General features: G+C 43.9%; 1 protein-coding gene across 1 annotated transcript; it reads left to right on the top strand.

Annotated features, from left to right (window-relative positions):
• The first annotated feature begins 303 nt into the window (after positions 1 to 303).
• On the top strand, positions 304 to 47,085 carry LOC119462342 (glutamate receptor ionotropic, kainate 2-like). Its single transcript, XM_037723685.2, has 14 exons — positions 304 to 364; positions 1,246 to 1,509; positions 4,086 to 4,270; positions 9,905 to 9,958; positions 16,284 to 16,460; positions 17,740 to 17,904; positions 22,425 to 22,529; positions 26,460 to 26,573; positions 27,850 to 28,053; positions 32,753 to 33,276; positions 40,336 to 40,534; positions 41,103 to 41,316; positions 46,120 to 46,436; positions 46,906 to 47,085. The coding sequence occupies exons 1-14, from the start codon at positions 304 to 306 to the stop codon at positions 46,927 to 46,929; spliced, it is 2,607 nt and encodes an 868-aa protein (XP_037579613.1). The 3' UTR covers positions 46,930 to 47,085.
• The last annotated feature ends 13,863 nt before the right edge of the window (positions 47,086 to 60,948 follow it).

The following is a 60,948-nucleotide window of genomic DNA, read 5'->3' as shown; positions in this document are numbered from 1 at the left end:
CGCATCACTTAATCGCCAGGAAAACTGCTAAAATTAGCTTTATATAGTTGTGTTAACTTAGGATGTCGTTTGTCGCGCCACCCATTTATGGCGGCTCTGCTATTTTTATACTCCGATTTCACGCTCTCTCAGCTCTCTCTCCCCCAGCTCCGCGAAGCTATCGCACAGCTGGTTTGTGGTTGCTAGGCAACGCAGTGACGTCTTAGCTCAGCGAGGTTTTGCGGCTCGTGGCACAACTTACGGCCGGCTTAAACAGCTCGGCTGTTAAAAGGTACGCATGTTTGTTTTTGTTTTTCTGGCCTAATGGGTAGAGCATCGCGCTTTTCCTCTGGGGCACCCGGATTCGAAATTCGCGGTCGGACACGTATGTTTTCTTTATTACGCGACCTGATTGTGCTGCGCTACGTATACGAATATATTCCACGCAGACATCCGGCAGAGAACGCGCAAGGCTAAGCTAGGATGCGCCAAAACCTTCTCTCGACGGCTGCGAGAAACAACGTTGCAAAAAAAAAAAAAATGCGAGGGGGGTAGCTGCACAATGCGCTCTGCATCACTGCTCATAAGTTCAGTGTGTTTTCATGTACGGAGCATTGAAGAGCACAGGAGTTCTTGTTGGCTGAACATGCTGTCACTCACTGGCCACGTGAGTGTCGACATAAAATGTTCATTGGCAAAAAAAAAAGAGAGGCTCGCTCACTGTCCCATGGCCTTTTTGGTAGGTGTTCGCGCAGATCTGTGGTAACTTGGTAACTAAATACAATGGAGGTCTTGGAAAGTTGAATTTACGCCGCAAACTTCTTGCAGGAGACAGCATATTGAACAATACACGCACATTCGTCAAGCAACACAGCTATTCTCATGAAATTTCCTGGATATCGTAGTTATTCTGCTAACCATGCGCTAGTGTGGGTAGCTCATCTTGCACGCTAGGATGTATGAGCCGTTGAACTATGTATCATTTATTTTTTCTACAATGAACGCATTTTCTGTTTAGTGTGTATTGAAGCATTCTTTCCTCCGTTTTCAAATGTGCCTCTTATGCTCCGATGCAACATATAGGAGTTCTAAAGAGAGTTAAGCTCCCGTTCCACTTTTATGCGCTTTCTTTTTCTACATTTCCGTGAGACGGTTCTATTTGGGATCAAGATCGGCCAATGGCAGACGCGATGTTGTATGTACCTTTGATGATATGGGGCTTAACGATTGAAGTGAAATATGTGCTCTTTTTTATCTTCCGCTCAGTGTGCGGGCTTCTGGAGCAAGGAGTCCTAGCAGTGTTGGGTCCACGGCAGCCGGAAACAGCGCTGCTAGTTCGTCATGCGTGTTCCAGGCACCAAGTGCCACACGTGTACCTGCACCGCCAGGAGGGCGGAGAGCGTGCCTTGCCTCTGGACACGCTGTCTTTGACTGTGACACCATCGGCTGAGGAGCTTGGCAGAGCACTGAGTGACCTCGTCAACGCGCAAGGCTGGAAGCACTTCACTATCATTTACGAGAAACCAGAAGGTGAGCTTAGCGTCGTGGCCATGTGAAGTAGTAACAGCGCAATACGGGAATTTTTTTTTAAATTAATAATTAACTTTTTCTTTCTAGTGCGTTTCCTATATACTTTTTTTCTAATATAATCAGCTGTGCGATGACTTAGATGGAGTATGTAGCGACTCCGGATGGACGACGTGTACACAACGGTGCGTTATCGTAATCCTGGTACCAATTGGCGCAATTGGAGTCAAAGGAAAGAATCGTTATTAAGCGGTCCTGCTGCTCAAACACAACGATTTCGTGTTGCCTCAATAGCCAAGGATACCTCAGAACTAGTGATTGCTGAAGAATTCAGCAAGGTTATAACTAGAACAAGCATTTCTATTACTTGTTCTGAGTTTCACTATTCAGTTGAAATGGTAAAACAAAAAAGTTATTGCGTGTTTTCAGTCACAGCATGTACAATTAGACTACGAATTCTCCATGATTGAGCTAAAATGTGCACTTGCGTCTTGAAAGACAAAGACTGCTGCAGGCCCAAATTCCATTACATACAGTATCCTGCAAAACATGGGACCTAATGATCGATTGGCAGTTTCGGAGTTCTGAATGACTTGTTGAAAAAGGAGCATGTCCCTCACTCTTGTAACACAGAACGTGTGATACCTATACTGAAGCCTGGTAAAACACCTCTCTCTCTTATATCTTTTCGTCCTATGAGCCTGATGAGCTGCTTATGCAAGGTCATGGAAAAAATGATTGACGTCAATCAAAAAAGGCACTTCATCCTCCATTCGATATTATGAGCACGGCTGAAACTAGTCCACACTACTTTCGCGTTTCAATGCAGAACAAAAGGCACCCACTAGCAATTACGCTTATTGAGCGAGACAGGGCTAACATCAATACTGTAATTCAGGTGCACAATAATCTACTACCACATCACGAATTTTGGATCTCAGGTATTTCCTACCCTTCATGGAGACTTGTCGCCCGAGCAATTGACCTTTCGGTTGACGGAATTATTCGCAAACGAGACATGTTTATGCTAGCAGCACAACAACTAGCGCTATACCAGATATACTTTTGGTACCCTGGACATATTCAAGCGTATACAGACGGTTCTTGTCAAACAAATTCTTCTAAAGCTGCCTTTGCTATTGCAGAATGGAACCGAATACAGACGTTTAAACTGTCTCACACGACATCAACTACAGCAGAGCTAGTTGCAATATTGTCGTTGTTACGATACGTAAATTCAATGCAAAACGGGAACCAATGGGTCATCCTTTGTGACTCACAGGCAGCTTTGTCGTCACGTCATGGTCTCATCAGCAATTCCCAAAGCATGGCTTTAGTTTATGAGACACTAAAAGAACTCACGAAGGCAAGTGAAAAAAATCGCACAATAATGTTCCAATCGATACCTGGTAACTGCAATATGCCTGGGAATGTTGCAGCATACAAGGCAGCTAGACAAGCTCATATTAATAACGTCACATACGGTCTCCTTCTAACGCAAGGCGAATTGCGACACATACTAAGACACATCTTAGTCCGTGGTTGCAAATCGACATGGTTTGAACAGAACTCGAAATCTCCAGATTTATTTCACATTGACCCTACGCTTCAATTCAAAATCCCGTCTACATTGGATACAACCAGAGCCTTTGAAACGCTGATTCGTCGTCTACGGCTCGGCACCACGTACATAGACCATTTTCTCTTAAAACATTTCAAGAGCTACTAGTCCGCAATGTAGTTGTGGCCACACGGATGAAGACGTGCAGCATCTTCTGTTAGAATGTCCGCGACACGACACACACATACAACGTTTAGCACGTGATTTAGTGGCATTAGACCGCAGGCCCTTCAACATCAGGGAGATGTTAGGTCCTTGGCCAACATATTCATTGCAAAGACGAGCGTTAATGGCCCTCCAAAAGTTTTTGAAGCGAGCAATATTCTCGGAAACTATTGAAAAAAGTTTATCTGTGATAAGCTCACTCAATGGGATTTTTATTTATCTGAATTTGGTCAATTCCACACCTGAGTTCGTGTACTTTCATTTGAGCCTAATCCGTGCCATCTTATGTGCCGTGATTTCAGTACAGTTACGTGACCGGACTTTGTGCTTACCTTAGTGCACCTATGTGACTGAACTTTGTGTGCTATTTTCCAAGTTGACTTTCAGTATTAGTGTGGCATTGGTGTACTTACGTGACTGGATTTTGTGTTTACTTTAATGCGCCTTCGTGACTGAATTTTGTCTTGCTGTGTTTCTGAGTGGACTTTCAGTATTAGTGTGGCATTAGTGTATTCATGTGACTGGACTTTGTGTTATTGTGATTTGGAGTCAACTCTTAGTTTTAATGCGCGCAGATTATTTTTTTTGTATCTCTAAGTAAAAAGGAGTAGCCGGCACCAATGAAAAGCGACAACATCTCCTAAATACTATATAATAAAAATGATATTAATATTCTCTAATGCACCAAACATTCATGCACCCACCTCTCAGTGTCTGTCTTGGTTGTTTACATTAGTAACCGATAATTGGAGCCATTGCACTAGTGCTACCAGCGTTTTGTTTCCTCTTACAGCACTAGTACGGCTGCGTGGCCTCCTGCAGCTGCACAGGCCTGGCAACCCGCCCCCGACGGTTGCATTGCGCCCCCTTCATGACAAGGCGGACCCTCGGTCGGTTCTGCGGGAACTTGCAAAAGCGGGGGAGAATAACATCATTCTTGACCTGACCACCCAGAGGCTGGCGGATGTACTCCGGCATGTGCGTACTCCTCTTAACTTTCGATAGATAAGATGTGTTCTTTTTATATTTCGACCAATTACCAGTTGAATTTTTCATCTCAGTGAGAGGATTTCCACTTTTATAGTAGTCATCTCTTATAGTAGTAGTCTTATAGTAGTATAGTAATCTTATAGTTGTACTGGTGCCCCTTAGCCTCACTTCATGGCTCACAAGAAAAGATACCATGGGTGCAAGAAAGCTGAATGTTTAGCTGACTACTACGTCTTGTTTTACTGAAAAAAAAGAAAGCTAGTTTTACAGTTGAAGAAAAAGTCGCCCCCGTACGGGGAGCAAACCAGTGAAAGCTGTCTTTCCACTGGAGAGCAGTAGAGCGACTGCCCTTGAAAGAAAGAGCTACGAGATGTACCCACAGACAAAGTATATTTTTCTTCACCTGTGAAGTTAGCCTACAGGTTAGCCCATAAAGAATTCAACATTCTTGTAGCACTCTGGCACAGTCATGTGACTGGTATAGTTTTTATTGGCTGTCCTAAGACTGGATCTCAAGGTGGCATAAATATCTCGCAATAAGTTTGATTTGACATATGGCCTTAGAATGCGGAATATTGTTACTAGCGAACGTTTCAAACTAGCAGAAAACGGGAGGCTATGCAGAGCTCTTGTATCCTCACTCCTTTTTTTAAACAATTAAAATAAAAGTTTAAACACCAGCGTTCTGCAGCCTGGGCCCAGCTTCAGAATGCACACAGTGTATCACAAAGGCTAGAAAGAACTTCTGAACTAAAAAGAAAATAAAACATGCCCTGCGTTACGGGATACGCCACTGACCAGCGAACAGGACTGGGACGATGCCATCTCTAGTACGGAACTCAAGCTCCAGTCCATGGCCGTCCAGAGGACCCGTGAAAGAGCGGAGAGGCTTGGCCTCCCGATTCCGACATGGGAGCAGGCAGCGGCGAGGCGGGGGCCCCAACGGGTCTCCACCGGCTAGTCCTTCAGGACCTCACTAAAAGTTCATTGTCTGTCTGTCTGTCTGTCTGTCACATGTTACTACCAGAGGAAGCGCATTACCAATAGTTGATATACACATTTTGTGTGTCTCCTTTCTTACCACAATATATCACACAAATCAGATGCAACCAATCGTGCAGTCGCGTCAAAAGTTAGCTGCATGCAGCGTATATACAGAAAATAAATTTTTTTTTCGTGATTGTAATCTTACATGTGCGCCGGCGCTATTCATCTTATGATTTAGAATGATGACATTGTACAGTGTTTGCTTTGTTTTTGTCTAATTGATGCGGGATATTTGAGACAGCTCGGACAAGAGAAGTATATTTTACATGTTCTCAATAAACGTTAGTTCTCTCAATAAACGTTAGTTCGAAGTACAGCGCTAAAATCTCATGGTTGCGTAAAGTTTGGACAATTACTACACATACGTTTCTGCCACTAATGCTGATGCACTGTGAAAAAGCGCTAAAATCGGAGAACACCCTGCAGGCCTCACGTAGGACAAACACAGAATCTGCTTCTCTCTTTTACTGACCTGTCTAATCGTACCTGCTCTGAGTTTCGTACTGCAAAACTTGCCCCAGCCGAGTCTCCTAATTCAACCTAGTCTCTTTGATGCCGGCAAATTATTAACTGGGCAGAACTTTACTCCGAGTTTATCAATGTATTTATGCTTATAACAGCTTTCCACAATGCGAGGCCTATTATCGTCGCCCGCTTTCCTCAATGACTGCTAGTTTTATGGCATTGATGATGTCTAGATGATGTGCCCATTTGGGATACTCGCACAATGATAGCAAACGAAGAGCGTTTTAACAGCATTTGCAATAGCTGCTTAGATGAGCTGTACTATTTCATATGTGCCGGCACAAGAGCGTTGTTGCTTCCCCATAACCGTTCGGAGAAGCAGGTGTCGGGCGCATACGAGAAGCCTTGTTCGTATCACGTTAATAAAAACTTAACTTAAAATCAAAGCATCTGCTTTTTACTATACGTTATTTTTCAACTTACCAGAATGTACCAGTTTGATGCTGTGGAGATATGCTTTGACGTCCATCAAAAGGAGTAATAAGGCCTAACTGTACATATGACGAACCAGAGTAAATTCGTAGTGACGCATCAACACAAACTCTAGGATGTTGTTTACCTGCCTAACTGCTACTAAATGCAGGGCAAACATATGCGGCGCTATATAGTCTCACATAATTAAAGGTCCTTCATTTTAACTCGTTCATATAGGCGTTATAAGTTGTGGGAAAGCCTTTCTGCTCGAGCTGATATATAAATGCATGCATGCCGGTTTTACAAACTTCTTACCCTATTCGATGTCCCTGAATGGTCGTGCTGTCTAATAGACTAGATTCCTTGACCGTTTCAGCCCCAATGCCTACATTATAGCTGAATACTTGGAAAGTCCTTGTTATTTTGCGACCGCAGTAAGCAAAGTTGCATTTTGCTACACCAGAGGACGAGGTCATAGTGACTACATTCCTGGCCATGCGGGATAACATGGGTCGTATAACGTAAAATTATTCCTTTCTTGCTTTGTACCAATATCCTGATGTCAAATTTACCTAAGCAGCGGCTCAAACATCGGGCAGCGGCTCGCAGTGTTGTTTGAACAATCGAATCAAACGCTCTCCTCGTTTATAGGAAGTCAGTTCTATTTGGTTTGAAAGCGAACAGCATTGCCTACATTAACTGTCTTTCCTTACCGAATTGGCTGACAAAAGGCGAAAAGCGCGCACAAGTGGAGATGGTTTTCATGGGCCCGAGCAAGCGCAGTGAAAGTGGATAACATGTTGAGGAGGAGGGTGCCGGCGCCTGCGATTGGTCCGCTTCCCGGACTTAATTGTGGTGGCTTGTCAAAAAGTCGCAGTTTCGCTCGAAAAGCGAAGCATCGATTGCGATAGCAAACTGGTAGACAGTTATACGAAGTAAGGATAATAGTTTTATCGGCCGTATCAACTTGTTAACATTAGGCATCATGGTGTCACGCGCACATAGGCAAACATGAATGTATCTCACTCGATGACCGCAGAAACTCGCTGTCAAAACTCTGTAGTGAGTAAGCGCGGCAGCAACAGCGAGTGAATTGACCTTCGCCTCGCCGCTCGCATCAACGCGAACATAGCCGCGAAAACAATACGCAGGGAGGAAGGACTCTGCACCCTCTGTATATGGCTTTCAAGATACAGCAGCGCGCGGTGTAGTACGCGGCCTCCCCCCCCCCCCCCCCCCCCTATCCTCCTCTCGGAGCCTTGCAGCCTGGCGGGCGCGCGCGGTCGCTCGGGAGTGCTGCCCCCCCCCGCGCTCTCCCTCCGGAGTGGTGCGCGCGACTGCAAGAGCATGCGCTTCCTGCCCGCTTCCCGCCTTGCGTGCGCGAGATTGAGCCGCGGTCGCCGGCTCACCCTCGCACGCTTTCACCCGCACATAGAGCATCGGGCGCACGGCGACGATTTCAGCGCCCGTTGACTTTATACGGAACCTCCCGGCGATGACGACGGCGACGGCAGAAATGCGCCTGGAGTGTCCATGTATTTGCTATCGCAATAAAATCGCGGCCACATGCAATGCAAGGATAAAAATGCAGCGAACACGGATGCTTTGCGAGGAAAGGTTGGCAGAGCGATGTCGTTTATGCGCCAAAAGGGCTCAACAGCGTTATACTGCCATCCAAATATCTTTCATTTACGCAGAGAAACCCAATGTTACCGGCAGCTCCATGTCACCAGTCCTAGAACGACTGACCGGGAGCCGTCATTTATTCCTTTTGCCATGGGGTAGTTTCCGGTTATTAAAAGGACGTCAGTTTTGTTCGGCATAATAATGCATCTTTAGTGTGTACACGTCACTTTGACGTGGTGAGTGCTCGCGGTTTTGTGAGGTCGCGTGGTAGAGAAGACAAGTAGGAGCAGCCGGAAAAAAAATTGAATAGCGTAGGGCTTATGGCGAAAAATACTTAGAATCATACAGAATTTTATTTCTGTTGCTCGGCCTTATCAGATGGGGAGGTTTCGCGGTTTTCGCGGCGCCACGTGACAGACAGGCGAATTGGGGGTGACCCGAAAAAATTTTGGTCAACGTGGAGGTCTTGTGGCAGAAATGGAATACAAACAATGAGGGTAGCTTTATGTTGTAGCGCCCCATTAGGCTTGTTTACTCAGGCTCGCGTTTGCGCTAATATAGTATTTTGTTTTGAATATTTCTCAGGATTGCAATTCTTGCGCCTTTTCTATCCAACCTATATAGTTCCTGCACGTTACCTTCGCTAAGAGTCAGCAGAATATTTATACGATAATAAAATCAATCACTGAATGTGGTAAACAATACTATTCGCCATCTTTCTTTCAGTCGCGCTGTTCATACGTCCTTTGGCTTATACTGCCAACAAAGCCACTCAAAGGATACCGTAAATTTCCTTAGGGGTAGACCAGCGTTCGTAATGCAATACGACGCGTTCGATTCACGAAGCAAGGCGTCCACTCGAGAAACTCCGGTTACAGTAAGGTGTGTAAAGGTGGTAACAGGGAATGCTGCTATAAAAAACGGCTACAAAATTGTCCAAATTTAATGTTATGTAATCTGTGAATACAATACAAGACAGAAGCTTACATGGCGGTGGATGTTGAAGTTATCCACAATGGTCAAATACAAATGTGTCGTTCGGCATTCCGTTTTAGAACGCAGTTGGATGCTGTATGCGTTTATTAATTTATTTTATATATTGCAACACACCGCAGCTCCAAATTGCTATCGCAAGAGTGACGAGTACAATGTAATTCACTTTCTTAGTCCAATGATACCTTATTTGTTTAAAACTTGCCACAATGGTTCAGTTTTCGTGAGCTGGCTCTGCTTATTCAAAGTAGTTGTCTTATTCGTCTCGCATGGTTCGCTTAAGCTCTCCATTGTAACTGGTGGTGTCTTATCAACAGTGACGCGCTCATTATTTGGCACAAGATGGGAATTGGGTCTTAATTACTAATTTATTTAGTGTCTGTAACCTGTAGTTATGACATAAACATAATTTTGTTATAGCCATTCTGCATTTATATCGTCGAACTCGAACTGTAAAGTGAAAATTAGCCCGCTTTTTCGGGTCATTTTGTTCATAAAAATTGACTTGGCTTCTTATGTTACCTACCTGTCTGTTATATTTTGACACTGGACCCGAAACTAGCCTTCCCTGGCTATCGGTCCAGATATCTGTGTAATCATGTTCATGTGAAGAAAGAATAAAGCACTTGCAAGCACTAGCACTTATTCATGGTTTGCATGGCTCAAGAATTTCTCCGAACTACATTCCCTGGCGCATTATATACTGTCTGAGAAAGGAGTAGTCGCTATAACGTGCTTTGACTTTGTCCCCGGGGAACAAATAAAATCTCAACAATGCAGGATGCCTGTGTGAGCAACGCGAATAAGAAATTTGTCCTACCAAATTTTTTCTGAAAAGTTTCAGTGAAGGAAATAATGCATTTGTAAGCATGAAATCTCTAAACTTTTGTGAAACGAGAATCTCAGGAGAGTATATGACATGTTGTACGTTTTGTCATGTGTCGGTTCGGGAGTCAAGAGGAACGAGAAAAATGCTGCTCAGGGACTACCGCTCACGGAATATTTTGTTGTTTTCAGGCCCAGAAAGTTGGAATAATCAACGAGTACCATAACTTCATCGTCACTACATTGGTAAGCATGAACAATTTGTTGCGTAATCAAAAAACTCACTTGACCATCCAGAGAAAATGGATCGGTAGCTCTAAAGTACAGTCACCATTTAGCATGCCCTCAAAGTGCTGTTAATACATCATTTTTCTAGTTGTTTCTTAAGAAAGATGTGTAGAAATGCTTCAGATGTTATTTAGGTCAGGTGTTTGTTTACACATAATAAGTGTATCATTATTGGCTCCGATGTGTATGATAATTACTTGTTGCATCTCGTATTAAAAGGAGCGGTGACAAATAGTCACCTAGCCTTGTTGAGGTAATCAGGCATGCTATACTTGCTTTTAATTCTGCCATTTTTGTATATATCTTCTTAATCTGTTTTCTCTTCCTGAAAACCTCTCTCTACCTTGTACCACTACCTATGCCTGTAATGTATGCGGTGGTATCAATCTCTTCCCTGCTTTTTTATTTTCACCAGTACTCTAAAGATATCGTGCTTATCTCTTGTTGCGAATATTACGCAGTAATAAATTCAGTATTTAGCTTAGTCCAGCATGCTCAGTATAGTGGGTATTACGCTGCGTTGGCCAGAGTGCTTAAATGTTTTTTTACTGGCTAGGACAATTCATATTACTAACGATGTTTCATGCTGTTCTCAAGAAATTATGTGGTTCTGCGGTGTGTTAATGCATGCAGCGCTCAAGCAGCAGTGCAGCTAAAGATATTTTGCCGTATTTCAAATTATGCAACGTGTCAATATCGCAAAATGTGGCATTCGTTGAGTTATTGGCCGATCAGCAGTGATACATGTTCCGGCATTGTGAACGTGCTTAGAAAGCATGAAGAAAGCGCGAAAGCAGAAATTGTGTCGCTGAGGGTAAGGTCGCAGATCTGCCTGACTTTTTGTGCTTTATTCGCTCACAATAGGCAAATCGCCATCATTTTAAATAAGAAAAGTGATTTTCCATGAGAGTCAAATAAAAATTCTCTGCAATCAGGTAGTTTCATTACCACAAAATTGACAAAACTGACATAAGAGCCCTCGTGTACATTTAAATGCGTACCGCCGACGGCACATTCACAGGTTGTCGGCGGGTATAAAAAGTATGGGATCGAAATTTTGCGAATGAGCCGTAAGGTGGTGCACCGGTTCTGCAGCTGAATATTCTGTGCACATGCTGTCCGTTGTTTAGCGAATTGAATCAAGAGTCTTTAACCAAGACGGTTGTCGTTTTATGGACGGTAACTTGGAAATGTAATTTTAGGTGGCCTCATAATTGTCTTATTTATAAAATAACACTCGAAAAACTATAAACAGAACTGCAGAGCATCATGCTACGCGACCACTCAGTGATAGCAGTAAGAGCACGAAAACGCAAATCACAATGCGACTACTACCGCCGGAGCGTAGCAGACGACAAAAGTGAAATCATCCCAGCTGATGTCATCGGAGCGTCATTAACAGCGCCACCATCAGTCGTGCACGAGGCCATTAAAGTAATATACACAGGGCTTTTAAAATAAACTAGCAGGAACGTTAATATAAATGGTATACTTGTTACGCAGATACTGCTTATACACGTGGTTGAAACTGTTAAGTATACACAATTTTCGTGAATGACAAAAGCAGTTTAATATCGAATGGACTTTGACGATTAACATCTAAGTTTGGAAAATATGGCACGCGCTTATATTGAAAACTTGATGACAATCTTGAACACAAATGCATTATTTCATGTGTTCTTGCCCTAAGGCCCACATTTAATAGACAGTTTTAGCAGAGCGCCGTTTACGCACCGTTCCGCGCAGATTTCACGCTCTGAGATACTGCAGGGAACTGCGTAGATTTCGCGTTTGATAAGCGCGTCTTGCCGAAACCCAAAGGACGCGATATCAACTCTTCGGCAAAACGACAAAGAGGCCAAGTAGACACGCTGTCCCGCTCCGCTCAGTCGGCTATGTAGCGGAGCGAGGGATGGCGTCTTCGTTCCACTGCCGGTATGAGCATTGAGCGCAAGCGCAATAGCGTTTCCGCTAAACGGTTGTGTGGCATTTGCTAGCATATGCCGGCCTGAGCGGAGCGGACAGCAAGCGCTCAGCTAAAACACACTATTATCAAATATACAATCGGTAGGGTAATTTCTGAAACAGAAAGCTGAACGCAATAATAAAAACACGATGTGACGAAGCTAATTCCATATAACACGCCAGTCTAGATGCCGATCGGAGCTAGTAAATGCTGTACCTCTTCTGTCGGCTGGCAGGAGTGAGTCGTTTTTCTTTTTTCTTTAACGCGGTGATTAAGCTACGTCGCAAGATGGTCCTCAGAGTACTCGTTTCACTCTTCCATTTTGCGATCGATTGCGCTATTTTTAGGGTAATAATAATACTCATGAATGCCGGCCCACCCTAAGTGCTCATCTAAAAGATTACTGAAAGGGCTCTGAAGGGGTAAAAAGTATGATAACGCCGACACATGTGGATCGCGTAAGGATCTTTATTTGACTCTCGTTGTAATACGATTTAGCAAGCCACTTACGGGTCGCAATAACCAGGCGGCATACGCCTCCACTTAGAGCCGTGTAACCGTAGGCGTTGGCAATAAGCCCAATAGACTCATCTCTTATAGAAACGCGCTGCTTCGGCCAATATACATGTACGAAAACTCGAATAACGTGTAATGGAGCTGAGAGCACAAGTGGTGACATAAAAACATAGTGCGACCATCTCGATGTAAGGTAGATTACATGGTGCTGATTGTCAAATATTGAAAGCATATTCGATACAAACCCCCAAGCACAGTTGGGACGTGGTGTGAGAGAGAAATTCGCCGCACTTATTAAAAATTTGGTAGTGTTTCTAAGCCTACGCAAAGTGCTGTCGTCTCAATAAATCCATTAGCAACATTGGCAAAGGGCTTCCGTGGTTCATGTCTCAGAAAGCACACTGTGTAGCATATTAACGAAAAAAAATAAACGAAGACCCGTGCATCACCTTTTCGGGACGTTAAATTATCACCCTGATAACTAAAAGCGTGGTGCCCGCCTTTATCCTCCAAAGTGTTTCGCTTTTCCTATTACGCATGCAAGCGGATTCGACGTGCAAAGCTCTGTATGCCGACTCCCCACATTCTGCTATACCTTCGACAAAAAAAAAGCTATAGATATAATGGGAAAACGGGTCTAGAAAGGAGCGACCTTCGACCTTTTCATGCTGTGCCGATGGGCGTCACTCTCCTGTCGATATGTCGAAACACTTTGAACATACGCGGCATGCTGCAATAAATGCGTGAAAGAGTCGTCTGCGTCTGAAGATTGCCAGGATAGCATATTTACTTCGGGTATCAAATATTTGATGTGCCGACAGCGGAGTGTGCTCTGAAGAAGCGGGCCATGGCCGGAGGCCTCTTTACAACATGGATAACTTCGTTCGCACTGTGGCAGATCCTGTGCGGGTACAGCACTCAGATTGTTTAGCTTTGCGAAATGCGTGTACATATTACCGGCTTGCTGGCCGAAACGCAGTGCTGTTTCCACGCTGCTATCAAAAGGCTAAGAATTGAATAGCTGCAGAAGTGCCCTTAGAGACGCATTTCATGACGCTTTATTTTTTTTCTAATATTTCCGACGAAGTTTAATGCGGGTTCTGCGTGGCCTATACTATAGTGAGTATGCCGGAGAGCGTGTTCAATGTCCCAAAGATATTTCCAAGATATTTACATCAGAAATTCAACGCCACAATAATTTTTGACGGCGCCCTGTGCGCTTCTCTGCTCGTCCAGCAATCGTAAATGGCTCTCTTCTGCTATATAAGTAGTGGTGATGGTAAGCGCGTTAATATTTACAATCTTTCACTTCAAGTCAGCGTTCTTTTGCTATAAAGAGCGTTTTTCGGAAATCTTAGATTTGCCATTGTTAGATGCGAAAACGGTGCGGCTGCTTCGAAGAAGGACGAAAGGCACGTTCAAGAGTTTCCGGACGCCTCGACGACAGACGAATAGGATCGTTTGTCAGTGAATGTTCAACAGCAATTTTCGAATAATTTAAGCCAGGTTGGTGGTATATCGCCGCGAGCTTTAAAACTGATAAAGCTTGTGCAGTGGCTTCTTTTTCTATTCATGTACACTCGTTCAAACCTTGCTTCGATACAGGTACACTGCCTTCCAAGGCTCATGTAATTGGCTACAACACTGCGCAGATTGAACGTTTCTTAGGTTCATGGTACACGAAAGTGTGCTATCTATGGATTGTTTGCATATCTACTACAATGCATTCTTTAGAAAAAAACTACAGATGGTCCAAGTAACCCTTACTTCTGACTTCCATTGTATCAGCTAGAAGTTCGCACTGATGACAAAGTAATAGTTATCGTGACACGAAGGTGAATAAGCTCTCTAGCAAGCGGTGTTTAACCGAAAGTGCCTACGGGACCAGTTGAATCAAAGAGAACAGCAGAATCGACCTTTTTATAGTGTTTTAAATGGTTGTGAATTGACACAGCCAACAACTGTTCCGACTGTATCAAGCCAACATGGCGAGCATTATGCAGAACAGCAGCGGTGCAGCAGTAGCGCCATTGTACCGAAACAAAATAGCTGGCACAATTGCCTTACTTTCTATTGGAGTCGCTGCCGCTGTAAACCGCATAAGCGTATGATGCCTTCATGCAAGCGATTGTCCATGAAGGCTTCTTATGTATGTAAGCACAGTGAATTTGTTAAGATGTCAACCGGGGGTGGTTTAAGTCTAGCGATCACACAAAGCAAAACAAACTGGCAATGATGTTAGCCAATACGGAAGGACTATACTATCTCGAGAAACTATGCAGACGGGAAAACCGAAAGAAACGTAAGGCGAGCGCAATGCACCGAACAAGTGCGAAACGAATGGGACAATCTAAAACCGGGGGACACATAGATACGCGGAAGATTAGCGTCGCAGACGAACAGAAAAGTATAAGTTAAAGTACGCGGAGCACGCAGTTATGCACACTTCGTTAACCACTAGTTGCCGGCGCAAAATGTAAAGGACTACTTGAATTATATTTATTTACCTTGGTACACATTGGCATAGTCTGATTTCAGGAAGGTCACATAGAAGCACGATGAAATCAAGGGAGGTATATATGAATCAAATTGGCGCACACGTCCTGCTACAATATCTCAATAACTAGTATACGGAGCACACATATATTGGTGTAAAAGCGAGCCCATCTACGTGGCCGGCGATGGTACAGCGGAAAGGCATCGGGCCCGGTTTTGATGATCGAACCGGGATGAAGTGATATTTTTAAACTTCTAAGCTTTCTTTCTTAGAAACCCGTATGGCGTTTCTTTGCAGTGTTGAGTATCCAGTCGGGCGGATAGACATTGCCCCCTTTCATGAACTGTGCCGGCTGGCCGGCTTATGAACGCATTTGCTGTGACCAACGGTATGCCAGTAATCTGGCCGTGTGCTTTATTTCAGGCGCTCATGAAGAATAGTGGCAACTAGTCGAATTCTGTTAGCAACGTACACCGGAAGATGCAGAATGTTTTTTTTTATGACATACTGCTGGACCTAAAATGCAAGATCTTTCCGGATCACTCACAAGTGGAACGATCACTCATTGAGCTCCAGTAAACTATTGTTCCATGGAAAGGAAATGGTAAACATAAAATTTTAAGAATTATACACTTAATGTGCGTCCAATTATGACCCTTAGCAATTCATATCATGTGCGCTATATAGTTTGCAAATTGCAATACAGTTGTCCACCACTCCAATTTAAGGATTTTCTCGACTATGTTTGCACAATTTTACTAAAGTTTCAAGAAAACAAGCGTAACAGAAAGTGATTACCTCTTTACCTGTTATAGATTATGCAAGAAAATAATGTCTTCATGCACTTTGAGAAAATACCGCATGAAGTCTAAGAATATCCGTTCTTCAGAACATGGCAACCAGATGTTTGAAATTTAAATTGCATATTATGAAATTTTAATCCACTTTTGAAGGTATTTAGGCAAGAAAGAAAAAAAACCGGCTAGTACTAGAAAACATTTTCCTTTCGTGGGCATACAAATTTCCAGACATGGCACATTCCACGAGAAGGCAAGGCCATCGCAAACATGAAGACTGGTTACATATTTCGGGCGTTTTGTGATTTCACAAGTCCTCCTTAAAAAAAAAACTTTTTAGTCAGCATTCGATTTCGCGATGTTTTCTGATGTCTAAATATAGCGAAATAGATTGGGTTCGAAGTAACCGTGTTACGCAAAATTGTGCTTTCGCATAAATGCATTCTCACAATATGCATTCATATGCAGTAACTCTGCAATACAGTGACTCAAAACCTTTCAACGCAGGATTTGCACACGGTAGACCTGTCGGACTTCCAGAACTCAGGGACGAACCTCAGTGGCTTTGTCCTGGTAAAGAAAGAGCTCTGGGAGCACGACATTGCAGCAGTCCGAGATGCTTACGCTCGAAGCGGCGTCCATTCCATGTTCATCGGACAAAGGGCTTCGAGGAAGCCTATACGGGTGAGATAGCTATAGCTTTATGTTTTGTTTTAGGATTAACATGATTAAAAACAAAAATACACAATGAGCGCTCAGGTGACACAAAAAGCATTTTGCTGCAGTAAATGACACAGGAATACCGTGCATGTCTCTTGCTTTATTCCCTTCAGGTTCCAAACGAAAAGCATTTACGGTTTAGCTTGTCATATTTGCATATTTTTCAGCTTTTTTGTTGATATTCTTTTGTGTTTATGCCAAAGTGTAAATATCGAAACCTATCATGGTCTACAGGTGGAATAATTAGAGAAAGGAACTCTTTCTATATATTACACTGTGACGGGTTATTCCCTTTTTCAGCAAGAGAGCATGCATTTCCCTTAGAAGTAGATATGCCAGTCATGAGTTAAGGACCTTCTGATGCAATACTTGTGTTGAATAACTGATACACTGGAACAAGTTGAACTTGCCGTGCAACGCAATAACGCATCACTATAAACAAGTGTCTTGATACTTGTTTGTGCAGTGCAAATTATGCGTGACATTGCTTTCATTAAGCAAAGAATAGCAATTCCATTCAGTGCTATTATAGAGCACCGTCACTACCCCGAAGAAGCAAGAATACATTGCATCTCCACGCGTTCACACTCTTACCGAAAATGCTAATCGCAAGCAGCGAAATGATGAAAGTTTCGGTAGGTTGGTATTTTTTAATATATCATCGCGTTAGGATATGTCTGTTTTAGTGTGCTTTTGTGCAATTTTAATGCATTAGCATTAGGAGTGTCAAAGTGGGGGAAAAGTGTGTGTGTGTGTGTGTGTGTGTGTGTGTGTGTGTGTGTGTGTGTGTGTGTGTGTGTGTGTGTGTGTGTGTGTGTGTGTGTGTGTGTGTGTGTGTGTGTGTGTGTGTGTGTGTGTGTGTGTGTGTGGAAGCCGGTCACCTGGTAGCGCCAGCGAAGAGAAGGGAGAGCTTAGAAGTGCGTGCACGTGTGTGCTATCTCTCTCTCTCTCTCTCTCTATATATATATATATATATATATATATAAAGCTAATCGTGGTCAGCTCCGGGCCGCCATCATTTGTCAGTCGCTTCTCGAAGAGGCACGACGTGTGTCGAGATAGCTCCTGAACAATGCGTTGCAATGTGGCGAACGCTATTTCAATCATTGATCCAGGACCTTAAAGGGGTGTGACGCAATGCTAAAGAAGTTCCCTTGCATTTACCGCTAAATCGCCACCCAAGTCTTTGCGTAACAATCTCGCATTACACTGCATAATATTAGCTGCTTCTGCTTCCATCCAGACAGACGCAGCTCTGACTCAAGACGCTCTGGACCTCCTGGTTCGAGCCGTCCAGAGACTGGCTACGGAGCGCACGCTCGCTCGGCCGCCTAGCGTACGCTGCCCGGGGCAGCAGGCATCAAGACCAAGGCCGCCGTCGCAGGCCTTTGTCGACGCAGTTAAACAGGTACGCAATGCTACTAACCCTAAAGAGGTGGACACGGGGATCCAGGCACTGCACAGAACCTTTGATAACATAAGCGGCAGCGCATCCTACAGAGGATAGCGTATAACTTTTTTTTGTCCTCAATGAAAGTGGCATTGTCTACGACATATATTTAACAATTTTATAGAAATGAGCCATCAAAGAAACCTTTAAAATACTTTTTCAATTAAACCACAGAATAGCGACAAGGTGCGACATTGGGCTATGGTTGGCTTACCTTAGAAAACGTTGGAAATGCGAAAGAAACAATGACGCAGACGACACCACATGAAAGCTCTCGTGTCTAGCCTCCGTTCTTCTTTCTTTCTCTGCTTACACGTTTACTAAGCTCGGAATACGAAGGATTTTTGGATTAGAAACCTCAGTCTGGGAGCTATTCATTATCTCTATGTGAAATACTTTGTGTGGAGATCAATATTGAAAGTACGCGTTGAGCAAGATGGTCCCATTTTATTTTGGCTTGTCCTTATTTAGTTTTAGTTACGCTAACGTCCTCACGGTGTATATACTGACTACGATGTAGCACCGACGGTCGCGTATGCGTTTCCTAGAAGCGTCATTCGATCTCTGCGGACGACATACCCTGCACTGTAACGGACTAATCTGTGTTTAAATGAGGCACGGCTTTACCGAAGATAAGCAAGAACTAGCGCACGCTTCATGGCTCCACTCAGTGTGTCCAACTGTGACATAATAAAAATAGAAGGGCCAGGATTACAGCAGGCACACGTAAGGGGATCAGCGGAGGGCGCTTCACTAAGTCTTTATGTAAGGCCAAACTTTCTGTTTCGTAAGTGTCTTCTTAAATAAATGCTCTCTTTGTAGCACGTAAATAAATTATATAACGGCTCTCTCATTCGTTGCCTTCGGGTTGACTGTTTTTATGGCCAAGAAACAATAACTCAGCAACCACTTTTTCAAGTACATCAGATATATATCAACCTAGGAATTGAAGCAACGCTGGTTTAAACTTTTTGCCATATATTTGCGGGTGCACCTCCAAATAGAAAGCAGATAGCAGAACTAGACGTTAGCGATGCAAGTCTTACAGCCCACAGTAACAAGAGCGAGAGCATGTACTCATGAAGCTGCACTCGGTGAAAACATAAAAAATACCTAATTTTATTTTCATAAGCAAGTCTTGGAAATTTATAAATGAGAGCCGCAATCATACAGTTTTCGTGTTGAAATATTTAAGAATTTGTTGAAGACTGACTCATAGAAATCCCCTTTCTTAAACACAGGAAGTGAAACAAACGTGCTGTAGCTTGTCAAACCATGGGCATGCCGGAATGATTATAAATTTAAAGTAAACATTCTAATACTGTCATGATTGTGCTGTTTTTTGCATGCTGTGGTCTCCATTTGAAAGCATCCACACGGTCTAACCCTCTGCCCTGAAATGTTGCAAATCTTTATTTAGGAAATTAGTGCATTGCAGACAGAGACACGGCGACGCAGTGTATGCTTTCCAGGCTCTACAATAAACCAATTTCTTAAATTTTTATAATATGCGCGCTTAAAACGCGCAGGTAATGTCCATTAAATTACCAGATCACTTATTACAGTGGGAATGAATAGTCGACCTCGCTAGTGCACGAAATGCATTAGGCACCACGATTTTTTTCATTTGCTGGTTTTGGGCATTTAGTGTTATAGGTGAGTAATCTGGCCTGGCAAATAAACCATGCAGACAAGACATCTGTATATAATATATTCGATAATATGGCCTATAATATGGCCAGTAAGGGTAAAAACAGACCAATTCCGGCTTGTGCTCGCAAAAAATATGCAGCTTTAGAACAGGAATATGAAGACAACATAGAGGTAATGAATAAACCGTAACTTGGCTGATTTCAGAAGCAGAATTGGAGTGAGAGGTAAGGCACCAAGGCAACCAGTAGGTACCCTCTCCCAAGTAACACAGGACCTAATAAAGAAACGGCGAAACATGAAAGTGTCAAACTCGAGAGATCAGATAGCATTTGCTGAACTGTCAAAATTATCAACAAGAAGAAAGTAAGGGATATCTGAAAATATAACGTGGAAAAGATTGAGGAAGCGCTAAAATATGGACGCCGCATGAAATCACTCAGAAGAAAACTTGGCATTGGACAAGGCAAAATGTATAGACTGAAAGATAAGCACGGTAATATCATCAGCAATTTCCATGGCATAGTAAAATCCGCGGTAGAATTCTATACTGACCTGTACAGTGACCAGAGCAGCCAAGCTACTTTCATTCGAAGAAGTGATGAACAGGATACAGAGGCTCCTTCTATAACTAGCGATGAAGTTAGAAGGGCCTTGAAAGACATGACCATGGAAAAATTTGCTGGAGAAGATGGAATAACAGTCGATTCAGTCAAAGTTGGAGGAGATATCATGCTTAAAAATCTGGCGGCACTTTATTGGCAATGCCTCACGACTTCAAGTGTACCAGAAAGCTAGAAGAACGCCCACATTATACTCATGCATAAGAAGGGAGATGTTTAAGAATTGAAAAATTATAGACCCATTAGCTTGCTTTCAGTATTGTATAAAATATTCACCAAGATAATTTCCAATAGAATCAGGGCAACACCCAACCAACCAACCAAGAGAACAGGCTGGCTTCAGGAAGGGATATTCTACGATGGATCATATCCATGTCATGAATCAGGTAATATAGAGAAATCTGCGGAGTACAATCAAACTCTCTATATGGCTTTCATAGAATATGAAAAAGCATTTGATTCAGTAGAGATACCAACAGTCATAGAGGCATTGCGTAATCAAGGAGTACAGGAGGCATACGTGAATATCTTGGCAAATATCTACAAGGATTGCACAGCCACCTTGGTTCTCCACAAGAAAAGTAGAAAGATGCCTACCAAGAAAGGCGTCAGGCAAGGAGACGCAATCTCTTCAATGCTATTCACTGCATGATTAGACGAAGTATTCAAGCTCTTAGACTGGGAAGGCTTAGGAGTGAGGATCAACGGCGAATATCGCAGCATCCTTCGGTTCAATGTGGACGAATTAAAGCAAACGATTGAGGACCTTAACCTAGAAAGTGTAAGAGTTGTGTTGAAGATTATTATGCAGACGACAAACATAATTTTCAGTAGCCTGGCAAGAGAACAAGAAGTCAGGATCACCACTCCTCTTCTAGATTCTGTACAGTAGTACGTTTATCTAGGTCAATTACTCACAGGGGACCCTGATCACGAGAAGAAAATTCACAGACGAATAACAATGCATACAGCAGTGCAACTGTGCATACGTATGCAAGAGTGCATACGACAGTCATTCCAAAATCCTGTCGGGGAGCTTACCACTGTCGTTGAAAAGAAAAGTGTACAATCATTGCATTGTACCGGTGCTAACATATGGGGCAGAAACTTGGAGGTTAACAAAGAAGCTCGAGAAGAAGTTAAAGACCGCACAAAGAGCGATGGAACTAAAAATGTTAGGCCTAACGTTAAGAGACAGGAAGAGAGCGGTGTGGATCAGAGAGCAAACGGGGATAACCGATATTCTAGTGGACATTAGGAGGAAAAAATGGAGCTGGGCAGGTCATGTAACGCGTAGGATGGATAACCGATGGACCATTAGAGTTACAGAATGGATACCAAGAAAAGGGAAGCGCAGTCGAGGATCGCAGAAAGCTAGGTGGGGTGAAGTTAGGAAATTTGCAGGCGCTAGTTGGAATCATCTAGCGCAAGACAGGTAATTGGAGATCACAGGGAGAGGCCTTCGTCCCGCAGTGGACATAAATATAGGCTGACGATGATGATGGTGACGAATCATTTGCATAGGCATTTTACTAATACTGGAGAAATGTAGCGCAAAAGCTCCTTCGATTATTCTTTTTCGCACGTGGGCAGTGTATGATCAAGGCAGCACTGTCTGACTACGCAACATTGAGCGCAGTTTCCAGAGAAAATTGACTTCTTAACGATCCTTAATCCAACTCCCCACTGTCGGAGTCGATCTGAGTATCTGGTATTGTTGCGAAGACTGTTTTACTAAGCCTATTGACGCATCTTATCTCCGCCGCCAGCTGTGGGCACCATTCCTGTGGTGAGTAGTCCGGCTCACCGGACTGGAAGTAGGGAGTGCGTTGGGGCATTTCCCAGAAACCTGACGTGCTTGTTTGCTACTTCTGTTCTCAATGTGCTGTTGGACAGAATTGATGGGTTATGTAAGGGTTAGTGCAGAGTTGATTAGTACATCATCCTCTCTAGTGAGTGTTTGTGGTGGGGATAAAGAGAACTTTTCTTTTTTTTTTTTGAAAATGTTTGGTGGATTATGGTCGATTACTCCCGCTACAGACTGTGAGGCTTGTGTATGAGGTATGAATAAAGGAATGAACGTATGAATGAATGAACTAATGAACACGTAAATAAATAAACAAGCGAACAAACAACAAAGAAATAAATAAAAATGTTCAATAATGTTTCTTACTCCCACATTGCTCATTGCTATTCTTCCTGCAGACCCGTATCTCTGGACTCACCGGGACCATTCACATGGACTCAATGGGACGCCGACACAATCTATCTCTGCACGTTGTGCAGATGAAACGAGCGGGGCTGGCATCGGTATGTGCATACTATATTATTGTGTTCTTAATGCAAATTTTTCATATTATGTTATCTGTCGTGATTTAACACAGCTCAACGTCGGAGTCAACTCCCGCTTATTACCGCCATTTTAAGACAACGCGCGGGATATGCAAATTTTACAGCGAAGTTGTTAAGGGCTTACTATTCGATGGTCGCGTCCGGCAATAGAAAAAAATCACAGCATATCCACGGGGTGAATGACGATGAGTGGGCGAAGCTCCGGAGGGAATCATCGGATCTCCCGCTTAAGGGGACGCTAGCACAAACGCGTTAGAAACGTGCAGTACTCTCTAGTAAGGGGGAGCGGTCACAACGTCTTACGCAGCCATTTACACATGCCGGAACGTGCACCGCATTTGCCGACGCCATCACATGACTGCTGAGAGAGTATACCCCTCGTATTCATAAACGCTCCTCGACTTGAACTTGACTTGCCACCGCCTTGGGCAGCGCGTTCGAAACGCGTTGAAGGTAAGGCGGAGAGGCCACAGCGTCTTACACCAGCTTCTTACACGGGCCGTAAAGCGCTAGCACAAACGCGTTAGAAACGCGCTAGAAACGCGGCCTTTCGTTAATGTTGGGTATTTATTGCCATGGTGGTGCGTGTGTCTATGTGCGCTTCGTGGCGTAGCGCGGAATCGCTACGCCACGAAGCGCACATAGACACACGCACCACGATGGCAATAAATACCCAACAATAAAGCTGGTTGGTAAAGGTTACATATGATTTTCACGTGCTACTTCGTTGAACTGGGCTGTTGATAAATGAGTGAATTTTGCACATGAGACAATAAAAAAAAAAGCGCTTCGTGGCGTAGTGGTTAGCACCGCGCGTTCGGAAGCGAGGGGTCCCTGGTTCGATTCCGCGCTACGGACACAACTTTCGGAATTTTTTTTTTCATAAAACGCCGGAAGCGTTCTCCGGAAGCCGGAAGCTGGCTTCCGGAACCGGAAGCGGAACCGGAAGTGGAAACGGAAGTGGAACCGGAAGCGGAAGTCGGCTTCCGGTTATACTATACGTATACATATATATGTATATATGGGTATACATACATTTACGGAAACACAACGCCATCTATTGAGCAATTCATAAAACTAGACGTGGCTACCTACTACGATGGGGACGAACGGGTGCCGCTATAAGGAGCTTCGCCCCTAAAATAACGAAATGGAACAGGGCTGGCTACGTATGGCCCAGAACTGATTGTGCGTCGTCAGTTGAATTTGCAGGATGGGCAGCATCTACACCTCATACTTAATCATTTTTTACACTACTTCTAAAAAGAGATCGATAATTTTGCGAGAGTTGCCGCTGCATTATTAACGACAACGACAAATGAATGTGTAGCAGACTTAAAATGCACCGAGATAGCGCGGCAATAAGTAGTGAAATGTGAATGAAGCAATCAAAAAGTGATACTCAGCCTATACCTAGGTGTTTAGGGGAAGAAAATTTTTACATATGTGCGTTATATATATATATATATATATATATATATATATATATATATATATGAACAAACCACATGAAGAGACATTTTGTCAAATTATGTCGAAGTACAGCTGTGCGCTTGCTGACATGTCATCTGATCGAGCCATTAGTTTTTCAGGTTCAAAAGGGACCAGTTTACATAACTACCTGGCTGTAAAAGGTATTGCGCTTCAATTATTTTGTGAAGTATTAGCAAAATACTCCGAAGCGCTCTTTTCCTGCGAATATATATATAGTAGGCACTAATTTTACTTGATCTCTTAATTCTGGGGGTTTCAAATTCTATATTTTTTTACAGAGTGGCATATCAACTTCCCAGAAGCGTACTATTCAAATTATACTGATTTTCCACTAGCTCTCGTCACGCGTTATTCCGTCCAGTGCTTAAATAAAGTACCTTTCAGCGATCTGCAAATTTGAAACTTAATGTAATGAACACGTACGCAAGCACTGCTCTCCACGAGTGCTCGGTTTTCATACCCCTCGCATTCCTCTCCGCGGCCGCAACGCCAGCCTGTACCCGCCTTTGTCAGCGCCAGGAAAGTACGTGCAGAGAATGCTCATTACTCCAGGCTGCACCTGTTCATATCAACCGTGTGCTCCATATTACCACTTCACTGTTCTTCCATGCCGCTGTTCATAAACAATTTCGTTCTAAGAAAACAGCGAGCGCACTGAAGACGTGCCTAGACTCATGATACAAGTTTGCGGAAGCATGCGGTACTCTAGGCAATAGCGTGCAAGGCTTGTGGTGCCTCGTCAACACCGCGAGGAGTACGGTATATGGAAGAACGGTAGGCGAAGGTTGGCAGGAAAGGGGGAGGAGGGGGGGTGCAGTCGTGGAAATAAAGTAATATTTTGTAATTTCGTAGAATGTTAAGAGCGTAGTGCACTGTTTTCTTTCGGGTGGAATCATAGCTTCTGATGCTGGCTTTGATTACATTAGTTAAAGCGCGCAGCCAAAACCCAAGAATTGCCTAAACTTTCCTAGCGCTGCGCGCACGCGTCATGCGGTGATTTAACAGAGTAGGACGGGTATTTTAAACCATCACAAAATAGTATAGAAGGACAGATTAGATCATCGGTAGCTAATTAAGCAAAACGATATATACAGCGTTCGATATATATAGCGTTCCGCTTTGGCTGCTAGTCTCTGTAACTGTTTACGGATACAAGGTTCCAGGAATGAACAGGATACGGATACAGGATACGATTCCGGGAAGTCACAGTAGATGATAAGCGAACGCACCTATTTCTAAGTGCGTACAGTTGCCTAAACAAATAAAAGTCTTGAAATGAGTGAATTGCCTGCGTTATCTCGTTACCATCAGGTGCGCGAATCGCAACTCAATATCACTTTTCTGTGCAGTAATTGAACGGGGTTTATTTAACCAGATCGTTAATCAGATAGTTAAAAATCTTCTGAAATCTTCTGATTGCCGGAAAAAGTGTGAATACCTTATGTTGTTGCGTTCCTTCACAAACGGCCATTAGAGACGTATGCTGCAATGTGTAACACCACCAATATTTTCTTCTACTTCCCCATATCAGGAAGTATGCAGCCCATTTAACAATTTACTTATTCCTGTCTGGCCTAAACTACATAATAATAACATTCAACAATGCTGCGGGTTGTGAAGCATATCTGGCTATTGCTGCAGCAATTTACTATCCGAATAATGCTTATAGACTTTCTTAAATTCACGTCAACCTAAAGAAGGTGCTGGCGCCTGGAGTTGGCACCCGCTACCCTTCGTCGCATAGCGAGCAAAATGGAATCACAAAGCGTGCGACAGACACTGTACACCGCCATAAAGTACAAAAACTACAAGGTTCCAAGAATGAACAGGATGCGGATACAGGATACGAGTCCAGGAAGTCACAGTAGATGATACGCGAATGCACCTATCTCTAAGTGCGTACTGCTGCCTAAACCAATAAAATATTTGAAATTACCAGAGAACACACACAAAAGCTCTCAGTTTTGCAGATTTGCAGAGGAGTGGATAACCAAAATTGCAATTGCATAACCTACTACATAATGATTTAACAACGGATAACAGGTTTATTCTTAAAAGACATTCATCATCTGTACTCTTCACTGGAATGCGCGCGGATACAGTTCCTAATTAAATTTTCGCGATGGCCAAGCCTCCTTAAGCCGCCTTAGTAAAAGTTAAGAAGGCCTAATGTTCCCTAAATAGTAAAAAGGTTTAGCACTCCTGCCTTGTAGGACCGCACGTAGTTATACAATAATAATTAGGCTATTCCCGTTATTCCTTTGGTTTTGTTGCTGCCGAACGTGTACGTTGCCTGCAGTACTAATTTCTCATTTGGAAACGCGAGCAAATGAATGTTCACGAACACTGCACTATCGCCACTTTACCTGCGGGGTCTACTTTTTTCATACTCAGGTAGGAACTTGGAGTGCCTCGACGGGGCTCACCATGACGCAGACGGAGAAGATGTTTCAGCAAGAAATCTTGAGCGCACTGAAAAACAAAACGTTCAGGATTACTACGATATTGGTATGTTATAACTTGCAGTCTCGCTAATAATCCAACCAACACATTTTTAGCAAAGACCCGTCATGATGGCTGAGCAGCTACGGTGTTGCGCTGCTAAGCACAAGGTCGCGGGATCGAATCCCCGCCGAGGCAGCCGCATATCGATGCCGGCGAAATGCGAAAACGTCCATGTCTCGTGCATTGAGGGCACGTTAAACGTTCCCAGGTGGTTAAAATTTCTCCGGAGTCCTGCACCGCTGATTGCCTCATAATCAAATCGTTGTTTGGCACATAAGTCCACCATAGTTCAATTCACTTTAGCCAAGCTTTGCTAGACTGTTTGATTTTATAAATGTAAGCTCATTAGTGTGTGCATTTAGGAGATTGTATTGGCTCTCATTTTGATTAGCATCCGTACAATCTAGAACGCTTTCGCTTGAAACCAAACAAGCTGAAATACGTTTATATCGCACTAAGTGAACTGCTGAAGATATTCACCTGTACTTCTGAAGCTTTTACAGCGGCCAAATTTTGGCTAGAGACAGCCTAAATATTTTGCGTATCAGGACTACATGTTAGTTTAATGCAAGTTCAGGTACTCCGCATGGTTTGTGAGCGATAGCCAAATAAGCGTGGACGTGACCACTCCAAAATCCATGTGCTAAGTCAGAGCAGTGTAGGGTATCAATATGTAAAACTGAAATTAGTTTTTCTTTCTGCGTAATAACATTGGCATAGTGAGTGCTCTCCTTATTTCGAGTTTTTAATGTTTTTTTTGTAAAGTTCTTGCGGTAAAATTTGAAGCGTTAGATTATTTGCGATGACGCATTCCTTCAAACCATCAATGCATGATGCTTCAACGCATGGTGAATCTCAATTGTAACCGTTAGACTCGAGAGCACGTAGTGCAGAGGAGTGCCAGTGGGATTATAGTGATTGACATGGGAATAAGCCTCAGCAAAAAAAAAATGTTTTGGGGCATGCGTCGGCGGGGATCGGTGACGCCAGCTAAGTTCCTCTGGCGTCAGCGCGTGAGTGGACGCCTATCCCGCCACTCATTTCGCGGATGTGATGCGCGGTTGTCTTTGTTTCTTGATATAGGTGGTTTAATTAAAATGCCGCCTAAGAACACCCTTACTCTTTCGAAATTTCGTACGTGTTCATAGCATTACGTAATATTAAAAAAAAGTTGCCACGAACATCTAACGAAATCTAAGAAGATTTAAAAGAAACAACCACGGTTTTTGACGGCTATTATAAACATTTCTTGCAATTTTTATAATCTCTCTTGCCACAGAATGCACCTTATATTATGAACAAGGCACCAGCAGAAAAGCTGGTTGGAAATGATCGCTTCGAAGGCTACTGTGTGGATTTGCTCCGAGAAATGGCCCGGCTGCTGGGCTTTCACTACCAGTTGCAGCTGGTCAGGGACGGTGCTTACGGTAGCCGAGACTCCCGCGGCCATTGGAATGGCATGGTGCGCGAGCTGCTCGACATGGTAAGAACACCTATAATATTCTCGTCTTTGTTACTTCGACGCATTCTACGCGCCTGAAAGTGACAACGCGAGAACGTAACTAGGGATTATAATATTTATTTAAAGGCACCTGTTTTGATGCAAGTTGTGCGCATATAAAGCTAGCCCTGGAGAAAGGGTCATTGCGAGTATCCCTGAATTCTTAGCACATATTGATTCACAGAATAGAAACACTTATTGAAAGCGCTCTAAATTGACAAAATTTATGTTCATATGAATAAAAACATGAGACCGACCATTGTAAGGAAGGCGATCAACTTGTGTTGGAGGTTGTTCCTTTCACGCAATCAATCAGCAACTAGCGCAGCCAGCGCTTAAGTTGTCTTCAATATACTGTGCCGTTTTTTGTAAAGAAATGTAATATTGATAATTTCTGCTGTGGTTTTCTATGGTCTACTAAAATATAGGTTGATTAACCATTAGCCTTTGACATGACTGTTGGCCCACTAAACTTCAATTCAATGTTGCAAATTATGCAGGTTAATAAGGTTCTACAAATAATCTGGAAAGGCGTCTCACGCGACACAATCTTAGTTGCTGACATTTTAGAGTGTGTAGACCAAGGGCGCTATAAGGTAAAATGATTCCAAACTCGTGACATCAAATTTACGTAACCACCAGCTCAAGCATCGAGCGGTGACCCACAGCGTTGTCTCAACAACCCAATCAATCTCTCCACCTTTATAGGAGGTCACCTTTGTTCGCTTTCAAAACCAAAACACTCAGCGGTTTTTCTTATCTAATTAGCTGACAAGAGGCGAGGAGCACGCTCTAGTGGGGAGGGTTTCGATGGGGCCGAGCCAGCAGAGTGAAAATAGATAACCGCATGAAGAGGATGGTGCCGGCTTCTCCGATTGGTCCGTTTCGCCTTACTTAGCTTGCTGTGGCTGGTCGAAAATAGCGGCGGCGTGCAACGGAAGGATAAGAATGATGCTCAAACGGATCCTCAGCAATGAAGAGTTGGCAGAGCGATGTCGTATCCATGCCGAAAGGGCTCGCTAACGTTTCATTGCCACGCCAAAAGGTTTATCATGCGCAATAAATACATGCTCACCGGCAGGTGCGAGTAGCGAGGGCCTGAGCGATCGGCGGGCAGCCATCTTCTATTCGTTTCGGAACAGGGCTGTCTGTGGCTATTCAGAAAAATTTGTCAGTTTTGTTCGGCATAATAATGCATTTTTTCGCGTACACGTCACTTTGACGTGGTGAGTTTTCGCAGTTTTGTGAGGTCGCGTGACAGACAGGCGAAGTGGGCGCAGCCAGAAAACATTGGACCAATAGCAGAGGGCTAATGGTGAAAAGGTGTCGAATCAGAAATGATTCTTTTTCTTTTGTGCCGTTCAATCATGCATAATCAGTGTGTACATGTTACATCTTATGGGGAGCTATCGCGGTTTTCGTGACGTCGCGTGACAGGCAGGCGAAGCTGGGAGTGGCCCGAAAATGTGTTGACCAATCGTGGAGGCTGATTGGAGTAATTGGAATCAAACCAGTTTGGAATCACTTTACGTTATAGCGCCCCAAGATAGATATCTGTGGATTGCTGCGTCAGAGAGTGCAGAATGTTGTCCTGAAGAGCTGCGCTATTGGAAGGCTCTTAGAAGTGTCAATGCAAAGCATTTTTTTTGGCTGACTGCGCCTAACTCCAATATTGGTGTCAGTTATTATGTAACAAGGGCACTAACCTGGGGACCTTAGCCTTTCATTGACAACACAATGTCAGTGTTCAGAGGTTAACAAAGACAGACAGACAGACAGACAGACAGACAGACAGACACAGACAGACAGACAGACAGACAGACAGACGGACGGACGGACGGACGGACGGCCGGACGGACGGACGGACGGACGGACGGACAGACGGACAGACGGACGGACGGACGGACGGACAGACGGACAGACGGACAGACAGGACAGACAGACAGACAGACAGACAGACAGACAGACAGACAGACAGACAGACAGACAGACAGACAGACAGACAGACAGACAGACAGACAGACAGACAGCAGACAGACAGACAGACAGACAGACAGACAGACAGACAGACAGACAGACAGACAGACAGCCAGACAGACAGACAGACAGACAGACAGGACAGACAGACAGACAGACAGTACAGGACAGACAGGACAGACAGACAGACAGACATGACAGACAGACAGACAGACAGACAGACAGCAGACAGACAGACAGGAAGACAGACAGACAGACAGACAGACAGACAGAAGACAGGACAGACAGAAGAAGACAGACAGACAGACAGACAGGACAGACAGACAGACAGGACAGAAGCAGACAGACAGACAGACAGGACAGAGTAGACAGACAGACAGCAGGACAGACAGACAGACAGACAGACAGACAGACCGCCCAGACAGACAGACAGACAGACAGACAGACAGACAGACCTGACAGACAGACAGACAGACAGACAGACAGACAGACAGACAGACAGACAGACAGACAGACAGACAGACAGACAGACAGACAGACAGACAGACAGACAGACAGACAGACAGACAGACAGACAGACAGACAGACAGACAGACAGACAGACAGACAGACAGACAGACAGACAGACAGACAGACAGACAGACAGACAGACAGACAGACAGACAGACAGACAGACAGACAGACAGACAGACAGACAGACAGACAGACAGACAGACAGACAGACAGACAGACAGACAGACAGACAGACAGACAGACAGACAGACAGACCTCGTGACAATTTTTATTTTCTGAGAGGATTATTCTATCAGCCTCCTGTACCACTTCTACTGCCCCCTCTTGCTTATTTCTCCTTTTTACATGTTCATCTTCTTGTGGATGCGTTTATATTCAATGCTGGTCTAATGGTCATTAGACCATTAGATCACCAGAAGAGTATTACGTATTATAAATATACCACCAATCTTTCACTTGTCTTGCTTACAGCTGCAAAACAACATTGTCGATATTATCAAGAGTCGCCTTACAAGGTACCCCCTAGAGTGTGATACTGCCCAGAATATAGTGGAAAGAAGATTCTTCAGGACTTCTCGAAGGTTGTCTTTCGGTCGCTGTGTCTACATTTGCATAGTATTGATTTTTCGTGAGAGTGTAAACGGGTCCGATATCTTTGCCTTTTGAATGTCGGTTGAGCCGGATGCATACATTACGGTAGCTGTAAAATTTTTCAGCAGCCCTGTGTTCATACTTGGGCTGACCGCAGTAAGATTCAGAATTTGTTGTCTGCCTTTGTGCCATAACTTTCCTCATCCAATGTTTTTGTTGAGCATGTCCGAAACACGTAAGTACTATCTACGGGAACGCCCATGCATCACAGAGCTGGGTGCTCCTCATTCCTAAGTTTCTGGCAGAGGCTCAAAACAGTTCATTTTATTAGCTCTAGGAGGTTTGCGGTATGATATGGTCAATAGCTTCAAGTTCGTTCGACAGGATTGTGTGCTCTTTTTCCTCCACTGGGAAAATTAAGAAAAAGTCACATCATTCAGGACGTTCAGTATTTCGAACCTGAATTCCTCGCAGCGAGCAGAAGTGAAAGAACAAACAACATTCAAAATAATTATGCATTTTAATAGCACACAAAATGTTCCGACGAATAACTAAACTTTAAACCATCTTGTTATGGGAAATAGAGCAGCATCTGCATAGGCGGGTTCTTGGACTAATCATTTCTAGGAGTAAACATTAGGCTGCCAGATCAATACTTTTTATTTTTTTACACTCCAGCCTATTTGAAAGAATAACTTATGTGCTCTAGAATTCTATTAGAAAAGTGGAAATATTAATAGACTCAATATACATTGTGCAATTGAATGAGTATTGTTATTTAATTTTTATTTTCTAGTTTTTCGTTTGAGAGTGAGAATCGTGGATATACACTTTTTATATTGTTCTACGTAAATTGCACCAAGGGACGGGAAAATTTTTGCGATAAATGTTCTACTTACTTTGCGAAAACCACGTGAAACAAGGTTTGTGATGTAATACTTACTTAGTTTAAGTTATGTTCAACAAAACGGAGAGTGACCAGCAGCAAGAATCTCAACTTAAGGAATAGCCTACATTCACGTACATTCGTGCCAACTAGATAACACTTAGTAAATCGAACCCTTTCGCAAATACGTTCCTCTTAGTGCAACTTATAGCTGCATGACGTAATTAAGAGCACCAAAATTTTATGCTGGTCAGTGATTTATCAAGCTGCTAGGTTTCAGTATGCCCAAGTGACATCTGACAGCACTGCCAGCACGGGTGGACGCAATAAATGAGGAAGGAAAGTGGACAAGGCACGCACCGGGGCCGATCACTCGCCTTTGACCAAAGTGAGGGAGGGGAAGATGGAGCACTTGCTTCGCACGGGCGTAGCTGAAGATGAATTTGGGCGTTATCAAGTTGATGTCAAACGCTACAAACTGAAGTTCTCGGTATGAACGGTGTTCATATACCCATATACATGACGTTCAATCACCCATGTGCCCTGGTAAACACTTCCTGGTGCTTTCTTCTTTGTGAACTCTCCTTGGAATTTCGCTCCTCTGTTTCATTCTTCATTCTTAACAATTCGTTGCTCAGCTAACCAGCATAAACGACTGACGCGAACGTTATCATAAACAAAAACAAAGCAATGTGTTTTCATCTGCTATTACAGGAGGCTGATCTGGCGATTGGAGACCTTACCATCACGTACGCACGCGAAGCAGTTGTGGATTTCACCATGCCTTTTATGACTCTCGGAGTGGGCATTCTCTACAGGAAACCCCAGCCAGAACAGTCGCTTCTGTTCTTCCTGTCTCCACTCTCCACAGATGTGTGGTTGTGCGTGGCGGCGGCGTACGTCGTGGTCAGCCTGCTACTGTGCTGTGTGGCCCGCCTTGGAAGAGCACGGTGGAAAAGTAGCCATGTCTCCGGGGAGCGTTGCTGCTGGTCTTGTCAAGGAAGTCCGAGTCGGGGTGACGTCGGTTGTGTTGGTAGAAGTGGATACGGCAGTGCGGGTCTCGACGTTATTATGGCTGGACGAGCTGACGATTTGCGGATACGCCACAGCGAGAGGATATTTACTGGTGAGAAAAAGCGTGCCAAAATGCGGCCCACCAAGACCCAGTTCACTTTGCTCAACAGTTTGTGGTTCACCATGAGTGCTATCATGCGGCAGGGATGCAACACCTCACCGAGGTGAGTATTTTTGTTTCTTTTGCTCGCAGAGCAAGCTGCAAGCTTTGTGCGCACACGTATTCTGTCGGTTGTATGTGCTCAAAAACATGTGCCAATGTTTATGCTCTCTGCCCGCCGTGCTGTTGTGGTGGAGCTTCGCACTCGCTTAGCGGCGTGAAAGTTGCGCAATCATTCGTTATTGCAGGTGACAGCCATTAGGTGTACAGGAGTCTTTAATAGGAAATAAAATGCTGGCAAAAAAGGAAGGAAGCCTCGAACCAACAGACCCCATTAGTGTATAGACAAGAATTTTTCAGCCCTTGCAGGGTGCAGCAATCTTTTTCCGGGGCTGCGAGTAGAATACCGCATAGCATGTATCTGTCACATGCGCTGCGCGTGTATCAGCTGTGGACAGCGCACGTGACAGGTGCAGCGGCAGCTAAGCACAAGTGATCGATCACCGGATCCGATAAATTGCGGCACGCGAAGCTGTTGTGGCCTAGCACGCCGAAAACAAGAGTGCCTCTTTGAAACATTAATCATGTGGCACTTTAGATGCCAGTGTGCTCGGGAACAAGAGCACGCAGTAACGCAAATTCCCTGCTCCAGCCATCGGCCACTTGGGCTAATCTTTTTTCGCTGCAGCTGTACAGTCGTCGCCAATATGAAAGGGGACAGCAAATTGTTTTTAAACTACCCTAACTCAGGATGCTTAAGTTCAAATCTAGGTGCTTCATGCAAAAAAAGTTTTTCCCTGCAAGGTTTAGTATCACTGAACAAGTTTATGGAGGGCATATCTGTTCAGCCCCTGTGGGCATTTGAAAAAAAAATTATCTGTTCCCCTTCATATTGATGGCGACTGTACATGCTGAGCGGTATTAGTCTCGTTCGCCTGTTCCCTCAGCCCCAGAACAAGATGAGTGCCCCCTGCAGGCGCTGAAAAATTCTGGTCTGCAGCAGGTCTATTTTTCTACCTCAGCTGGCTACACGAGTGTAGGTAGCGTAGCAAGTCACCATTTTTTTTATTGCGGTAAAAGAATAATAGCTCGGCCCACCTATATGAAGCCATTTTTAGCAGAAGTGTCACATGAGAAATACACTTTATACATAGCAGTCTCGAAGAGTGTAATCAGTAGATGACAGCCAAGCAGGCTAGCGTTGAAAACGTGTGGCGCCATTTTGTCTGTGCCTGTCGGGCTGTCGGTACACATATATGGCGACCGACGACAATGAAGCTTTGCTACAGAGACGGCAGCGAATTGTTGTCGTCGCCCTGGGTAATGAAGGTTAGTTTTTCGGAAAAAAGGTCAAGTTACAATACTTCCCGATCTAGGCTGTCTCAGTCTCCGCGCAGTAGTATATGCGTAAAGAGGTTGTCTTCATAGGCTGCGTAGTAGTGCGCAATAGTGACCCGCCGTGGTTCTTTAGTGGTTATGGTGTTGGGCTGCTATGCGTGAAGTCGTGGGATGAAATGCCGGCCATGCCAGAACATGCTCAATGCAGAACATTCCCGTGCACTTCGATTTATGTGTTCGTTAAAGAACCCCAGGTGGTCCAAATTAAGCCGGAGTCCCCTAATACGGTGTGCCTTATAATCAGATAGGGGTTTTGGAACGTAAAAGCCAGTTTTTTCGTGTAACTATAGCGGTGCATTTACCAGTGCTTTGTTTAGATTTGTTGCTGAAAAGAAAGTCGTACGTAGGCTTTTAGTTTCAGGCAAGGGCATTTATGCACAGCCAGTTGGTGCGAAGTCAGGCCAAGTACAAAGTCAAGAGCTTTTCGTCTATTAATACTTCTGTAATAATATTGGCGACGCGCAGTCTGATCTGAATGGCTGTAGTCCCGTCAGCCAAGTGGCGCACACAACGTCATTCTGTGCGGTGCACTACAGTCATCTGCACCAGCTTGCACAAAGCGTCGGTAAAACGTACCTCTAGCGTTTACAGAATACAGAGGTGAGCCAACAAAACTGTGCACATAAGGAGAGGGTAGCTCTTTATTGGAAGGCAGACATTTTTGCCGGCATGAAAATGACCGCGAGCATGTTACTATGCATAGGGAGGAGAAAGGGGTTAAAAGATGATGGTACACAATTTAGGCCTGTTTACATCATAGTGGGAACCTTGGTTACTGGTTTCCAAGGAGGCCCGTTTCTGGAACCTATGTGAAAATAAATGTGAGGCTTGCGGCTGTTTTGAAAAGCAGGCCATAAGACTTAATTTAGCACGTAACGTTAGTGTAACGTGACAAGTCATTTCCATTTGGCTCTCAAGATCAAATTTCTCGTCCAGTTGCCAAAGACATTGAAGTAATATGTATTTACACATCTATAAACGGCCACAGATATGGTAATAAAGATCGTTTGTGCAACCTTAGCGTTTGTTCGTGAATGCTACGTTCAGTCTAAGCCGATGGTATAATTTCGTAGACCGATAAGGAAGTACACCCATGGAATTTTTATCTTACTGCTGGGTCATCCAATCGCTGAAATTTATCCCGTTGAAGCAGCAGACCCGAGAGGCGACCCCTTTCTTCATAGACATATTTTCGGCCATGTTCAAAATGCCGGCCGTTGTAAAATATATTCTAAAAATTCCGTACTGAGATCCATCTTGAGCAGCTTCATGTACTTTGTGGTTGCTAGAAATCCCAGAGTAGCAAGGCATTCAGCCGAAAATGTGTCCGCATTAACGGCGTTAAAGACGCCACAACGCATGTGCTTCGACATACATCAAGTCAATGGCTCACATTAACAGATGCGAGCACAACCCTACAAAATATGCCAGACATGCGCAAGTGCTAAAACAATCAATGTACAACTTGTGGCATTTCCTACACTAAATATGTGGCAGTAATTGCTGCGCATGCGAACCAGTACATTCAGGCACATGGACTAATGTGCATGTAGGCTATCTGTAGCTTTCTTATTTCCTAATTGTTGCATTACATGCTACCAGTGTACAAATATGTAGTGACGACAGATATGTGTCAGTAGCTAAGTCAGTAGTTGCCGTACTAAATAGCTCACAATTGGGTAAAAATTGACATATGTAAACTGAATTATTAAAGCATTCCTAGGCATACGAAATAAAATGAGTGCCGAAAAAAATGTGATAGATTCCTGAGGACACACTGAGGTTAGGGAATAATTACACTTGCAGCTTTTTCGTCATTTTCTTCCTGCTTAGCATTGTCACCCTTTTACCTTTTTTTGAAGCATTTATTTGTTTACTAGAAATAATTATTACACTGAGTTTTACGCATGAAAAATGCGAATGGGTAACTTCTGGTGCAAGAACTAAATAGTGCTCAACCAATCGCTAGATATGCACGAAACTCTAGCTAGTTTGATGAAAGTAGCCTGCAAAATGCATATATATATATATTGAGATAAATTTTTAGCCGATCGACTCACGATCGGCTTATGAGGCATGCCGTAGTAGGGGGTGCCAGAATAAATTTTCATTTCCTGAGGGTGTTTAAAGTGTAGAATACAAAGTACACGAGCCTATTTTCATGCATTCTGCACTAACCAGGATGCAGCAGCTACGGTCGGGATTGAACCCACTCAACCGCACAACCCCTGAGTTAACACGGTGCATGAGAATAACAGAAAGGTACTTAAAAGTGAAACAATAAACCATGCTGGTTTATTTCTTAGTTACTTGTTTCATTGTATAAAAAATAAATACATTCAATTTGTTAAGCAGGTTGCCTAAGTGGCGTGTTGTAGCTGCCCGCTCATCTGCATTCCTGACAGCAGGACAAAGCTTTAAGATCCATCATAGACAGAACATATCATTTTTTTTAGTTGCGTACGCTACAATCTACGTTAAGTGACGCCCAACCAACGGCAAGCGAGTCTGCCTCGGGTAGTGTATTTGTTAAAACTGTTGCCGCAAAACAAACAAACAAAGAAACAATCGAAACAACAAAGCTTATTTAGAATTTTGTAATACAATGGTTGCGGTGGCGTGAAGCCACCTAAATATCAGAGCATATCATATACCAATCTTGCAGACATATTCGCGTGAGAAATAGCACTAGTTCGTTCTATCGAACTTCATAAAAATGTTGCCAACTAGTGTATTCAAACGTAATACATAAATTATGGACGTGTACGAAAGGCGATAAAATATGGGCGTGGCTTACAATAGCAGAGAAACTTGGTAAGAAGGTTTCGAAGAGCGAAAGGTGCCATAGTGTTTGACAAATGTTTGTTATAAACTTACAAAGAGCGCGCAATATTCTTTATAAAATCGATGGTTCGACGACAATTCGTCTGGTCGGGAGGACGGAATTTGAAAATAAAAACTGCGAAACGCAGAGAAAAAACGGTTAAAAAGCTATTTTATTTTTGGTCGGCGCTTCTCTGGTTTCCTCTGTTCAATTTTGTTTAAGGTGACGTTGCACCGACGATAATTGCAATGTCTACAAGGCGGCGCACCAAAGTAGCCAACGCTAGCAGTGGCATCAAACGCGCCCGGATGTCAGCAGTGCAGAGAAAGAACTTGTTGTATCGTGTTTCCGGCCGTCGATGCCCCTTTGTTTCGCAAGAATACACTGCGTGCATTCACTGCCACCGTGTAGTTGGCACCAAGTGCGCAAATGGCCACCACGACCTACAGCGGCTGCATATCTTCACTTACTTACTCTGTCACTGATCATCACATGTATATTTCAGTACCATTTCTTCACGGCCGATGGTTACCACGTGTCTTGCGGGGCATTCATGCAATAGTACGATGCTACATGATCTTTATCTGTATGTTTTTTTCTGTAGAGAAACGGAAAGTTTTCATTGCATGGGGTAAGTATAGGCTCCACCAAAAACTAAAATTTAAAGGCCGCTCGCAAGGTGCCTCTTAAACACGAAGAATTTGCCGAGATAGCTGTTGCGTCTATGCCCCGCAAGATGTGGGCAGGCAGGCGTACCTGGAACGGGCCCGTGACCTTTCCTCAGCGCATGTGTCACGGTTGCTAGGCAACAGCGCGTACCGCATACAGGAGTTGCTATGAGTTGATGCAGCAGTGTATTGTTTCTTTGTTGTTGTTGTTGTTGTTTTTTTTGACGAGCGGGGCTCAACCGGAGCAACGGAACGTGTCGCAGCAGTAGAACGTATACACGACGGGAACATCGCAATACAAGAAACCCTTAATGTTAGCTTGTATTGCTCCCATGTCTACAAGCGCATGAACAGCAATGTCTTCTGCATAAACTTCAAGGACGTTCGCAGGAAATAAATTAGGGCTTGAGGAGTTCGTTGAGATCGCAGTTCTTGCCTCTGGAACTGCGTTCGTTAGTTTTCCTCTCGGATAGCTTCAGAGCGACGGACAAGCGGCGACAGAGAATGCCGACGGAGTGACGTAGACCGACGGGTATTGAAGGTGCGGGAAGCAGGAGGTGAGGCTTCGAAGGGCTGAGCGGCAGGAGCGGAACAGAGCGGAGAGTCGAAACCGTTTCTTGGTGCCCTCGGAGAATCCGAAGGATACCATCCGCGGTGGCGGTAAAACCGCGCTACATGCCCTGGCAGGCCGCACGAATAACAGATAGGGTGGTTGTCATGGGTGCGCCATGGATCGTGAACAGCAGGCTGAGACTGATGGAGATATTGGCGAGGTGGGCGCACGGGCTGCTGTGGCGGCTAGTAGCTGCTTGTAGGTGCATATGTTGCAGCTATTTGTGGAGGTGAGGGAAAGGCTCTGGTAGGTCGGGATTGAATAGCTGCAGACGGAGGCCTTGGATTCAAGACAACGGCAGCGTACGTAAGTGGAACAGGCGGAGAAGGTGGTTGATGAGCAAGTGGTACAGCGATAGCGACTTGGTTTTGTATCGCCTGACGGAGATCGGGAGACAAGGGAGACTCTGACTCTTGACTGGCTGGCAGAAGAGAGAGTTGGCGTGCCACTTCTCGTACAAATTGCTTGATTTGGTCGAAGAGTGCTGAGCTGGAAGGAGCAGCACTGACACCATCACTCAGAGCTGAAAGGGCGACGTCCGGAGCGGAAGCGCCGCGCGTAGAAAGCCGTTGTTTGCGTAGCTCTTCATAGCTCTGGCAAAGCGTCGTGAGGTCGTTCACCGTCTGAGGATTCTTTGCCAAGAGCATTTGGAAGGCGTCATCGTCTATGCCTTTCAATATGTTCTTGATTTTGTCCTCTTCGGTCATATCTGGGTTGATACGCCGGCAAATGTCAACTACATCTTCAATGTAGCAGGTAAAGTTTTCGCCCTGTTGTTGGGCACGACAGCGAAGCTGTTGTTCAGCCCGAAGTTTGCGCACAGCAGGGTGACCGAATACTTCTTGAAGTTTCGTTCGGAATGCTGTCCAGGTAGAAAAGTCAGCCTCATGGTTGCGGAACCAAAGATGGGCCACCCCAGAAAGGTAGAATGGTACGTAACCAGACTTGTCAGCGTCATTCCATTTGCTGTGGGTACTTACTCGGTCGTACGATGACAACCAGTCCTCTACATCATGATCGTCAGTGCCATTGAAGATAGGAGGATCCCTTTGGCGTGGCGCTCCATGAAGGACGACCGGAGGCGGTGCCGGGGGTGGATCATGATGTAGGACCAGTCTCCTCAGGCATGGGAGGTGTGACAGGGATTCTCCGGCTTCGGAGATCAAGGTTTGCAACAGGTCCAGCACCTCCACCAAATGTCACAAAGCATTTGGGGAAGTCAGCGTTTGCGACTAGAACGATAAAGCAGCGAGAGGCAGCACATCCGATCGAGCACCGAAACAAGGTTTATCACTCGTCGTCGTTCTCGCTCCCATAGCCACATCCCCACTGCTCCTTATTTCACAGTACAGTTATTATATTGCATTTGCTCAATTTTCTCGCCTAATATACCTTCCATCTCTGCAGTTGCGGACCGTGTGTTACCTCGGAAAAAGAATGCAGAAACGTATACCTTAAAATATATTTTGCTTGTTCATTGTTCCTTACAGCGACGCCACAAATTATCAAAATAAAACAGCATCAGTGACGCTTTTGAGGGCTCTTATAGGGGAGGCGTATTCAGCGACGTGACCCTTTTGCCTGCGTTATTTTCGAACACTGAACCGGACTTTTTTGCAGGTCGGCGTCGACACGCATTATTGCTGCTGCCTGGTGGCTGTTCTCGTTCGTACTGGTATCTTCATACACGGCTAATTTAGCATCGTTCCTGACTCGAGAGCGACTACGGTCTCCCATAGAAGGCGCCGAGGACTTGGTTAAGCAGACTGAGATTCATTACGGCTGCGTCCGCTCAGGATCCACAGAGGCCTTCTTTAAGGTAAAAACCAAGTGAGCCCTATCACAGGTTGTCCTGATCTCAGGATCTCTGCAAGAAAATAAATCACTGTCTGTGTGACTTGCTCGCGGGCCATTTCAAGTATGTTAAAAATTATTCTCTTTGCGGATTGTTTGCTTTTATGAATGCCTGACGTAAATGAAACATGCAACCCCCTCAATGGTAACAGACCTGTTCCTGCCGCCGAATTCGTTATTTTTTCAAATTTAATTTTTTTCCAAATTTAATTTTATTACAATATATTACCCAAGCAGCTATACCCAAATGTACATTCCGCGTCACAATTTCGTGGACCTCTGGATCATAGATGCAGCTGCATATTTTTACAGCCTCGGCACGCAACCGGAAATTCCGGTTTAAGGCCTGTATTAGTATAAGCTAACATTTCATTGTATGATTTTAGTGCGTAAACACAAAAAATACATGGAAATCAAGTATTTTCTGAGATCTCACCCACTGTAAGCTTTTGACGCCGACTGTATTTTTCTAGACGAATGGTATGAGTTGTCTTTTCACCTCAAGCGCATTTCATTGAACTTTAATAACGCAGGATTCTAAACACGAGACATACGAGAGGATGTGGAATGCCATGAACGATGACCTGGTGTCGTCCAACGCCGAGGGCGTTGAGCGCGTAGATCGTGGTGGCTACGCCTTCCTCATGGAATCCACCAGCATAGAGTACGTGGTTCAGCGTCGGTGCCAACTCACGCAGGTCGGAGGGCTTCTGGATTCAAAGGGATATGGCATTGCAATGCCTCAAGGTATGTCTATTGAAACATTTCCGCTTTGCGCCTAATGCGAATATCGTGAGCGGACAATGCTGAAGACTGGTTGATTGCTACATGCATGAACGTATTCTTCGGGTTCCTGCTTTCATTCATTCATTCATTCATTCAGTGGGTCAGTCAGTGGGTCGGTCGCTCTGTCACTTTTGTTGGAGAAAGAAAAAAAGAACACTTTCTTTCTATGGGAGACTCATTAAATGGGGACAAACATCGGACAGTGTTTAAGACCACGCTCCCATACACACATCACGGACCTTTCAGAGGCATTTTGATTTAGATACAACCCAAATTTTAAAACAGGCAATAGAAAAGCAACAAAAGTAAATTCATACACGATATTCATTACAGGAAATATGGGCGCAATCGACAGGGTACCTTTTTTTTCTACTGCTACAATTTTTATAAAAGGTTATGATCGCAATGAATGGCTGTCGATGCCATTTTAGCAGAGGAGTTCCGAGGATTGGAAGAAATACTTTGCTGCTAACAATGTGCGCTTCGGAAGAGTAATTGCATGAAATTCGAATACTTTCGTAACAAGGCCTTAGGGGCCCTTGTCTATTTGGAACATTTGGAGGCAGCCACATCTTATTTGCATCCATATTCCTAAATGTTGAAAATAGCACCCGATTTCAAAAATTCATCATCAAATTTTAGCGTGGAATTCTGGCAATATCGAAACCGAGTGCGCCGGAGACCAAAAAGGCCTGCTTGCTATAATATCACATGCGAACGCCCTGTGACGAAGAGTGCGATGATATTCCAAACGGAAACTCATGTACAGTCGTCGCCGCTACTGATACGCGAACGTTTGCCTGGCGAGCATTTGCTGCGACGTGCTTTATCATTATTTGCTGCAAAACGCTTTCATTGAAACTTCGTTGGGCACTTTGGCACAGGATGCTTCCGTGTGATGTAGGCTCGATGCGCGCTCGGTTTCGATGTTGCCTTCATTGAGCGTGGAATTTCGATGATAAACATCTCGAATTACGGGCTATCTTGAACATGTATAAAATCTGGGAATGCATTATAATTTGACAGCCTCCATATTTGCTATTTATACAGCAACCCTCATGGCTTATCTAAAAAAGCAATTAATAAATGTTCGCTAATAAGACTTCAGAAACTCACGTTAAACGAGAGAAAGTATCTCCGCCATACTTAGAAATTTCCATGCAAACACGCTACGCTCTTAACCTCGTATAAGAAGTCTCTATAGCCTAAAATAGCTTGTATACATACACGTAAAATACATGCATATATACCACGTACACAAGCATACGAAAATAAACAACAGTTGTTGTTCTCTCTTACAATTAAAATTCCATCGCAATAGAAGTTCGCTTTCTCAAGGAAACAGTTTGTTTCAAAAACAATATATTAGCATCACCAAGCCAAAGACTGCGCTAAGTAGCTCCGTTGCAATGTAGCCCTTCACGGTATATTAAAACCCCTAGGAGTACAACGGAACAAATATCTACATAAGCAATGCTCAAGGTTGTCCTTCACTTGAATGCCACTGTGAATTGTTGTGAATTTGTGCCCGAGCAAGCGAGAAGATGCCTAAGCTTTATTCTCCTTTGCTAGGCTTCAGGCTTGATGTTACAAGGCGACAAGCAGCCAGGATTTTATGGGAATAGCCCGGTATTTGGCTCAGAACTGCTTAGCAAAGCAAACTTTATTAATGCCAACCCAAACAATTCATCGAAATCGTACGGATGGTTGAATACAACGGTCCAGAAAATATAACTGTGCTAGAACTCACAGCGAAAGAAAATACACGTCTGACACCTCGTTGGTTTGACGTCTAAATACTAATGACAGTGATCCCTCGAAAAAAGAAACATGAAACGTGCTATGTTGATACACGTTTACTGCAACGGTAAAGAATGGTGCGTCATTACGCATAAGGGAAGTTTACTGCTGTCCTAAGATTATTTGGAAAGTGAGAGGCGAAGAAGAGGATTCTATGAGGTCAATTTCCTTAGTTACAACCATACGAAGAAAATAGACAATGAAGCCGCAGAAACCATAGGCGAGACTAAATGTCACATTCTTATTGTGCAATAGAGAAAAATAGGAAAAAGGAAACTGGATGAAAAGACTTGCCTAAAGATGCAGCTGAACCCACATTCTTTACTAAGTAAGCTACCGAGACAGCCATCGTCCCGTGCCCTTTCTAGGGCATTTGACTGTGTGTTCAAGATGAACCATACGCTTGGAAGGCAGAGCCATTACCAGCCATGGAGGCGGATATGGAGGCGCCGCGTCGTACGCAATTAAAGAGATGGCTACTGGTCAATAAACCCTCTCCTGCTATACCTCGTGCCATCAAGGTTGGCAATGTCGACGCTCTCTGGATGCAACGAGCGAGAGGAATAAGTGGATTCTAGGTTCCTGACATAATGGTCTTCTCCAGTTATTGTAGGCGGTCTCATTGTTGCCAGAGGCTCTACAGCTGAAGACTGCCTCGCTAGTTGCTAGAACAATTGCACTGCCGCATCCATGTGGCCCTGCGATATTATCAGTGACGCAGAAGGGCTAATGGAATGTCACAAAATAAGGTTCCCCCAAACCAAAAGCATGCGACACCAACCGCACTGGAGATGTAATAAAAGCTTTGTGTATCTTTTTTTTGTCTTTGTGTTATTGTTTGATGCTGCGGACAGTATCGAGGAGCAATATGTCACGAAAAGCGATGCCATTGAAGCCACAGGATTGAGGAAGAGGCTGAAAGGGGGTGTGGAGTGTTTTAGAAGATCGCAGGGCAGTCAACCATGCGAAAATCAATGGAGCCTGTTCCGGCGACTTGGCTCGCAGACAACTTCTTTCAATGCAGGGTTGCTCTTGTCTACTCCTGACTTGTCTACTCCTGTTCAGGAGTAAACAAGTTAAGCTTGTATACTCCTGAACTCCACTTACTTGTCCAGGGTGTAAGAAAAATGGAGGCGTATTCTGCGTTCATTCGAGCATAGATTAAATAAAGTTGGAAAAGGAAGAGTTACATAGCTATTATACAGGCCTTGTAGCGTAACCATGCAGAACTTTATTATTATTATTATTAACAGAACGCGCATATATGAAGTAATTGTTGCAATTTAGTGCTAGTATCTGATTATGCACCGGCGGAGTGTTTTATGAAAATGACCCTGTGTTGTATTGCTTCTTGTAGTAAATCAGTATAGTTTTAACGGCACAAACAGACGTGGGGCTATACATCTCAACTTTTCCTGGGCCATTGGTTAAGGTATCGCGCCTCAAATCTTAGATGCAACTATATAACCTCGGTGTATATGCTACAGCCATTTTTTTCTTAAAACAAGATCAAAGACGTGATGCACATCTGTTGCGACATAATCAAGTTGTTTCACTTGGCATAGTTAGCGCGACGTAATTTACTTGGAACAGCCCAAAAACTTTTATTAAAAAAACTATTCGTGCTTTAAATTTTCTTGTTGAAGCGCGACCGACAAAATGCGGGGAAGCAGCAATCACATTAACCTAATTTACGGTGTATTGCAGAATAAAAAACATGCTTCGGTTGGTTGACGTTGCTTTGGTATTATTCAGAAGTATTTTATGACGTATCTTGATGATACCAAACTCTAGTCCACTAGTATGTGATCTTATAAAAGATAAAATACGACTTTAGGCTAATATTCTTCGCCAAAGAAAGCTCTGAAATACTTACGTTTGCCGAAATGCGTGCTTTTTCGAAGCCAACTAAATATGAACTCGATAGGGAACGGCCCAATCGGCTTCTCGGGCCGAGAACCGGTCGTCACACTGATGCATACGTTTGCTGGTCAGCCGGAGCAAACGTCGAGGTGAATTTAGTCAACACACCTGCCATTCCTGGCTGGTGGGTGGACACGATCAACGTACTAGGCAAGATGCAAGTAAACGATGTTGGGTATGGGTGGGTCAGCTGTATTTGTGACTCGACTTACTCGCGACGAGTTCCTAAAAACGAAGCTAGGTACGGTAAAAGCGAAACTCATGCAGCCAGCACAGTAATGCCGTCAAGTGGCGGCGTACGGGAAAATGACTGAGTCGATAAGCAGGTTACCTCTTAAGTAAGAAAGAATGAATGCTGCTGCTGTCCATCCTACAAAAAAGTAGGCGATTTTCTTTATTTTAAAACTTTGTATTACTAATTAACTGTTTAGTGCACTGCAACGGTAAAAGCCTAACATGTTTTCACACATGCTATGTACTTCGGGAACGCGTCACGCTACCAATGATGGTTGTTTTCATCCTTAGAACTTTCGCCCTCTAATGTAAGGACCGGTGAAAATTATTCACCCGTTTTTGCTCTCATTAGCCAATTATACTATGCCGTTGGGCCTTGAAGACGATATCCAGGAACTCAGGAGAAGCATGTGAGATAGTATAGATTATTCAGAGTTCAGTAGGGGGTGGTCACCATAGAAGAATATCCAAAATCATCCTTTATACAAGAGTGTAATCTATTGTGAACAATTACATTTCCGAATCTGGAAGCCAAAGAAAAGATGGAAGTAGGCATTAACACATGAAACATTAGCGCATTAATACCCATATACTTTTATAGTAGTTCTTATAGTTAGTAAAATACCATTATACAGGTAATGACGGACATATAATGACAGAATATAACTATTGACAAACAAGTAGCCTTGAGATTGTCACGAATAATGTATCATTAACATGTCTATACTCACAGAAGGGGCACCATTATTTACACTGTTCAATTTTCGAGGACACAATACTTCTTTAAAATATACCGTGCCAACGCAGGGTCCCCGTACCGTAGCGTGCTGTCCTCTGCTATACTGCGGCTCCAAGAGAGTGGAACCCTACAGATGCTCAAGGACCGCTGGTGGAAGGTTAGGGATCCAACGAAGCAATGTCCCGACGATGCGGCTGCGTCGAGGCCTGACACTGCGAGTGAGCTGGGCCTGCCTAAAGTGGGCGGCGTGTTCGTCGTCCTCCTCGCCGGGCTGGGCGTCGCTTGCCTCATCGCCTTCGCCGAGTTCTTCTTCAAGGCCCGCTCGTCACGGAAACGACGGCACCCTACTTCGACGAGTGGCGCGTCATCGGGACGACCAGTGGACGTGAGTGCATCGTTGGTGCTAATGCAGACGTCCACTCGGGGACGATACGCACAGGTGCTGTTATGTGCCACTTTTATTTGTCGCCAAGTCAGAGTGGCACATATTATAGTCAGTATATTCAACACTGCTGAATGACCGCGCTTATTTAGCCTTAACTATGGAACGCTCATTTTGAAAAAAAATGGCAACTGCGTGGTTATCATTCAGCGCCAGTCAATACCTAATCAAACGAAATTGAAAGAGTCAGAATTAGAACCGTACACAATGCCGCCTCAGCAGCAACGGCGAAAGAAGGTAGTGGTAAAACTATGTTGTCCGATTATTGTATATTTTTTTATCTTCTACGAACCATAGCCCCTGCGGTCTCAAAACACTTTTCTAAACTAGTAAAAAAAAGAACGGTGATCTTGGATGCCTACTAATAGCCCACTCTTCGCTTTTTGTCTCTCTATTTTTTTTTTTTTTGCAGATCACCGACAAACACCTTCTGTAAGAAGCCTTACAAAGCGGATGAGCAAATTGTTCGTGCCAAAGTTTGAAGTATGCATGGCTCCACGAAGAGTTAATAATGGAGTTCAAGTATCATGTCGTCCGTCGAGAACTGCCAGCTGCCAGCGTCGGCCACTCCATTTACCAGAAAATTTCACAAAATCTGAGTACAAAAGACGTTTAATAAATTTTTAAGCACCATATACCCTTCTGCACGAGTTTCATTGACATGCCTAACATATGCACTCACACTCCGTGCCGCATTTGCCTTATCAAGTTATACAAGATACGGTTTTTCTATAGACAAGTTGGGGATGACATTGCCTTGCTTCACACTGTTTTATTTCTACATTGAGTACATATTGAGTACCTATCGACAAACGTCGGTAAAAGTACAATCATGAACCTTTTGTGGTTCTCGTCACCGGATATGATTTTCAATATTTTTTTTTTCATTTATCTCAACACGCACAAGTGGACAGAAATAGCGGTCACCACTGCAGGGACGCTCTAAAAGTGAGCTACCGGCTGTAGATCTAAAAAACTAAAAATACGCTGACCTAAGCGATTACATCGACGTGTAACTCATTTACTGGTGCCTCAAAGAAGGCCACTATCTTATTTTCGCTTCTTTGCTTTTTTAAAGGACACTAAAGGCAAATACTAAGCTGACGTGGACTGTTTAAATACCATTTCAGGTGTCCGTGGCGCCACTGTTTTCTTGTATCCCAAATACCCTAAGCCTGGTTGCCTTCACGGGCATATACCTGGCGGACGTGCGGCAGACTATGCAATGCAGCCTTCAAGTTGCGGCGGTGTTGAAGAGGCCAGGAGGTCCTAAATTATTCACAGACGCACACCTGGTCCACCTCTCTGACCTCGTTCAGAAGAGTGCACGCAGCAGGTAACCGGAAGGTGCAATTACCTACTCACATGCCCACCAACACAATGACGCCGGCCAGCTACCTATGGGGCACAGGCAATGAGAGGGCAAGTCATCTCGAGAGCAGCGGCTCTTCACGGGAGATGCGCTCAGGGTACCACGTTTCAGTTTGCTTACTCAGACATGCATTGCCTGGGTTGAAAAGAATAAAGGCAGATGAACTCTGCCTCACTAAGAACCCTGTCTTGGCCCACATCCATGACGTAAAGCCATGACGTCGTCGCCACTGCTGCCGCTGACAACTAGCTCTTGAGCTCCACAAACTCGACCCCATAGGGTTGTGTGGAAATCATCATAATCTACCGCCGAGAGACACCACGACCTGGTGTCGGTACCAGCGCGTTGGCAACGTCGTGTACGCCAATGCTTCCCTCCACACAACAGCGGTGCCCCGAGCCGCAGCAGCATGTTGGTGCCCCTGGATCCCGCGTCAGACGATGGAAGATATTCGCACACCCCTAGTTAGGAGTTTACCTTAAAATGAACCCTTTTCCATGGAAGCACCAACTATTGCAACAAGAAGAGCGCCCAGTCCCGGTTGATAAAGCATATGGAAGAGCACCGTCAGCAGCCCGAACAAGGTGCGTTATAGTATGTTCACGCCATTTGCTTGGCGTGATGTTGCGCGTAGTTTCCCGGAACCATGCTGCTGTTAATAAGCGCTCTTCCCAGACAGCGGAAAAAAATCTCTCGCTACCGAGCAAATGGCTCCTTTGGCGTCGTTCTCGAATGTAAGCAACAGCAATAGCGGATTCTAGCGCGGCCTGAGCTTAGAACTTCTTACATAAAGGCAGGTTTACGCGGATAATTTCTCGGTGGCTTCGTCTGCCGAACAAGAGCACGGCTGCAGGCGTCATTTTTATTTGACAGATTTAGAACAGACTATGCAATTTAATCGAGCATGTCCGCGTACGCATGTAAAGAGCACAAGGGTAGTATTGCTGGTTACTTGCGCATATTTTTTTTTCAGGATGGTGCATTGGGAAAACTTCATGGACTTTCGTACAGCAAGCGCGAAAACCTATGTGGTGTCTACTGCGAGCTATTTGAGGAAATTTCGCCTTTTATATAAGTAGTTGTCCGTCGTGTTGTTTAAAAAGCAAGTAGTGAAAAGTAACTAAAATCTGTCTATGAAAAAAACAAACACTTTCTAAGAAGTGGCTTCTTATAGGCTATATATATATTCCCATTTCATTGCTGCGTTTATGACGTAAAAAATTGTCTGCACGCACGTGCTGTCGCACACCTGTGTGACGCATTGTGACATACGCGGCGACAATCTCAAAAACCTAGTTGACGTTGACACGATATTAGTATATTTGCGGCTGGGGTCTAGTGGTAAGAGCATATAGTTGCTGTGCGGCAAGAGAAAGGTTCGATTCCACCATATGGGCACGTAATTCAATTGCTTCTTTTTAAGTACGACCCATTTGGCAAGACAGCAGCCTCCAACCGCCACAAGGTGATTAGTCGGTAATAGCAAGACGAAAATGAGATGACTGGTTTAAACGATGACGATTGTATAACGACAACATGACGACGACGACATGAGGACAGTCCTATGACGACGAGTGTATGACGAGGATTTAGTGACGATGACGGTATGACAGCGAATTCATGATATCGACTGTCTCGCGAGAACGCAATGACTGTGATGGCATGACAGGGGCGGCATAATTACGTTTTAACGACGTCATGATTACGATAGAATGACCAAGAATTAATGACATCGATGGATTGACGAAGGCGCTATAACGACGATGGCATGGCGACAATGGGGTGACGTCACTGAAGTGATGACGATGGTAAAATGACAGTGTGATGTCAGCGGCAAGACAATAATGGTATGAGGGCTGTGACGGCGATGGTGTACCGACGGTACTATATGAGCCGGGCGTCGAAGTTAGAATGGTGGCGATGGAACGAACGAGAAGGCATCAGGAGGGCAGTCTGACAAGGAATGCATGAAGACGATCGCATAAGTACAGTACGAGGACAACGGGATGAAGACGAGTGCATGACGGCAGTGGCATGAAAACGCCTTTACAACAAAATTTGTCTGACAAGGATGGCATGACCACGACGGTATGACAACAGATGCGTAAAGGTGCGTTCACACTAGCGGGAAAAACCCGAACGGCATACCGCAGGTGGCAGAAAGCGCCAGCACTGGCACGGCCACACTTGCGGTCGTCTTTGCCGCCGCCGCGGCAAGCAAGTGATTCGCTATCAGTGGGATTCAATACGGCTGTGATCAGCTATGCTGAGATCATCATCATCATCATCATCATCCTATATTTTATGTCCACTGCAGGACGAAGGCCTCTCCCTGCGATCTCCAATTACCCCTGTCTTGCGCTAGCGTATTCCAACTTGCGCCTGCAAATTTCCTAACTTCATCATCCCATCTGGTTTTCTGCCGACCTCGACTGCGCTTCCCTTCTCTTGGTATCCATTCTGTAACCCCTATGCTGAGATAGGGTGGTATATTTCCTTGCAGCACTTGTCCACGTGAATGAATCGGCCGCTCGTCGTGGGTCTCCCCGATCGGCGGCAAGCGGCCCGCCGCGAAAAATAGCTCAAGCCTCAAACACCCATTCCCTCCGCGGCAGGAAAACTTTGCCACACGCCTCTTTTCGCTGTCAGCATTCTGCCTCCGGTGGCGTGCCGCGTGCGTTTTTGCCGCTAGTGTTGACTCGCAGTCAAAGACAAATGTTTACGCACCACGAGACCACGAGACGTCGAATTTACGAGCAACCTGTAACGGTAGTCGTAAAACCGAACATCACAATGTGGCTCACATATAGTAGTAGAGGCTGTAAATGCGAATACAAGGTTGCGTTGTAAGGCTGCGCAGATATTGAGCTTTTTCTCCGGTCTTGTGTTCCGTAAAATTTCGTGGTTGACTACGTTAACAGCAACTGTGTGACAACGACGGCATGACGATACTAGGATGACGAAGTTTAAATGACGACGATAAAACGACGACGACTCCATCACGACAACGGTGTGGCAACTTTATGACGATGACACAGTGAGGACGATGACCTGACAGTGGTATGAAGACAATGAGATGACGACGATTGTATGACGACAGTGGCCTGGAGACAACCGTATTACGCAGCTTGTATGACGACGACGGCGTCACGGCGACGGCATGATGAGCGTCGGATGCCGAAGCTGGAGGCACGACGATGGAACTGGCCACGACGGCATCACGATGACAAGCAGAAACCTCGTGGCCCAAGCAAGTCGACAACTTGGACCACTTGGCTGGCGTAGAAGGCATGATGACGATGATATTAGGACCTCCGATGACGAAGCCGAAATGAGGACGTGGAAATGACCACAACGGCATCAAGACCTCGCCCACATGCTTAGTGGCCCAAGCTGGTAGACAACATGGACAACCGAGTCAGCTTAAAAGGATAGTTAGATAGATAGATAGATAGATAGATAGATAGATAGATAGATAGATAGATAGATAGATAGATAGATAGATAGATAGATGGATGGATGGATGGATGGATGGATGGATGGATGGATGGATGGATGGATGGATTGATGGATCGATGGATGGATGGATGGATGGATGGATGGATGGAGGGACGGACGGACGGACGGACGGATAGATAGATGGGCTCAAAACGGGGGAAGTTAGCAAATGCTAATCGCATTATTAACGGCGGTATATTAGAGCCTCATAATGGGTACCAAGAGAGCTGGGAAGGGCAGTAAGGACGGCAGATAATTAGGTGGTGTGGCTGAAATTCGGATATTCGCAGGCATAAGATGACATCATTTGGCGCCACACAGGGAGGTTAATTGTTGACTGATGGCAGACTTTCGTCCTGCTGTGCGAGATACACGGGTGATGGCTGGTGCTGCCGATGACGACAGTACTAATAATTACTCTCTTTATCTGTTATTATATTTATCAATATTATTACTATAGAGTATACTGAGTCTTTATACCACTTATAATGCCATGATCTTCATATTTTTACTAACTCACTGTCATTGTTCCTTTCAGACTTATTGCATTGTTTTTTTTTTATAGTTTGGACATTGTTCAACGGCCTTTCTACCCATTCTATATTTACCTTGCGTTCTGTTGCATGTACACTGTTCTTATCGTAATTTTTATTTTTGCCCAGTGTGTCTGTTTTCTCGCCTGTTCTCACTTTTTGTTAGTAGTTTTTTCTTCCTCTGTTTTTTGTCTAATTTCGCCTTGAATTTTCTGTTCTTATTTTTTTCCTTTCTTTTCTTTTTGTTGGGGGGCGGGGGGGGGGGGGGGCGAATGGAGTTTGTTTGGCCTTAATGTATGCGTGCGCCAACCTAAGCCTTTAGGCTTATTCTTTAGCGATGTTGATAAAGGATTCATTGATTGTATAAATAATTATTAATATGTATATAAAGGGTATGATGTCTAAGTGTCCTTCATTTCGTGGCCACCTAAGATGTATTGCCTTCCCCTGCTGCAACAGTCACGCAGGACGCTGCTATGCTCAAATTCCTTCAGATGCGTTTCTTGCCGCATTGGAAACCGAAAATGCTCAGACTATTTCTTACAGAAAAAACGCCCCTGTACCGGATGCATGTTAAAGAACCCAATGTGGTCAAAATTATTCCGGCGTTCGCTACTATGGCGTGCCTGATAACCATAACGTGGTTTTGGCACGTTGAATCTCAATATTTTTTTCCTACAGCACTTAAAAAGAACGCCAATATGACATGGTGACGATGCCCCCAGGTATAGTATGGCAACATTCGCTAAACCACACCGTGCCCAAAGTGGGACCAGTATTGTGCAAACCAAGATAATTCCTGTCCATAAGAACGACCACGTTCTCGTTTCCCACGCTGCGCAGGAGCAGTGAAACAAACCTAATCTGGGGCTTCTAATTGCTTCGTATTTCACAACACTTTGCCATTTCTGTACACTCTACAATTGACTTTATTTCCACTATTTCTAATGCAGTGCAGCGCAAGCAAGGTAATGTTGTTAGTCAGAGAGCTCGAATTGCATAGAGCTGCAATATCCTAAATGCAGCAATGGGAATGAAATGGTCCAGAGGGTAACGACGTGAACAAAGACTAAGGAGCCAGCGCTTCCACAAAATCGCAGCCGATTTTAGTGGCTCGTTCCTCTTAAGGTAGTCGACATTGCATCAGGTGCGAAACGGCTCATGAAAGAAACCCCGTGCTTCTGGTTACTTTCACGGCCACATCAAGGCTGACATTCTTTCAGCAATCCCCCTTTTTTTTTTCCTTTCTTTCTTTACGTCTCGATTTCTTCGTTTTATGTCCCGCACGCTTTCTTAACCGGCTTTTGAAGTCTCTGTCTTCCACGTACCTCTGACGTGTCGGTTTCTTAACTTGATAGTGCGCTTCCCTGGCTTCTCCTTCTTGCTTTTCAATTCTTTTTCTCTTTCCTTCATTTCGCTACGGTTTTTGGCTGTTTCACTGCATTTCTCTTGCACTCTCTACTTCTTTCATTTTATTCTATTTTATCTTCCGGCTGCATTGAATCGTATTGCTTGCAATTTTTTTCTATCTCCTCCGGCTTCACTGCGTGTTTAACGCAGGAGTCCACATAGTTTTATTGAATACTAACGCACCGAAAGAACCTACTTGAAGTCTTACTTGCTCTTGAAGAAATGTGTATTATCTACATACCACATTCTTTTGCGTGGACACTTGCAAATGGTGGTGCTGAATTCCTGGACAGGATATTTGAAACTTTCTTGCTCCTACAAGACAGCTGAATAGAGAAAACAACACGGTGTCGACTTTCTTTTCCCCTTAAAAGCAAGCAGTGAAGTCGAGACAACGCTGACATGGCTAAATTGACGATCTCTCTTCGTTTTACTAGCTCTATGCCTTTTTGTGTGAGTTCCCTCTGTTTGCCACATTTGCACGAGCATTTTTTTAATTCTTAAGGAGTCTGCATCGCGCGCTATTTGCATGACTTAAAGACGCGAAAAAAAAAAGACTTAGAAGAATTGGCCACTGAACCCGAATTAACCAACCGCATTATTCTATTATATATGAAGCGACTGGGCTGTGCTTATCATCTGTGCTGTGGACGGAAATTGATCGGAGGTATGTTCTTGGGCCTACCAATAATTTGGTACGTAGAGGACTCCTAGACAAATGAGTAAGGACTACGAATGGAATAAGGACTACGAACAGAATATAGTATTCTCTTAGCGGCTCGGACAGGCTTCAAGTGAACTCTCCGTTGTGGTCTCGTTATCTTGATTAGTTTTATTTTTATTTTTCATTCATTTATTTATTTTAGTAATGTATTTTATCATTTATTTATTTTAAAAGCATAATATTCTGTAATGGAGTAGCCGAGGTGTATTTCAGTTCAATTGCTCCACAGAAACCCCTGTATAACAAACAAGATGAAAGATTACATTATTTTGTGCTGTGAAGTAGTTTTTTGGGGCGCGATAAGCATTTATCAGAAAAGAAGGTTGCTTGTTAGTGAGTAATATTACAGCTAAGTTAAACTTTTTTTAACACGCGCCAGAACTGGAGTGCCGGAGCATTCGTATGTAGTCGTGGCCTTTCGGTGTATTTTCCATGCATGTTTAGAAAATGTCCGCCTGAACATTGTCTGTGTTGGGAATTCAGTTTTCCTAAGCTCCAATATTGATCCCCGTCTAGTGAAAAAAACGCTTTTCAACAAAGAGCTCCCGCGGTAAACAGATTTGCTTCCATCTTCGCTGCATACCGATCCACCACTAACGGTAACGCTGACATTTCCTGTATTCCTAAGGTGCAGTTTATGAATTCCCACTGGCTTATTATTTCGTTTAGTGGCTCTTAATTGTGTTCAGTCGTGCACCGTTCTTGTGTAGAATTTGCGATGAACAGCTGGCGCAATTGATGGCATGTGAGTGCGCTGTGGACACAAAATGTAAGAATGCGACTTATAGCTGATTGACCCTGGTGACCTTATTGGTACAGGCATACATATAGACGACAATTCTTCGGATCCATGAGAACCTGCACTGAGTTTGCAGAAATATTTACCTGATATGGATTGCCGTATCGTTGAGAACCAGCACAGCTACGGGGCGTGACCTTCGACATTAGGCGGCGCCCGTGGTTGGCTCAAAATCATGGAGGCCATGGTCTGGCAATGGCATCATATCTATTTACCACGAGGTAAACGCGTCGTGTGCTGATGTGCTGTTAAAAAGGTCGTAATAAAACATTCAAACTATTGTCCGCGCTGCAGGTCTGCAAAAATTGTCTAGTAGCACACCGGGTGTTTTTGTTTTTCTTATAAGGGCCCAAAATTTAAAAATAAATCGCCTTTGTCACATTGCAAAACTGTAATCCTTGATCTGAATGACTCGATGAGGCGGCCATGATTTCTGTGAAAAATCAAAACGTTTAATTAAATGAATAATATAATTACCCTAACTAACATTTGATTTAATTATTTCACGGCACGCATTTCTATCTACGAATCAGCCGGTGAGTTTGCAACGGGTACTCACGTGGAACGAATCTCCTGGGCTGCACCAGTTTCGAGGCAATAATTTCCAAGTATCTGCCGAAAAGCATTGGTGTTTCAGTTAATTTGTGCTTCAAGGCACAAAATAACATTTTCCAAAAGAAGCAACTGGAATGTCAGTACATTTCGTAGGACATTTTAAAAATTATTACCTCGAAACCGCTACAGTCTAGAGGATTCGTTCCAAGTGAGTACCCCTTGCGAACTCACCAGCTATAATTCGTAGATTGATGTATGTGTCGTAAATAATGAAAAAGTTTATTAGCGTAAATATGTTTATTATTTAATGAGGCATTTTGATTTTTCGTTGAACTAATGCCCGCTTCATCGAGTAGTCAATATCAAGGGTTAGCAGGCCCAATTTAAGCAAGAAGGGCAGAATGATTTTCATCACCGTTGTAGGTGTTTATTGCGAAAAAGAACAGATTATCGGATGCATCAAAGCTGGTTCATAAAATTGAGGGAAAAATTGTCACAAATCATATCGGTGTTGCGGAAACTACAAACCTCTCATGATTACTTAAAGACGGCGTCAAATGGTTTCTTCTAAAACAGAAATACACAAAAGGCTATAGCGCGCGCCTTGACCTTAAAGCACCATACATCGATTTACACTTGTGAGTCTCCAAAAAGATTGTTAAGAGCTTCTCGGAATCGTTTTCGTACATGACTCAAAGGCGACGTGAATTTCACAAGACATTGCATGGTATATACCGGGTGTTAAAATTAGGTTTTACGGAATTTTTAAGAATCACCTGTGGCAGGCACCATAATTCTTATCGTTGAGTAGGGTTATTCGAAGAGGCGGACATTACTAACACGAGAAATTGAACCACTAAATAACTAACTACCAAAAATTCACAAATTAACTTCCTAATTAATTACTTGACGACACATACTACATGGAATTTACGAATTGTAGCCGGTCAGTTTGTCAGGCGTATACACTTTGAATGAATTTCCAGAATGACGCCAGTTTGGAGATATGCGCTATATAACTCGCAGTAAAAATGCACTTTTGTTCGAGTTATTTTCTTACGAAAATGCTGTTTTATACATTGATGCACAAAAAAGTAACTTGAACGCCCGTGTATTTCGTCCCACACTTTGGGAAATAATATTTCGAAACAGGTGTCATCTTGGAAATTCATTTGCAAACTCAGCTGGTCAGGTTCGTAAATTGCAATATGTGTCGTAAAGTAATTAACTAAGAAGTTCAGTAGTCAATTTTTGTTGTTAGTTCAATATGTGTTTCAATTTCTCGTGCTACTAATGTACGCATCTTTGAATAACCCAGCTCAACGATGAGAATTATGCTACCTCCAACAGGGATTCTTAATATTCTGTAAAGCTTAACTTTTAACACCCGGTACATACGAATGTATACGTATACGAGCTCTGCTTCCGGAATGCCCGCACAAATTGATTCTTGCAATTGATTCGAAAGTCACTTGCTCTCGCGTGGTTAGTAGAAAACTGAGACAAAAAGAAAAGCTTATACGCATGTAGGCAAGGAGGCCTAGTTGTCTGATGCCCGTTGAGTTAGTGTCTGTGGTGTGCGCGCTTACTGATGCCACGAACAAAATGAGCGCACCTCTCACACATTTTACCCGGAATGGGCACAAATCTCAAGAATTTTATCACTGCAGCTTCGCCATTTTGCATGTCGGAAATTGGTGGTCAATGCCTTAGTGACAAGAGAGAGTTTGTATAAAAGACAATCTGGAAAACATAGCGTTGCTTATGGATATAACCAAAATTGCACGACAAATGTTGTAAATGTACAAAAATTTACAGGCCCGAATTGCAGAAATAGTTTTGGAATTATGACCCGCTGCGGGATCTATTCACCGCTCCGCCCTGCCACAAATAAGTGGTTATTACGAAGCCGTGGGCCTGTTGCCGCACACATTTGTGTAGCTGTCGATATGCATGCGGACTTGGATCACATTAGAGAAATCCGCGAGACGCTCAAGAATACCACGTCCCCAAGCAGAATTTTCCTGTAAGCCTTTTCCTACAACGTGTGTTTGTAGAACGTTACAAAAACACTTGTTGTGCAGCCTTTTGTCAATAAATCAAATACGCCTCTTTGACCTTTCCCTCTTGTAAATTTTCCATCCTGTTATCGTAAATTGACAACAGTCTACGAAGAGTAAGCTCAACGGTGCGAGTTGTTTTCCATTCGCAAATGTACTGATGCCACCTTCTTGCACGAATGCTTTCTGTGCTTCCCTAGTAGCGTAAAAAAAGTAAACGCTGCCAATTTTTGTAGTACCACGAGACGTAAAACTTGAGTTGAGGGAAAAACAAACTTTGCTTGGACTTGTAGGTGTGGCCAGCTCAACAAGGAATTCGATCTGTCAAGAGTGCGTTCATCTATAAAGACACCACCACCATTCTTGGAGATCCAGTGCAATACTTCGTTTAAGTTAATCATGCTGTTACAGCAGAACTGCGACATTTCGGTCGTATCAAACTGCGGTCTATCAACAGTAGATTTTCCAAAAATTTGCAGAAGTTGTGCAACGCAAGTAAGCACCATGTGTAGTCTAGGATGGCTCGAGAAACGTTTTGAGCGAGCCAAAATATTATCTTCCGTTCTCCTGCCCATTCACACCCCCCCCCCCTCCCCCCCCCCCCGCTTCCTCCTCATGCCTGGATTCATGACAAGACTTTGGTGACTTGGACTCCGGGTGGCCGTATACTTCCGTGTAAGTTGGAGCGTGGACAATATCTTCTCGCCACCCAGCAATTTTCACTAGCAAGGTACAAAGACTGCAGAAGCAACTGTGCCTCGATTGGCTTATTGTGCGAAGCTCAACGGCACCGGACAAATGTTTTCGCTGAGAGCTCCCCACTCTTGTTTCTGCAGAGCTGGTCGTCCCAATCTTTGACTTCAAACTGTCATGGGCCGGCGTAGAAGACAGCGAACACGGAGACTATAAGCACAAAAATCAGTAACCATGAGCAATGGAGGGACAACAATAAACGCGGCAATATGAGATAAAGTATATTTGGTTCCACTCTCTGCAATTAATAGTGCGAGGCCACTGTGCCTTTCACCTGGCCATTCGGTGTCGTTGTGTAATAGAAGGCGTTGTTATTACCAGAGCGACTTAATGACTGTACTATAATACAAAATCAAAGCCTTTATCGTTCAGTCAATATTTTATTTTGTTAGTGCTAACACCTCGCTAGTTCCTAACAAGAAGTACAGAGTGCATTAAAAAACGTGAAACGTTCACGTTTCCTGTACCAAAACACTCGCAAGTTCTCGGGAACAGGCGTCGGTTTTTAAGTTTCTAAAAGGTAAACCTTCTTTATGTATTCTTCAAGTTCTTCAGAAAGAGAGAGAGTTGAAAAAAAGACAACTCAAAGAGGTTACAAGGGGCGCCTTATCCGTTTGCGACCCTCATTGTAGAATGTGGGAGGTAGAAAGATATAAAGTGTAAAACTGGGCGATCCTATGAAGCACGATCTTATGAAGCACGATCGCGAAAACACCCGTGTACTTAGATTTAGGTGCACGTTAAAGAACCCCAGGTGGTCCAAATTTCCGGAGTCCCCCACTACGGCGTGCCTCATAATCAGAACTGGTTTTGGCACGTAAAACCCCATAATTTAATTTAATTTTTTTTAAAACTGGGCGAGTTGGTTGATCTTCATGGTAAAAGCAACGCAAAGGGAACGCCAGCAAAAGACAGAGCGCCTGTCCTGTGTGTTGTCATTCGTTTTGTGGTGGTTTACTATAAGGTAAAGAAGATTTTTTTTTTTGAATAAGACATATTGGTGATTGTCTCACTATGCACAGGTAAAATAAAAGAAAGAAAAACATTTGAGGTTTACATTGCGGAATGGTTGATAGCTACTGTATAACATTTTGCCACTTCTACAGAATGATACTTTACCCTGTGATTCTCATGAGCAGCAAGCTTAATTTACATGGGGGAATCTCTTTAGATTGACTATAATCAAAACTTTGTCCACGTAATATTTCAGGGCATATTTTATTATACTTCTCGTGCCTTTTATTTTCACACGCGTATTCGGTACCATGTGATTTTTGAACAACAGAATCATTACATTTCTCCGTAGACGCGTTTGGTGCGTCATTGGCGAATGTATGCCTAAATTGCAAAATCATACCAGTGCCACAATGACCTAAGATTATGAGAATCGCGGCAACGTTGGAGCAGAGTAAAATGAACAACAAAGGTCGAGTCTAAATAAAAACGTAAAAGGTTTAATCGAAGGAAATTCATTTCTGCATAAAGTAAAATAAAAAAACGTTTTTCGCTGTAATACACGATGTTCTCGCAACGACATCAACGTCAAGCGCAAGGCTCTGCGTGGATTCAGTGCAGCAGTTGTGGATTCAAAGCCCATGACACCTGCTACAAGCGTCTCAATTGCCTTTATTGAATTGTACTAATGTTGTTTAATTGTGCCCCCTATACCTGTTTCATGCCCCTGCGCTTGGGGTGAAAGGCGACACTTTGTACTCCAAGAAATCAATTTTATTCATGACCCACTATTAGTGCCGGCAGTTTTTCAGACCAAAACGACAAGGGCACATGATACAGTCTCAGTTTATTTTTAGCGCTATAATAATTAAAAACAATAATCATCATTTCAAAATTGTTTGCCTCATTTTGCCCCATATTACACTACCGCCGTGTGTATTTACATTCATGCCTTCATGTTATTGTGAGCATTTCAGCAAAGTCAGTTATAAACGTGTGCCTTCAAAGATGCCATACATAGCGGGAATGACGGTTGAGAGAGCTCCACAGCCAAACGTAAAAATATTACTGCTCTGTTCGATAAGCCAATCTGCACAAATGCTTCTGAGGGCTTGCTGCGTCGAGTTAAATTGATTTTGAGTGACGGATGACCATTCGGAAGGCACCACTCATTGCGGAGTGAACTGCGCAGTCAAGACTGATCCGGCAGTAACCGTTAAGCTGAACTATGCGAAGAAGCATCTATATAAGAGAATTATAAGAAGCATCTTCCCTTTACAACTTTGGTGACTGGCGCAGTAATTTTGTCGACAAAAGGAAGCCGACAGAAGCATCGGAACTGTTGTACCCCAGATATAAAGAGCACTGACCATATCGTATAGACACATGAGCTCAATCAAGGAATTCTACAAAAGGGACATCTGGGTAGAGGGCATAAAAACACTCCAATCGCATTCCTACTGCGCTGAAGAAAACTGCGCGTTCCGCTGCACCATCATAACCCCTTATTTTATGATCACTGAACGTCTTTAACCAGTACCCTGCTCAACCGTAATGGTGAACGACTATTGCGACTAAAACTTCCTAGTGTCTCTCCCACGTATAATATATTCGCTACAGCGCCAGATTGATCCGGTGAAGATGCCAGAATATCCAAACACTGCAAAAACTGGGAGCGATAACTTCATAACTGCAACATTCCTGCAAAAATGAACACCACTAGGAAGTATTGAAAAGAACGACGCGTGCAATTGAAATAGCTGTGACTAGTGAGGTACGTGCTGTATTCCGGCATAA

The sequence above is a fragment of the Dermacentor silvarum genome, chromosome 8 (genome assembly GCF_013339745.2).
Source record: "Dermacentor silvarum isolate Dsil-2018 chromosome 8, BIME_Dsil_1.4, whole genome shotgun sequence".
In the NCBI taxonomy this organism is placed as follows: Eukaryota; Metazoa; Arthropoda; class Arachnida; order Ixodida; family Ixodidae; genus Dermacentor; species Dermacentor silvarum.
This window is presented reverse-complemented; position numbering and strand designations above follow the sequence as displayed.

Coding starts and splice junctions, on each gene's coding strand:
- LOC119462342 (XM_037723685.2), top strand. CDS start 304: ATGGGTAGAGCATCGCGCTTTTCCTCTGGGGCACCCGGATTCGAAATT. Junction 9,959..16,283: donor ACTTCATCGTCACTACATTG/GTAAGCATGAAC, acceptor CTTTCAACGCAG/GATTTGCACACGGTAGACCT. Junction 22,530..26,459: donor AACGAGCGGGGCTGGCATCG/GTATGTGCATAC, acceptor TTTCATACTCAG/GTAGGAACTTGGAGTGCCTC.